The following is a 71,435-nucleotide window of genomic DNA, read 5'->3' on the forward strand; positions in this document are numbered from 1 at the left end:
CAACTATGGTGACTCTGCCCCTCTTCCTTTTTCTCTTGCTTTCTCATTCATCTTATTACCATTTGCTGAAATTAAATCAGAACACACAGGGGAAGCACCTAACCTTGCCCAGCACATAGTTGGCATCGTGCAGGAGTCTGTGAGTCACATGGTTTACTCTTGCCCTCCTCCCCGTGGTACCTAGCACAGTGCTGAGTGTGTAGTAGGCCCTCCCTAATGGACACAGGGGATCAGCCTGGGCACCCTCTCATTCTCCTCTTGCCTCCCACCCTTGATTCCCTCGTAAGACGCAGCACAAGTGACTTCTAGGGGAACTGTATTAGCCTGTTGCTAAGACCAGATAATTTATAAAGAAACAAGGTGTCATTGACTCACAGTTCTGCAGGCTGTACAGGAAGCATGGCTGGGCCTCAGGAAACTTACAGTTGTGGCAGAAAGTGAAGAAGGAGCAGGCATCTTCACATGGCTGGAGCAGGAGGAAGGGAGAGGAGGGGAGGCGCCATAAAGTTTAAAACAAACAGATCTCCTGAGAACTCACTCACTATACAGTCCCAAGGGGGAATGTGCCAAACCCTTCATGAGAACTCCGCCCCTATGATCCAGTCCCCTCCCACCAGGTCCCACCTCCAACACTGGGGACTAGAGTTCGACATGAGATTTGGGCGGGGTCACAGACCCCAGCCATATCCGGAAGGTTCTTTGTGATCAGTGGAGAGTGGCAGGGAGGTATGGACCATGAGGAGACACAGTGCTCCTGGACCTTGGAGTGAGGGGACTCAGTTTTAGCAAAAACAGGAGATAGGACTGTCTGGAATTGTCCTTCTGTGGGAATTACCTGCTCAAGGTCTCAAGGCAACTGCATGGCCCACCCACTCCACTCATGGCCCTCTCGGCCCCCATTCGGCACCCCAGCCTTCTCCTTGTGGTGTCACCCCGCCCCACAGTCCGACCCAGGCTGGAGTGAAATCTTGGCTGACTGATGCGCCTTCATGGAAGATGTCATGGAGGGGATCCACTGTTCCCCTCAGGTCTCTTCTCCAAGACAAAGGACAGTCATGTACACCGGCTCACAGACCACAGAGATGCTGGTAATTGGTGTGCAAGAGTGTTTATCATGTTGGAGAATGACAAAGAGGGAGCAGGTGTCTGACCTGGGATAAGAGAACACGGAGCGGTGAAGGCACACCAGGGGTGGAGAGGGGCAGAGACAGGCTGTCATTTTTCAGCACAATTGTCCTCCCTTTCATGTTCCCATAGATTATGGGACCGGATCATCGGATGGCCGATAGAGATGTTTTATGGTGCCAGGGTGGAAGGTTTGAGGAGAGGGAAAAATGATTGTGAACTTTCCGTCCTACAAAGACTCTCGTTGTCTATAGAATACAAAGTTGATTTTGCTTTGCTTTTCCTGGAAATGTGCTCGAGAGGAGAAAGGTAAACAGGATTTACCAGCCTCCTCCTGCATGTAAAGCAAATGGAAAGAACCCTCCCCTCTTGAACTTCCCTTTTGCTTGGAAGAAGCGGGATGTGTCTCCTTGTTCCCCTTCAAGGGAGATTTAAGAGATCCTCTCCTGGAACAGCACAGAATTGACGCCAAATACTTTTTAAAATCTTTTGGTCATCTACAATTTTCTCTCCTCAGCTCTGGGGTCAGGAGGGTTTGAGGAAAGAGGTGGAAAGTTCTCTCTCCGAGGGACCCTGTCCCCAGGCCTCATGTGTTCCAGGGCCCAGTTTGCAGTTCTTGGCTGTATGAGTGAAAATCTTTATTGAAGAACCAGATTTCTTCTTTGCAAGGAGAAAAAAGAAAAGAAACCAGTATCCAATTCAAGTAGAGGCCAACAAGCAAATGAAAAGATGCTCACATTTATTATTTTTCAGGGACATGAAATTTAAAACCACAGGAGATAGCATTTCATGCCCACTAGGATGGCTGGAGTCAAGACAGATGATAGCAGGTGTTGGTGAGCATGTGGGGAGTTCAGAACCCACGTGCCTTGCTGGTAGGAATGTGAAATGGGGCAGCCTCTTTGAAAAATGGTTTTGTAGTTCTTCAAAAAGTTAAACATAAAAGGCCAGGCATAGTGGGGTGGCTCACACTTGTAATCCCAGCACTTTGGGAGGCTGAGGTGGGAGGGTCACCTGAGGAGTTTGAGACCAGCCTGGGCAATGTGGTAAAACTCCATCTCTACAAAAAATACAAAAACTAGCTGGGCATGGTGGTCTGCACCTGTAGTCTCAGCTACTCGGCAGGTGGAGGTGGGAGGATCACCTGAGCCCAGAATTTGAGGCTGCAGTGAGCCGTGATCATGCCACTGCACTCCAGCCTGAGAGACAGAGTAAGACCCTGTCTCAAAAAAAAGAAAAAAAAAAAAAGTTAAACATTAAATTATCGTATAACCCAGGAATTCTGTCCTTAGGTATATGCCCCAAAAAATTGGCAACAGGTTTTGTTTTTTGTTTTTGGTTTTTTTTTGAGATGGAGTTTCCTTCTTGTTGCCCAGGCTGGAGTACAATGGCACGATCTTGGCTCACCTCAACCTCTGCCTCCCAGGTTCAAGCGATTCTCCTGCCTCAGCCTCCTGAGTAGCTGGGATTACAGGCACCCGCCACCACGTCCAGCTAATTTTGTATTTTTAGTACAGATGGGGTTTCTCCCTGTTGGTCAGGCTGGTCTTGAACTCCTGGCCTCAGGTCTGCCTGCCTTGGCCTTCCAAAGTGCTGGGATTATAGGCATAAACCACTGCACCCAGCTGGGAACAGGTATTTAAGCAAATATTATACATGAATGCCCACAGCAGGACTACTGACAATAGCCCAAAACTGACAACAACCCAAATGTCTGTCAATGGATAAATGAATAAACCATGGTCTATAAATACAATGGAATATTATTCAGCCATGAAAAGGAACCTAGCACTGACACATGATACAAAGTGGATGAACCTCAAAAACATCAAGCTAAGTGAAAGCAACCAGTCACGTGTTGTATATCCTCTTTATAGGAAATATCCAGGACAGGGAAACACGCAGAGACAAAAGGCAGACTAGGGGTTGCCAAGGTTGTGGATAGGGGAAATGGGGAGTGACTGCTGACAAGTACAGAGTTTTCTGTTGGGGTGAGGAAAATGTTTTGGAACGAGATTGATACAGCATTGTGAACATATAAAATGCTGCTGAATTATTCACTGTTTGTTTTCTTTTTGAGACAGGGTCTTGCTCTATCGCCCAGGCTGGAGTACAGTGGTTCGATCATGGCTTACTGTAGCCTTGATCTCCCAGGCTCAAGCGATCCTCCCACCTCAGCCTTCTGAGTAGCTGGGACTATAGGCGTGAGCCACCACACACAGCTCATTTTGTTTATTTTATTTTTGAGATGGAGTCTTGCTCTGTTACCCAGGCTGGAGTGCAGTGGCTCCATCTTGGCTCATTGCAACCTCTGCCTCCTTGGTTCAAGCAATTCTCCTGCCTCAGTCTCCTGAGTAGCTGGGATTACAGGTGTGTACCACCACGCCCAGCTAATTTTTGTATTTTTAGTAGAGACGGGGTTTCATTATAGTGGTCAGGCTGGTCTTGAACTCCTGACCTCAGGTGATCCACCTGCCTTAGCCTCCCCAAGTGCTGGGATTACAGATGTGCACCACCTGCAACCGGCCAATTTTGTTTACTTTTCTTAGAGATGAGGTCTCACTATGTGGCCAAGGTGGATCTCAAACTCCTGACCTCAAGTGATCCTCCCACCTTGCTTGGCCTTCCAAAACGCTGGGATTACAGGAGTAAGCCACTGCTCCTGGCCAGAACTGTTCACTTCAAAATCATTCGTTTTATGTTATATGAATTTTACATCAGTGAGTAGATATATGTGTTTATGTCTACACAAAATTCAAGCAGGGCACTGGGAAGCAGGCTGGGAGAGCCGTGCTGACTCCAGGGAAATTGTTGTGAATGGGTGAAGGGGAGGTTGGTTTTTCTTCAGAATTTCTTGCTTCCCCCATCTTAGTAATACAGGTGTGGGAAGAGCATCAGATAAACCCTCCTTGGGAGTCACCTCGGACAGAGCTAAGAGTGCAGGGGACACAAAATGGCATCTTACCAAACTTGCTCATCTTCTCCTCTGCTGCAAAATCACCCTGCCCCCCGTATGACCACGTGTCCAAATGTCCAGCCCTCCACCTAGGGAATAAGCCGGCCGGTGGGACCAGCACAGGCGAGGGGGTGGCTCCAGGCAGCCAAGCACGTGGAAGGTGAGCCTGGCCCCCGAGGAGGCTGTGGTCCTTCTGTTTCCACCCACCTGTGGGCTCCATGAGGGCCTTGCTGGGGATATCTGGTTCCTGCTATGGAGGTAGCCAGGGACAGCCCCTCAGGCTGGCTCCAGAGTAGCGTCGGTAGAGGAAAGGGTGAAGCTCTTGGTGGTGCTGGGGTCCCAGGCAGCGCAGGGTCTTCCTGGATGGGATGGCGGTCATTCTGCCACCTGCTCTGTTCCCCGGGATCACACCTCAGAGCTCTCCTTGCCGACTCCACTGCGGACTGGATTTTGAGAATCCTCCTCCTGGAGGGCTGTCATGTTCTCGCTGGGCCTCTCTTGCCCTGCAAAGGCTGTGTGGCAGCCTTCTGTGCATGGCCCATGTGTCCACGAGGCAGAGATCGGCGGGACCTGCAGCTTCTGCTGCCCTTCCCAGCAGCCCCCATGTTCACCCCACCCCGATTACTGTCTTCTCGAGGGCCTAGTGGTGCCCTTGGGACACCTTCCCTTCCTCCCTATGTCCCCACCTGGCTCCCTGTCCCCCTGGCTGGAAGCCCCTAGGAGGAGTGGGAGGCTGCTACTGGCCAGCCTGAGCTCAGCCTGGACACTGTCTAGCTAAGCTTGGGGGCGGCCTGGAAGGACCCACATGGAAGAGTGGGCGGGGGGCAGCACAGGGACCCCTGGCTCTGGCATTCCACCAGACCCGGTGGGCTAGAGGGCCCTGCCTGTGGTGGCGGCACCGCCCAGGGGAGGCCTGGCTGGTTCCACAGGCCCTGGAGGGGGCAGATAAGTTTGGCCTTGATCTTTGACTTCCTGATCCTTGCCCAAGGAACTTGCAGGACACCCCAAAACCAGAAACTTCTCTCTCTTCTTCTGGATGGGCCCATCCTCCACCGAGGCCAGCCACATCTTTATTATTTTAAGCAAAAAAAAAAAAAACAAAAACCAAAGTTCTGGCCCCATCTGGAACAAGAACCAGAGGAGAGGTTTACAGAGCTGTGTAAGCCTGGGGGGCAGGGAGAGAAAGGTCCCCGACCTTCCAGCCCTCTCTGGACAGAAGTGGCTGCTGAGGGTCTAGAGAGTGCCCTGTCTCCTTGCATTAACCCCGTGCAGAGTGAGACCCCGCAGTTAGCGCTGCCGCCCCCTGAAACTAAAGGAGCGGGGTTCGGAGGCGGAAAATCTTCCCGGATCTTCATCTGCGGCAGCCCCTGCCCCACCCCCACTGCCCCTAGCCCTGGGAGCCCGAGTAATCCTTGGGAAGAGAGGATAATTAATTCAAAAAGGCCACATCCCGGGGCCTCGGCCCTTTGACAAGGGAGAGGAGGGGAGGCGAGGGCCGATCGGGGCCGCGAAGGAGGCTGTTGGAATAATCCCCATCTCAGGGCAAGATCGTTCCAGCCCTAATGAGACTCCGGGGCATTATCCCTGCATGCAATTGCCGATGGCGGCCAGGAAAAGGGCGAGACCAACTTTATTTCTGAATTTGGACTGACTTAAAGAAGTGGCATCACATTTGAAGGGCACCCAATCACTCTGTTGCCCTCGCTGCATGAAATTGTATCTGCTTGCCACTTCCTATCTCTCCGGGCGCAGCTGGGCTGTAAGTCATTGGTGATAACATTCTTTATTATGCCGTCGTGTTTATGAACTGTGCCTGGAAAGAGATGATAGAAATATGCAGCAATATGCAAAGGCATCGGGGAGGAGGGGGAAGGGGGAGCAAATGTTAGTTGCCAGGGCAACGATGGGGCTATTTTGGGCATCGGATTTTGCGGATGATGAAAACCATTTCCCTGCAACGGTCGGACTCTCCCCTCCCCCTTCCTGGAGGCGATAAATGCAGCACTGAATGTTTAGGAAGGGGATGGCTTAATTTCTTAATTAAAAATTATGATCTTTTCCCTTCTGCCTCCTTTAAAAATGGATGAAAAAAATCGAAGGGTGTTGATAAGCATTCGTGAGTGGAAGGGGAGCTTTCGTTCTGGTGGAAGGAGATGTGTGAATAATGCGCTCACTTACTGATGCCTGCCACCTCCCCCACCAGGCTCATCCACCGCCTTTCACCTACACCGACTTAACTCCAATAAACTCCCCAAGCAAAATCCCCGAGCCCCAGACCTCAGCATAATCTCAAAACCTCCAGGTGTTTATAAGCAAGCTGAATTCCAATGAGTCTCGGGGCAACTTGGCTTCCAACGAGATGGCTGGAAGATGGCTCCGTCTCTGGGCACAGATGTCCCTGAGAAACCAAAGCTCAGGACCGGTGCTGGAGCGATGCCCTCCTCCTGCCCCTCCGTCTAAGACAGGCTTCCGAGAGGAGGGATTCGCCCTCTGCAGGCACTGGGCTGCTTACGTAAGCCGGGTCAGCTTCGCACCCAAAAGGCGGCGAGGCTGGTGCCCGTCTGCATTTGTGCCCATGTCCTGCCATCCCGCGTGCTGTGTCTGTTTCCATAGGGAGGAGGAGCTGATGGATTTCAACCTTGCCTCCTCCCTGCTGTTTCCTCAGTGGCTGTCCAAGTAGGGTTCCCTGACAGGAGCCACAACCGCAGCCTCACCTGGGGATTTGTGGAAAATGCAAAATTTAGGGGTCCTACTCCAGACTTACTGAATCGGAGCTAGAGGCAGGTTCTAAGGAATCCCCGCAGGTAAGGCTGATGCAGCTGCAGGGTGAGAACTGCTGTGTTAAAGACAGATGGTGCCCAGGTATGCATTATCCTGCCCCCTTGCCTGCCACACACCGTGCCTCATAGCCTGCAGGTGCCCAATAAGTGGGTGTGGAATGAATGGATCTGGGGAATAATCCTGCAGTATAATCCCCCACCCTCTGGCCAGCGTCCGTGGCCACGGCCCACCTGCCAGCCTCCGCAGCATGCTCTAGTGCGTGATGGGAGAGCCGAGGGTGGTGAGGACACAGCGGACGATTTCCCATGCTCACAGCCCAAGGTCTGGGGTTGGAGAGGGATGACTCCTGGCAGCCTTTTTTCCTTCCTGTCTGGGCCACTTTGACCGGCTGGCACCCCTCAGTCAAGTGCCCCTAGAAACAGGATACCCAGATGTGTCACTGAGTTCTGGTATCAGGTCTAAGACATGCTCCTGGGTCTGGAACCATCTTGCAGGGACAGCTGGGTTCTGGAAAGTTCCATAGGTGTCAAAGTTGGTGGAACGGAATGCATCTCACTGGAGGGTGGGTGGCTCTTGCTTTGTGGTTGGAATGGGTTCTTGCAGTTAAGTGCTGTTTCTGTATCTCTGGTTTTGTGACACTGAGTCATGCTGTGATTCGTACCCCTTCCTACCCACTCCCTCCACCAGAAGGAGGACCCCTGAAGATGTCTGTGGGCCAGTTTTGGGAGGTTCTTTGGGATAAATTAGGGGAGAAGGTGGCTGGTTTCTTCAGCTGTGGGCTCTTCTTGTGGGGATGTTACTTATTACTCCGACTCTGAAGAGAGTAAAATGATTTATGCTTTCGTTTGAAAACAAACTTTTAATTGCCTATCAGCCAAGTAATACATTCTCATGTGGAAAAATTGAAAAATATAGAAAGGAATAAAGAAAGAAACAAAGTATCTACAGTTTTCCTGTCTGGAGATACGAGATAATCTTTTTCTGTTTTTTGTTTTGTTTTGTTTTTTTCTCTGTTTATTTTATCTTTACAGACTTGAGATCATATTGTATTCTGCTTTTTTTTTTTTTTAGCTATCATCATAATGTGAGCATTTTTCCATTTCCTTAAATAGTCTCCAATACATCCTTTTTTTAGTGGCTGCATAATATTTTATAGTGTGGATGTATCATAGTGAAGGTTCCCCCCCCGCCCGCAAATAAATGATTTTCCATGTCTCTTTCAGGCCGTGGAAGTGGCAGCTTGTGATTTTAATACCAAAGAAATCCCAGAGCTCAGAGAGAGGCAGAGGTGAGTCCCTTTGTGTTTCACGCCTGGCATTTGAGTTGTGCTGAAGGAGGAGAAGCCAATCCATCACTGGGGATTGAAGTTAGCTTCTGTGGTGACATTCATGGGTAAGAGACAAAATCACTTCCCCCAGGGCAAGAGGCAGCATTTGGCATTTTGCAGGTCGCCAGTGAGGTAATGGAGTCAAATAGAAGTTCACCGGTAGCTTCTTTTTAATGCCCTTGAATGGGGCTGTCAAAGGAGGAAGAGGAAGAGCTGCCACTCTGCCAAGACCCGGCGTCTGCAGGGCCCTGGATTCGTACCGACTGCCCCTCAGGTACAGGGAGACCGGCAGGCTGGGGCCCTTGTGCTCTTTGGGTAGATGGACCTGCTGGCAGGGCCCTCCCCACTCCCGTGGGGAGAAGCAGAGATCAGCCTGGAGTCTGGTGTAATATTTCTGCTCCATTTTCCCCCTCTGTTTTGGGGTCCACACACCATGAACGAGAGTGGCTGAAATGAAAATCTCGAATGAACAGAATGATAAAGGTCAGCCCACACAGCGAGGTTTCCCACCTGCCCCACTCCATCCTCTCTCCAATGACACCTCAAACTTTCCATGTCTCTTTGCAGCTCTTTTGCAGGAATTGGAACTTGCCACTTGTTTCCAAAGCTCTTCCAAGTCCACTCCCTTCTTCCCATCATTCCCATCACAGCCAGCTCTACCAACAGGGAACCCCAAAGGCCATAGATGTGGTTAAGCGATATTCGAACCGTGGGGCCTCTTTTGTACAAACAGTTATTTCAGCAGATTTTATTGCAGCATAAGTGTAAATACCCCGTGATCCTCTGGGGCAGGGGTCTCTGCAGTGGCATTGTTGACATACGGGACCAGATAATTCTGCATTGTGAGGGCCTGTCCTGAACATTGTAGGATGTTAGCAGTGTCCCTGATCCCTGCCCACTAGAAGCCAGTAGTAGGGTGCCCTGATCCCTACACACTAGACCCACTCAGTCACGACAACCACATATGTGTTTCTTTTCTTTTCTTTTTTTCGAGATGGAGTCTCACTCTGTCGCCCAGGCTGGAGTGCAATGGTGAGAACTCAGCTCACAGCCACCTCTGCCTCCCGGGTTCAAGCAATTCTCCTGCCTCAGCCTCCTCAGTAGCTGGGATTACAGGAGTGCGCTGCCACGCCCAGCTAATTTTTTGTATCTTTAGTAGAGACGGGGTTTCACCATGTTGCCCAGGCTGGTCTCAAACTCCTGGCCTCAGGTGACCCACCTGCCTCGGCCTCCCAAAGTGCTGGGATTACAGATGTGAGCCACCGTGCCTGGCCTGCACTTTCCAGTTCTGAAGTCATGTCATTCTAAGGATAACAAGCCATGTTTGTCCCACAGATGACCCAACATCACTGGAGAAGGAAACGAGTGTTTGGCATCGGTGGGGAATTGTTTAAGCCTGTCTGTCCCATTGCTGAGTCTCAGAGACCAATACCTGCAGTGTTTAATGATGGTGTGGCTTGAGAACAACAGGTGTGGCTGTCAGAGAGGATCATGCCCAAAGAGGAACATTCTCGATGCGGAAGTTGGGCAGATCTGCCCAGATTAGTGACTTTTCAAGAGTGAAGGGGCACAGCTTGTTTGTCTGTGTTTATGAAGGGCGCCCGAGTAGACAGTTCAGGTATTTATCTCTTTAGTTCTTATCACACATGCTTTCCAGGAGGCGTAGGAGAGAAGCGATAGCACCTACTGCGTCTTTTGCTAGACAAGGGGAGAGGAAGCATGCTGCATGTATGGAGATGCTTGTTTAGGTTATAAATTCACCACTCAGAGTCTCTAAGTTGGATTACCTATCAGCAGTGATTTGCTCTGTTATGGTATTTAATTTTGTTTCAAAAGCCATTGGTGATTTTAACTCTCTCCCTCCTTGTGGGCTCTGGTCTTAAATCTTACAGGATGGACACTAAATTCATCACCTTTCTTCTCCTTCCCTCCACTTCTCCCCACAGTTTCCTTGACATGGACCACATTGTTAAGAGTAGCAGCTCAGGCTGGGAGATGTGGCTTTTGCCTGTAATCCCAGCACTTAGGGAGGCTGAGGCAGGTGGATCACCTGAGGTCAGGAGTTCAAGACCAGCCTGACCAACATAGTGAAACCTTATCTCTACTAAAAGTACAAAAATTAGCTGGGCGTGGTGGTGCACCCCTGTAATCCCAGCTACTCGAGGACTGAGGCAGGAGAATTGCTTGAACCTGGGAGGTGGTGGTTGCAGTGAGCCGAGATCGTGCCATTGCACTTTAGCCTAGTCAAGAGAGGGAGACTGCATCTCAAAAAAAAAAAAAAAAAAAGAAAGAAAGAAAAGAAAAGAAAAAAGAAAAGAAAAGGAAAAAAGAGTAGCAGCTCAACTCTTAGGTCATGAGACTTGTCCCCACTCCTTCAAACTCTAGACATTATCTGTCATCATGTTTGTTGTCTTTTTCCTTCCAAAGTGGTTTTCAGCATCATCCCCAAAGCCCCTGCCCAGATAAACCACAGAAATGCTGCAGGCAAAGGATAGGTGTGAGATCGTATGGCAGGGTTATATGACTTAGCCAGGAAGAGTTGGTTGGCGTTGATGGGGAAACAGCTTTCTGCCTGAGACTCGAAGGACCAGCATCGTAGGAGTTCCGCGACTTGGGTTTCCTCCCTCCAGCCCGTTCCCACGGGCCTTCAGCCTGGTCTTCCTCGCCTAACCCTTAGTGGCAGTTTTCTGGGGCTACTGTAGCCAAGTACCACACACTGTGGGACTTGAACCCACAGAAGCGTGTCCTCTCACAGTTCAGAAGGCCAGACGTCCTGTATCGAGGGGTCGGCAGGATCAGTTCCTTCTGGAGGCTGCAGGGGAGGATCTAACCCGTGCCTCTTCCTAGTTTCTGGGGGCTCCTGGCAACGTTGTGTCCTTTGGCCTGCAGCTGCCTCCCTTTGATATCTGCTCCATCTTCACATGGCCTCTGTGTGTGTGTGTGTGTGTGCGCGTGTGTGTCTTCTCTTCTTTTTGTTTTCAAAGGACACCAGTCATATCCAATTTAGGGCCTCCTGTAATCCAGTAGAACCTCATCTTAACTTTCATTACACCTGCAGAGGCCCTATTTACACAGTAGACCACATTCACAGATTCTGAACCTTGAACCGTGAATTCTGGGGGGACACAATTCAAGCCAGTACACCCTTGTTTAAGACCCAACCCAAGAGACTGAAGCAGTGCTATGAGTCCCAACTCCTGCATATCAAGTCCGAACTGCCTAGGCAGCTATTTATTTGTTTATTTACTTATCTGTCTGTTTATTTTTTGAGGCAGCATCTCACTTTGTCCCCGGGCTGGAGTACAGTGGGGCAATTATGGCTCACTGTAGCCTCCACTTCCCAGGCTCAAGGTATCCTCCCTGCTCAGCCTCCTGAGTAGCTGGGACTACAGGTGTGACCCACCAAGCCTGGCTAATTTTTTAAATGTTTTTGTAGAGAAAGGGTCTCCCTACATTGCCCAGGCTGGTCTCAAACTCCTGGGCTCAGTGGATCTTCCTGCCTTGGCCTCCCAAAGTGCTGGGATTACAGGTGTGAGTCACTGTGCCTGGCCCAGGCCGAGTTTTTTGTTTTGTTTTGTTTTGAGACGGAGTCTCACTCTGTCACCCAGGCTGCAGTGCAGTGGCATGATCTTGGCTCTCTACAACCTCCACCTCCCCGGCTCAAGTGATTCTCATGCCTCCTGAGTTGCTGGGACTACAGGTATGCGCCACCACACCCGGCTAATTTTGTATTTTAGTAGAGATGGGGTTTCACCATGTGGCCCAGGGTGGTCTCGAACTCCTGACCTCAGGTGATCTACCCACCTTGGCCTCCCAAAGTGTTGGGATTACAGGCGTGAGCCGCCATGCCCGGCTGAGGTCAAGTTTTTACAAACACCATTCCGATCTATGGACTCACCCTTATATCCCACCACCCGCAGCACCATCTTCTCAGTCGAGCTCATGTTCCTGGCCCTGCCCATGCGTCTTCTGGCCACTCCTCCTACCCTTGTGGAAAGAGACATGGCCCCTGCTCTGACGTACTGCTGTGGTCCCCAGCTATGGCTGCATCGAGGCTCCTTGCCTGAGGCCCTCTGTTCCCAGGAGTTCTCTCGGCCTGTGGACAGCAGGAATTAGGAAGCCCCAAGGAATTAGCACCTCCAGGGAGCAGCTCTGATCCAGTGACTGGTGGGTGGGAGTAAGTGAATAAAGACCTCATCTTTCTTGCTGTTTTGGTGAGATAACTCTGAGGCATATCACAAGGACGCCATTTTTCAGAGTTCCGCAGGGGGATTAAGCTCCGTCCTCTCTCGAAGGCGACATGTTGCTATCTCACCCTTTTGAGGCTGCTTCACCTTCTGTGTCCCACTTCCCCCCTCCCCTGCAGGTGCTTCCCATGACCACCTGCCACATCCACCCCCAGAAACCCTGCAACAGGCACCCCTTCAGTGAGGAGCCCAGCCTCTCATACTGCTTGCCGCACTTAAAATGCCTACTCACGGCTGATATCAAATGTACGCTCCAAACCAGCTCCACTCCCTTCTCTGCTTTCTAGGATGACGTCAACCTGCACCATTTCTCTTTTCTCAGAACCATGAGTGTCACAAGAGTCGGGACTCCTTTGGCCGTTCTGCTGCTTTCTGGCTTTGAGTGTTTGATTTCTCTTTCACCGAGACCATGTTTCTTGCATCTCATGTCAAACAACTTCCTAAAATTTCCCCAGACCTCGTGTAGAATCTGTGCTTCCTCCAAGTCTGCAAAGTTCTGTTCCTTTTTCCTTGTCCTGTGTCACCTTTTTTCCATGGGCTTATTGTTTTTCTTGTCTTGTCTTCTTTTTTTTTTTTTTTCTTTTTTTGAGACGGAGTTTCGCTCTTTTACCCAGGCTGGAGTGCAATGGTACAATCTTGGCTCGCTGCAACCTTTGTCTCCCAGGTTCAAGCGATTCTCCTGCCTCAGCCTCCCGAGTAGCTGGGATTACAGGCATGCACCACCACGCCCAGCTAATTTTTGTATTTTTAGTAGAGACGGGGTTTTGACATGTTGGTCAGGCTGGTCTCGAACTCCTGACCTCATGATCCACCCACCTCGGCCTCCCAAAGTGCTGGGATTACAGGCATGAGCCACCGCGCCTGGCCTTCCTTGTCTTTTTATTCATTCTTTCAGGAGGAAAGGAATTTCCAGAACCAACTGACACTTGCCATCATGTCTATTTGCTGGAAAAACAAAACAAAACAAAGCAACACCCTACTGGCCTCTCTTTCTTGGGTCAGCAGCGCGGCAGCAGTTCTTGGCAGGGTCCTGGGGTCTAGTTGAGTTTTTCCTTGTGATTCTGCTATATTCAAGTAGGATTTTCTCTCACTCCTTTCCACCTGATGACAACACTCAGAACCAGGTGGAGTGTGCGGAACTGTCCGAGCCTCCGGCTGCTCTGGAGTGCAGGCAGCCTGCCGCTGTTCCTGCTCCGACTGTGGTCATGGGAGCCATGTCCACGTGCCTATTCGTAGTTCTCTGCTGGTTTTCTCTTTGATAGACTATTTTATCCAAGATGTGCTAGGAATCACAGACCAAGGCTGAGGCGGTGGCTTCTGCAAAAGTTTGTTAATTCTTGCTCTTCCCACCTCCTGCTTGCCCAAGACCCTCGAGAAAGAGCCAGAGACAAAAAGGGAAATCCCCTCCACACTGCTGCCCGCATCCCGGCTCTTCAATGTGCTCATCCTCAGGCCCTGTGGAAGCTGCGGGTGATGGGAGCACACGGGATTCTAAGGAGGGGGCAGCTGCAGAGGCTCCTCCTCGTGGGGTGTTTATGCAAAGGTTTTGTGCCCCAGTTGGGTGTGGGTAGACCCACATGAAGTGGTGGCTGGACCCCTGTCAGCTTCTAGGCCCTCATTAAAGGCTGGTCCTCTCTGGCTGTCTTCTTGGCCCCCTGGCCTTGTGCTTTGGTGCATTCATGTTCCTTAATAGTGTAAGGTGAACAACAGTCTTGGTTTGCTCAGGACTGAGGATCCCCCAGATGCAGGGTCTTCAGTGCTAAGCTGGTGACCCTGGTAGTTAGGAAGCATTGTTGTTGTTGTTATTATTATTATTATTATTATTTGAGACAGGGTCTCACTCTGTCACCCAGGCTCAAGTTGGAGTGCAGTGGCACGATCGTGGCTCAATGCAGCCTCAAACTCCCAGGTGCAAGCCATCAGCCCACCTCAGCCTCCTGAGAGGCTGGAGGCATGCACCACCACGCCCAGCTAATGTTTTGGAGAGACAAAGCTTCACTATGTTGCCCAGGCTGGTTGTGAATGCCTGGTCTCGAGCAATGCTCCTGCCTCAGCCTCTTAAAATACTGGGGTTATAGGCATGAGTCACTGTGTCTGGCCTGGATATGTGAGTTTTTTTTTTTTTTTTTTTTCACTGATACAGTCACAGCTCCCAGCCTATGCTTAGTATTTTTAGCTAGTGTCCTTCTCTGTATCCTCTTGGCTACTCACAGGGTTTAAATGAATATATTATAGATTATATATCTAATGCAACCAGTGCAAGTAATTTTCTACTTTCTTAATTTTTGTACACAAAAGTCCTACTAAAAGGAGTTGCCTCATCCCTCCTAAACTAGAGGGATGTCACTGAAAGGCATGTTGGGGAGAGGGTGGACAGGCCCTGGTGGGTGGCATGTCCCTTGAGTCCCCCATAGCTCTCAAGCAGACAGATTCCATTCCCCCGGCTGCTACCCTCCGCCCTGCTGGCTGTCAGGAGAGGCGTGCCATATGGGTGGGAAGACAGGGGGCTTCTGGGGGAGGTCCCACACATGTGCTTCTCCAAACAGCATCCCCATGCAGTCTGCTGACCCAACTCTCTCTGATATACCTCAGACATTCTCTAATCACAAGGCTTCTATTTGTGTTATTGTTATTTCTATATTTAATTAAGGTATATATAAATTGCATTTTAAAAACTTGGATCCAGGCCAGGCACAGTGGCTCACGCCTGTAATCCCAGCACTTTGGGAGGCTGAGGCGGATGGATCACCTGAGGTCAGGAGTTCGAGACCAGCCTGGCCAATATGGTGAAGCCCCATCTCTACTAAAAATACAAAAATTAGCCAGATATGGTGGCGCGTGCCTATAATCTCAGCTACTCGGGAGGCTAAGGCAGGAGAATTGCTTGAACCCCGGGAGGTGGAGGTTGCAGTGAGCCGAGATTGAGCCACTGCACTCCAGCCTGGAAGACAGAGCGAGACTCCATCTTGAAAAAAACAAAAACTAAAACAACAACAAAAAAACTTGGATCTGGTTTTTAAAGGGTTTGAAAACCTGATTATTTCAAGAGGATGTGTGAGGAACCCTCTGTGCAGTGAGGGAAACTGTAGTTCATCCTGTGGGTGAAACTATTACCTTCAATTCAATTTATTTATATTATTAATTCAGAATTTATTTTTCCTAGAGTCTGGTCTGTCTGGATTTCAAGAGGCTAATGGCCAGGAAGAGATCACTGTGTACCGAGCAGAAGCTAGTTTACGTCCTGAGAAGTAGAAAGATACAGAAAGGTATTGGCTTAAGAGTAAGCGACGCCCCCACCTTCTTCAACCCGCTAAACTTCTCAGTCTTGTTCCTCAGACAACTGTAAGTAACAGGTTCCTGAGTATCCTGAATATCCTTCCAGAAATTGTGTATGGATACATAACAAATATCTATATTTTCTTTCTTTTTTTTACACAATTAGGATCATACCACATCTACAGTTTTAATCCTTTTTTTCACTCTGTAATAGATCTCGGACAATTTCATTTAGATGTAGACTGATTTCAATTTTATTTTAATAGATACAGCATTCCAGTTTATGGGTCAGAGCTGATTTATTTATTTAGGTTTTTTTTTTGTTTTTTAAATAGTCACTATCAGAAATGGTGCTGCGCTGCATATGTCTGCACATGTCTCTCTCTGCAGTTGTGCTGGGGTATCACAGGGGAATACTCTCGGACATAGAATCACTGGGTTAAAGAATTAAACTTTGATTCAACATTCACCAAAGTTATGAGAGCAACAAATGCACAATATTACCCATGATTAAAAGGTAATTTTAATTAATTTAATTACTGGCCCATGCTTATAATCCCAGCACTTTGGGAGGCCGAGGCGGGCAGATCACTTGAGGCCAGGAGTTTGAGACCAGCCTGGCCAACATGGCGAAACCCTGTCTCTACTAAAAATACAAACATTGGCTGGGCGTGGTGGCGTGCACCTGCAATCCCAGCTACTTGGGAGACTGAGGCAGGAGAATCGCTTGAACCTGGGAGATTGCAGTGAGCCAAGATCGTGCCACTGTGCTCCAGCCTGGGTGACAGAGCAAGACTCTGTCTCAAAAAAAAAAAAAAAAAAAGTAAAAGGTAATTTAGATGGGCAATTAGTGCCTGGGACAGCCACGTCATTCATCTAGGTGCACCTCATTTTCGAAATCCGTTTCGCACCTTAGGTAACTGAAGCAGAACAGGCAGAAGAGGACGGACAATTCCGCCTGGTGGGGGTTGGGGTATTCAGACACGAACAAGCGCAAGTGCCCCAGCAGGCAGGGCGGGGTGAGTGGGAGTCCAGGAGCGGTAATATTTGGAACTCGTGTGTCAATAAAATGCTGATCATTGGAATGATTCCCCTGTCGACTTGTAAGACATCATTGTTTCTGAGATGCTTTAACTTCAGTTGGTCTTTTTTGGTATAAACTTTCTATTTTGAAACAATTTTAGATTTATCTATAATGCAAAGATGATGCAGAGAGTTCCTGATTCTCAACTAGGAGCAACATCAATTTGGCAATGTCAGGAGACACTCTTGGTTGTCCCATCCTGAGACGGGGTGCAGTTCTTCCTGGTATCTAGTGGGTGGTAGAGGACAGGGAAGCTGATGAACATCCTGTGACACACAGGATGGCGCCACAACAATGAACAATCTAGCCCAACATGGCAATAGTGCCAGAACGGAGAAGTCGGCCCATACCCTTCCCCCAGCTTCTCCTAATGTCAACATCTTACAATAACCGTGGCACCTTTATTAAAACTAAGAAATTAACATTGTACAATGTCTTAAACCTCTGTCTTAGTCTACTCAGGCTGCTATAACAAAATGCCTCAGACTGGGCAATTTATAAGCAACAGAAATTTCTTGCTTACAGCTCTGGAAGCTGGAAAGTCCAAGATCAAGTTGCCATCAGATTCTGTGTCTGGTGAGGGCTTGCTCCTCATGGATGTCAACTTCTGTGTATTCATGTAACAGGAGTGAACAAGCACCCTTGGTACTCTTTTATTATTTATTTATTTATTTATTTATTTATTTATTTATTTATTTATTTGAGATGGAGTCTCGCTCTGTCGCCCATGCTGGAGTGCAGTGGCACAATCTCAGCTCACTGCAACCTCTGCCTCCTGGATTCAAGCAATTCTCCTGTCTCAGCCTCCGGAGTAGTTGGGACTACAGGCACTTGCCACCATGCCTGGCTAATTTTTGTATTTTTAATAGAGATGGGGCTTCACCATATTGGTCAGGCTGGTCTCAAACTCCTGACCTCAGGTGATCCACCCACCTCGGCCTCCCAAAGTGCTGGGATTACAGGTGTGAGCCACTGTGCCATCCTCTTTTATTATTTTTAAATTTTTAAAAATTTATTTTAGATTTGGGGGTACATGTGCAGGTTTGTTGCATGGATATATTGCATCATGCTGAGGTTTGAGCTTCAGCTGAAACTGTCACCCAAATAGTTAATGTTGTACACAATAGATAGTTTTTCAGTCCTTACCCCACCTCCTTTTAGAATCCCCAGTGTCTATTACTTCCATAATTATGTCCACTTTTACTCATTGTTTAACTCCTGTTTATAAGTGAGAACATGTGGCATTTGGTTTTCTGTGTCTGCATTAATTCACTTAGGATAGTGACCTCCAGCTGTGTCCATGTTGCTGTAAAGGACGTAATTTCATTCTTTTTCATGGCTGCATACTATTCCATGGTGTATATGTACCACATTTCTTTATCTAATCCCCCATTGATGGGCACCTTGGTTGATTCTATGTCTTTGCTATTGTGAATAGTGCTAGGAAAAATGTGTCAGTGCAGGTGTCATTTTGGTAGAATGATTTATCTTCCTTTGGGTATATACCCAGTAATGGGATTGCTGGGTTGAATAATAATTCTACTTTTAGTTCTTTGAGAACTCTCCAACCTGCTTTCCACAAGGGCTGAACTAATTTACAATCCCATCAACTGTGTATAAGCATTTCCTTTTTGCTGCAACCTTGCCAACATTTGTTATTTTTTGACCATTTAATGATACCCATTCTGACTGGTGTGAGATGGTATCTCATTGTGGTTTTGGTTTGCATTTCTCTGATGATTAGTGATGTTGAACATTTAAAAAAATATGTTGTTGACCTCTTATATGTTTTCTTTTGAGCAGTGTCTTTGTGTGTCCTTCGCCTACTTTTTAATGGAGTTGTTTCTTTTTTTCTTCTTGATTTGCTTAAGCTTCTTATAGATTATGGACATGAATCCTTTGTCAGATGCATATTTTGCAAATTTCTCTCCCATTCTGTAAGTTGTCTGTTTATTCTGTTGATAATTTATATCGCTGTACAGAAGCTCCTTAGTTTAATTAGGTCCCAATTGTCAATTTTTGGTTTTATTGTGTTTGCTGTTAAAGATTTAGTCATAAATTCTTTGCCTAGGCCAATGTCCAGAAAAGTATTTCCTAGGTTTTCTTCTAGGATTTTTATAGGTCGAGATCTTATGTTTAAGTCTTTAATCCATCTTGAGTTCATTTTTGCATATGGTGAGAGGTGGGGGTCAAGTTTCATTCTTCTGCATATGGCTGGCCAGTTTTCCCAATACCGTTTATTGAATAGGATGTCCTTTCCCCATTATTTATTTTTGTTGACTTTGTCAAAGATCAGTTGGTTGTAATTATGCAGCTTTATTTCTTGGTTCTCTATTCTGTTTCATTAGTCTATATGTCTATTTTTATACCAGCACCATACTGTTTTGGTTATTGCAGCCTTGTAGTGTAGTTTGAAGTCAGGTAATGTGAGCCTCCTCCTTTGTTCCTTTTGCTTAGGATTGCTTTGGCTATTTGGGCTGTTTTTTGGTTCCGTATGAATTTTAGAATAGTTTTTTCTAATTCTGTGAAGAATGACATTGGTAATTTGATAAGAATTGCATTGAATCTATAGCTTGCTTTGGGCAGTATGGATATTTTGATGATATTAGTTCTTCCAATCCGTGAGCATGGAATGTTTTTCCACTTTTTTGTGTCATCTATAATTTATTTCAGCAGTGTTTGGTAGTCCTCCTTGTAGACATTTTTCACCTACTTGATTAGATGTATTCCTAGGTATTTGTGTGTGTGTGACTATTACAAATGGAACTACATTCTTTATTTGTTTCTCAATTTGAACATTATTGGGGTATAGAAATGCTACTGATTTTGGTATATTGGTTTTGTATCCTGAAACTTTACTGGTCATTTATTAAGTTTAGGAGTATCTTGGTGGAATCTTTATGTTTTCTAGTTATAGAATTATATCATCAGTGAAGAAAGATAATTTGACACCCTCTTTTCCAATTTGGATGCCTTTTATTTCTTTCTCTTGCCTGATTGCTCTGGCTAGGACTTCCAGTACTATGTTGAATAGTATTGGTGAGAGTGGACATCCTTGTCATGTTTCAGTTCTTAGGGGGAATACTTCCAACCTTTGCCTATTCAGTGTGATATTGGCCGTGGGTTTGTCATAAATGACTCTTATTGTTTTGAGGTATGTACCTTTGATGCCTAATTTTTTTGAGGGCTTTTTTCATGAAGGGGTGTTGGATTTTATTGAATGCTTTTTTCTACATCTATTGAGATGATCATGTGGTTTTTGTTTTAAATTCTGTTTATGTGGTGAATCACATTTATTGATTTGCATATATTGAACCATCCTTGCATCCCTGGAATCAAGCCCATTTGAACTTGGTGGATTATCTTTTTGATGTGCTGCTGGATCCAGTTTGCTGGTATTTTGTTGAGGATTTTCGTGTCTATGTTCATTGGGGATATCATAATTTCTTTGTTGTTGTATCTTGGCCTCAGGGATCTTTTATAAGAGCCCCTAATCCCATCCATGATGGCAGATCCCTCACAATCTAATCATCTCCCAAAGGCCCTACCTCTTAAAACTATCACCTGGGGATTAAATTTCAACATATGAATTTTAGGGAGACACAAACATTCAGACCATAGCACCCTCTTACCACATTTTTAAGTGTGTAGTATATTATTGATAAGTATAAGCACAATGGTGTACAGAAGACCTCTAGAACTTTTCATCTGGTGCAACTGAAACTTTATACACAATGAACAGCTGTTCCGCCCTTTCCTCTCCCCAGTTATGGGCAACTAACCATTCTACTCTCTGCTTATATGAGTCTGACTATTAGATACCTCATATGAGTGGAATCATGCATTGCTTTTCCTCTGTGTCTGGCTTATTTTACTTACCATTATGTCCTCCAGATTCATGCATGTTGTTACATATGGCAGGACTTCCTTCTTTTTAAAGGATGAATGGTATTCCATTGTATTTGCCATATTTTATTTATCCATTCATCAGTAAATGGACAGTCAGGTTACTTCTACATCTTGGTTATTGTGAAAAATGCTTTTCTTTTTTTTTGAGATGGAGTCTCACTCTGTTGGCCAGGTGTGATCTTGGCTCACTGCAATCTCCACCTCCCGGGTTCAGACGATTCTCCTGCTTCAGCCTCCTGAGTAGCTGGAACTATAGGTTCACACCACCATGCCCAGCTAATTTTTGTATTTTTAGTAGAGACAGGGTTTCACCATGTTGGGCAGGATGGTCTCAATCTCTTGACCTCAAAAAATAAGATCTTCTCCCATTCCATAGGTTGCCTTTTATTTATTTATTTTTTTGAGATGGAGTCTCGCTCTGTCGCCCAGGCTGGAGTGCAGTGGCCGGATCTCAGCTCACTGTAACCTCCGCCTCCTGGGTTTACGCCATTCTCCTGCCTCAGCCTCCCGAGTAGCTGGGACCACAGGCGCTTGCCACCTCACCCCTTTTATTTTTTATTTATTTGTTTTTTGAGATGGAGTCTCACTCTGTCACCCAGGCTGGAGTGCAGTGGTGCGATCTTGGCTCACTGCAACTTTCGCCTCCTGGGTTCAAGCAATTCTCCTAACTCAGCCTCCTGAGTAGCTGGGATTACAGGTGCACACCACCACGCCCAGCTAATGTTTTTGTATTTTTAGTAGAGACAGGGTTTCACCATACTGGCCAGGCTGGTCTCGAACTCCTGACTTCAGGTGATCCACCCACTTTGACCTCCCAAAGTGCTGGGATTATAGATGTGAGCCACTGCTCCCAGCCCCATAGATTGCCTTTTAAAATTTATTTTTCAATTGACAATGAAAAGTATATATATTTATCCTGTACAACATGTTCTTAAGTATATATACATTAAGGAATGTCTAACTTGAGCTACTTAACATATGCGTTACTCATATACTTATTTTTTTGGTGAGAAGACTTAAAAAGTACTCTCTTGGCAATTTTCAAGAATACAACAGGCTTAATAATATTCCATTGTGTATATATACCACATTTAAAAAAATTCATCCATTGATGGACACAAGTTGATTCCATATTTTGGCTACTGTGAATAGTGCTATAATAAACATGGGAGTGCAAATATCTCTTCAACATACTGAGTTTATTTCCTTTGGATATGTACCCAGTAGTGGGATTGCTGGATCATATGGAGTTCTATTTTTAATTTTTTGAGGAACCTCCTACTGTTTTCCAAAATGGCTATACTAATTTACATTCCCATCAACAGTGTGCAAGGGTTCCCTTCTTCCACATCCTCAACAACTCCTGTTATCTTTTGTCTTCTTCATAATAGTGATTCTAACAAGTGTGAGGTGACGTCTTATTGTAATTTTAATTTGCATTTCCCTGATTATTCCTGATGTTGAGCATTTCTTCATATACCTGTTGACCATTTGTACATCTTCTTTGGAGAAATGTCTACTCAGGTGCTTTGCGCATTTTTTAACTGGGTTATAAGTTTTCTTACTATTGAATAGTCTAGGTCCTTATATACTTTGTGTATTAATCTCTTGCCAGATGTAGGGTTTGCAAGTATCAGTTGCTGCCCCATTGTGCTTGCTACGTGAAGATGGACCCAGCCTGCTCAGGGAGGAGGTGCCAGACATCTGGAGTGCAGGGTCCCACCTTCCCTCCCTCTGTGGTCTTTCTGCTCTGCTGTTTGTTTACTTTGCCATGGCCAGCGTGGCTTTTTAAAAATTTAGTTTTGTTTTTATTACTCCATACCTCTTCAACTCTTAGTTAAGTCACTAGTGGCCTGAAACAAAATGTAAGTGCACTAGGGAGCTTCCTCTGTGGGACGAGCCATTTTATAACCTTCTTTTTATAAGCCAATATAAAATCTTCTGCCACATGGATCGCCTTTTCATCATTAATTTGTCTGGTAAATATCACATTAGGTTAGGCTTTACAAAATCAGATCCTAGATGTACTTCCCATGAAAACATGAACAAATCTGCATTTGGGAGCTCTGAGTGGTAGGACATAAAGTTGAGGGACATTTCCAGAGGCTCTAAGTCCTCTCTCGGGAGGACAGTCACTATTTAGAGCTATGTCTACAGGAACTGTTTTCACGCATCCAGATGTGGATGTGAAGGACCAGCCCACCGTAATGACTGGCTCAGTCAATTCCATACATACTTACTGAGCATTCCCCAGGCCCTGGGCTCTGAGAGGCTCCCCATAGGAAGCAGGTGCATCCTGCCCTTGTCGAGGTTAGGCTTCTGTCGTACTCAGTCAGTGCAATATCGTCAACTCCCAAGACCCCTACCAAGGCAGGTAGAGGAGAGGATTGGAGAGAAATCATTAAGTCACTTCAGCCCTTTTAATTAGCTTTTTCCAGCCACAAGTGCTGCTGTAGGTATGAGGGAAGCGAAGCCCTGAGTGCTGCTCTGGAGGAGTTTGCATGCGAGTGAGTGGGAGAGAAAGAAAGCTCCTTCGATAACTGCCGTGGAAAAAGTGCCCTGGATTGGTGCATCTAAAGTTGACATGCACACGGGTCACCTGGGATTCTTGTCAAAATGCAGATTCTGATTCACTGGGTTGGGGTGTGGCTCGAGAGCCTGCATGTCCAGTTTGCCCAGGTGATGTTCATGCTGCTGATCCTGAGCCACACTTTAAGAAGCCAGGTAAAGCCCCCGATCATCAGGGGAGGGGGCACAGGGAGCCGTGGTGATCTGGGGATGCTGCAGGCTGCTGCAGGCTGCTGGGGGCTGTCTTGGACCTTGAAGGAGGGACAGGATGGAGGCAGTACCAGTTGTGGAGGCCAGGATGTGGGGCAGGAGTGGGGCTGGAAAGGGCAGAGGGGGAGGGCTCCAGTCCCTGCCTAGGCTGCTTTCATTCTGTAAAGAGGTGTTTACTCTAGACCTTCCATTTTCCTGGAAGTGAAGGTCTGACATGCATTGACCCAGAAGGTGAAAACCAAAGGATGGACGAACATGCACACTCTTCCTCACTTCATTCAGCTGGAATCAAAGCAACAGGGAGGTGGAGGTGGGGTGCGGACTGGGGAGAGGGGTGGGGGTGGGAGAAGGGCTTTCTCAGGCGGGCAAGTTCTTGATGGGTGGGGAGTGGGTAGGGAGCAGCAGGTGGCAGGGGTTTCCTGTGACCGGGACCTGTGACCCTCTTGCCTTTGGGCAGCCAGTAGGCCCACAAGCCATCCAAGGGCAAAGTTTGTGCTTTTAGAAATTTCTTTCCAAGGAAGCGATTAGCCAGCCAGACCTGTTGTCCTTTTGCAAGCAGCAAATTACCCAGGAAAATGTAATTACCCATTTGCTTTGTTATTAGTGCACAGCTAAGAAGATTGAAGCAATCGCCCCTTTCATGGTATTTCAAAGCTTACTCACACGATGCATCCCTGATATTAAACACAATGAGACTTTTTTGAATTCAATTAAGCATTTGCCTACTGTGACTCTTTATTCATTGCAAATTGTCTCAGTAAATAATCTTCATCAGAAGTCAGAACCAATCCCCATTAGTTGTTTAGATTAATTAATGGGTCCCCCTGGAGCCACCCAAATCAATTCAATTTGAACATCAACAACTTGGCGATGGAGTTTCCCAGGTTGGCATTAAGACAATATTAAACCTGCAATAAGTCACATTTAAAATGTTAATTCAGAGAAGCTCTCCATTTAGAGCATTTAATTAAATCCTTAAATAAACTGCATGGGCTCAGTACCAGATGGTTCTGCATTTTCATTGCAGCACAGAGCCTTGAAGTCATTGTGGGAAGTAATATTGGAGGCGCGGTGAAGATAACCAGGATATATAGAGTAATAAAATCTAATCTCGTTTCCAGCGGGGAGATTCAGTGTATGTACACAACCCGGGCTCAAATTGTAAGTTAATTACATTAACCCCAGTGTACTCCGGGATCTGAGCAGCCAGAGATGAAATTAGTCTTTTTCCTATCATAAGATTCTTTTCAACTTCACTATATTAATTTTTAGCCAAATACTTACTCATAAGGAAAATTGAAGTTAATGTAACCAAAGATAAAGTAATGCAGCCTTAATATTCTGAAGGGATTATGGAGACCCACGAAAATATACTCTGCAAATATCATCAACTTGGAATGGATTTATGGAGTTGGGCGGGGGAGAAGAAATGAAGATGCCAAGAAGGCCCTTGTCTCTGCCCATTTTCCCCCGGCCAGCCGAGGGTTAATAAAGGACCTAATCTAGGAAATGTAGTCCGTGGAGCAAACAGTCTCCCAAGGGTGGTGGAGGGTGTTGGAGGGGGAGACAGATGGCCTCTGAGAGCAGTCAGGCCTTCATGTCAGGGGCAGGTGAGGGGCCCAAGTGTCCCCTGGCAGCATGATTACCTCTGTCCGCCCGATGGGTGGCCCAGGAATTTCCATGGCTCAGCCTCTTAATCTCCCTGCCCGGAGAGCATCCACCCTCCACAAGGAGAGACGAGACAAGTCACGCTTCCTGGTCTTTCCCTTGGGATGTCAAGACGTACCATTGGCTCCTCTGTCTGCCAACCCAGAAACCCTCAGGTACCACCTTGGTTACCTCAGTGGTCCCGTGGTGACTGAAGATCTAAGGCAAATTTCTTTTGAAAGAGTTTCCTCCAAACGTCTATCAATTCTCCAACAACTAAGAAAAACTACACATTACCCATTCAGTCTTGGGAGCCTGCATTCCCAAGGGGTTACGTCTCCCACTGCATTCCCGTCACCCCGCCATCTGGGGAAAGAAAGCAATCCTAGAACCTTGTGAGTTTGTCTCAAAAGCATTTTTCTGCTCTGATCATTCCAAGTGAAGCAGTAGGAACCGAATTTCTGATAGCCTCCTCCTAGGAAACGACTCTGTTGTGACCTGGCACTCACCTTCACTTGACCTTCTGTGATCCTAGCCCGCTGCCCGATGCTTGGTGCCATCTTAGCCTCCCAAACTGGAATATCTCAAACCCCTTTGGGCCCTCCGCCTCCATTCTGGTCTTTGGTCTGAGAGAAAGGATCACAGCCTCAGGAACCTGATTCTGCCGGGCCTCTGGGCTACTGAGAGTCCACTTGGCTTCCTCTTCTGTCCTGAACGTGACTGTTGTGCTTGTCACTCAAGGGTCCCCACACTGAGGTGGCTCATAGGTTTCATCTGAATGCCAACTGCAATGGACTGGTAGTGGTTGCTCACAGTGTTAAGAAGGATTCTGAACCTGAATCCAGTCTCCAAGAGGAAAAGAACACGGCGGATATTAGCAATACGTGTCGTGTATGTGGGTGTGTATGTGTATGTGTGTATGTTCACACTATGAATACTTTCCAATGTTTTCAAATGAAAACATGTTCAGGGCTATACCATAATTCATTTTAATTCCATTTTTTGTTTTTGCCTTTTTTTTTTTCCCCTTAACTACTAAGGGTAAATGACACATCTTTGTACACTAACCTTTGAATGTCTGACCCTTTGTTCAGGTAGACTCCTAGAAAGGGAAGTACTAGACCAGAGATTGCAAACAAAGACCAAGTTATTTAAAAGTTGAGCTCTTTATTATGACCATATACTCCCACACATGTGAGTGCCAGCGTGTTTATTTCAGGAAAAAATTAATACAGCCCAAGTTACAAATATTAATAACAAGCAAGGTGGCTCCCACCAGGCACCTGACAAAACTTCAGCCCAGAGGGGCGAGAAGAGCTGATTCTGGGTTCATTCTGGAATAGCTGGGGTGGCCCTGTTTACAGATCCCCTCCTGGGGTCCACGCTGTGCCTAGGTTCACTTTGGCCTGCAATGAAATGACCAATTCTTTGCATTGGGGCATGGACGGTCGGTCAGGGTGCTCAATCTCCTCAGCTCCAACTGTTCAAAGTGCAGACTTTGAGCAAAGCACAGATATTCCTAATTATTCAAATTAAGAGATCACACACAGAGCAAGATTTAAAGCATTAACTAGGGGGTTACTGTGTTCTCTCTCAGTATCTTCATTTTCATAATTCCGAGTCATAGTATCAAAGACATTAGAGCTGGAAAGGAAACAGGAGGTTGAGTCCAGCTCTCTTGTTGGACAGAGGAAATGAGGTGCTCAGAGAAGGTAAGTGGTTTAACCAAGCCACACAGCCAGTTCGCGGCAGGCCAGATCCTGTTTCAGTGGTCTTACCACGACACCTCACTTCCAGCCACTCCTGCTTACACATACTCACATCCCTGGGGCTCTGCCGGTCCCTGGGCTACACACTCAGTGAGTCCAGAGCCCTCCTTTCTCCGTACACTTTTGGCTGTGGCTACCTCACTGCCTATTCTGAAACTTAGAGCAATATTCTTGTGATTTTTTCTATAGCGCATGGCTAATGCAGTTACCTCCACATATCTCTCATTTTGCTCTTCTGCCTAGTTCCACGTGGCAAAAGTGAGAAGAGATCAATCCTGGTTATGCGGTGTTTACATCTGTATGGTATGCTGGCTCCACTTTTTTTTTTTTTTTTTTTTTTTTTTTTGAGACTGAGCCTCACTCTTGTTGCCCAGGTTGGAGTGCAGTTGTGTAATCTTGGCTCACTGCAACCTCTGCCTCCTGGGTTCGAGCGATTCTCCTGCCTCAGCCTTCCAAGTAGCTGAGATTACAGGCATGTGCCACCATGTCTGGGTAATTTTTGTATTTTTAGTAAAGACAGGGCTTCACCATGTTGGCCAGGCTGGTCTTGAACTCCCGATCTCTGGTGATCCGCCCGCCTCGGCTTCCCAAGGTGCAGGGATTACAGGCATGAGCCACTGCGCCTGGCCTGCTCGCTCCACTTTTTAAGGGAGATAATAAAACAGGCCTTGCTTGTGTTTGGTTTGAATTAGTTTTGCAGAGAGCACCACCTTCTTGCCCCGCATGAAAGGAAATTGCAGGCCCTTTGCAACAGCAGCCGAACTCCGACCTCAGCTACAGTAACTAAGTAGCCCTCATCTGCCAGAAACACTTTCCTGAGCGAGCCAGTTATTCTGGAGAGAGGGCAGCAAAGGGACTGAGCAGGGAAGGAGGGGATGAAACCCTGGCTCAAGGCTGGGAAGGAAGCAGAGTCTGTGCTTGGTGGATGGGGTGGGAACAGCTGGAGGGCGAGACGCAGGGATGCCTGTGGAGCACTCACCTCTTGCAAGGTGGGGAGGCACTAGTGGAAGGCAAAAGGGGATTGTTCTTGTACCACCCAAATCCAGGGCATCTGTAGAAACTGCTTGTCTGTGGGTCAGGGCTGATGCCAGGAGAGTGTGCACGAAAAGGAGAGCAGCTGGGTTCTTGGGCAGCAGGAGGTGGTTCTGTGCTTGGTGTGCCCCATGAGGGACCAGCCTGTTACCTCCTAGCGTCGCACAGGGCTGTGCAGTGGGCCGTTAGGCATAGCGAGAGCCCAGTTGCAGAATTATCATTGATACAGACACCAAAAGTCTGCACTTTGAGCAGTTCGAGACGACAAGATTGAGCGTCCTTCCCATCCATGCCCCAGTGCACCAAGACTTGGTCATTTCATTTCAGGCCAAAGCGAACCCAGGCAGTGTGGCCCCCAGAAGGGGACCAGCAAACAGGGCTACCCTGGCTGCTCCAGGACGAACTCAGAAACGACTTCTCTCATCCCACTGGGTCAAGGTTTCGCCAGGTGCCCTGGTGGGAGAGGAGGTCGCGTTGCCAGCAGAGCCCCCTGTCTGTCATCTCTCTGTTGGGCTGTACTAACTTTCTCCTGAAATGCACAGCCCAGCACACCACGTCTGGCTCTCTAGGCTGTCAGGACATTTGATTCCAACGCGGCTCCCCTGGGCGGCCCTGCCAAGGCTCTGTGTCTGTGTGAAGGTGGTGACTGTTCCCCTGCCACCTCGTCTTCTCCAGTGAGACACATTCCCTGCGGGAACAGTGGTGCCTTCCGCAGCCTGCGCCTTCCTCCGTAGCTGGGGAAGCTGCACAAGGGCCTGCCCTTCCTGGACCACATCAACCCCTCAGCTTACAGCTTGTGCAGTGTCTGTGCGACAATCACACCATCCTGCCGCCGGCAAGCGCAGGGCTGGGAAACTCAGGTACCTGCAAATCAGATGCTTCCCAAGGGGCAGGCAGGCAGCTATGATGGAAGAGGAAAAGGGAGGGGCCGTCCTACCAAGACACAGCTACCCTGAGACCCACCGCCGTAACCACCGGCCTGAACCTCCGTGGAGATGAGGATGTGCCCTATTATCCTTCTTGCCCTCTCTGGGGTGGTCCTCACGACCTCAGCCTGGCTATCTCATAAGCCGGCAGTATTTGGGTCAGCTACAAGACAGGCCAGAGGCACAGGTGTTTCGATTTGTGCATTTTGTTTTGTTTTTGAAATACAGAAATGGCATGAGCCTTGAAAATTTTCTGTCCTCCTTTCTCAAAGGGAACAGTAAAAGCGTTCATCACGTGGCTGGCTGAGGCTTGAGCTTGATGGAGAAGTGAGGTTTCTAAAGAGCTCTGCCCCACTGACATCTCGAGCTGCCCTGACTGCTCCTCCCTGGGCTGGGAGGTGCCATCAGCTGTCAGACCTGGCCTCAGGGCAACAGGCAACGAAGGCACAGGTGAGCAGTTGGTAGGAACCGCAAAATAAAACGCTGCATGATTTTTATGAATTTAGCCTCGATTCCACTTTTTCCTGCCTGCTTGGAGAGCAGGGCCACGCTCTCCTCTGAGCAAGAATTAGGGGCGATGGTGGGCTTTGCAGAGAGCCCTGAAAGCTTCCTGACAGGGATTGTCACCTGAGCTGGGATAGCTTTTGCTTTGGAGACGAGGTGGGGTGTGTACCTGCTGGGGGCAAACTTCCCTAGAGTCGCAAGCTATGATCGCTCCTCACTGTTCTCACTTTCCCTCCGCCCTGCCATGCTCTCTGTTTTGTTGCGCCCTGGGCCAGCTGAGTCCTGTCCCAGATAGGAATGTGTTGCTCTCATTCCCTGCGGAGTGTGATTCTCTGGGCGGCAGTGCCACTACTCTGTAGGATGCACCATCCAGGATGGCTCTCGGATCTTCCCTGCCTGGCTCTTCCCCAGCCAGAGGCTGCTTTATCCCCAGGGTGGGCACTGCAATGAGGATCCCCAGCCTGAAGCAGCCTCCAGAGCTGAGTCAGTCTACAGATGGTAACTGGGCACCTTAGGGGTCCCTCCTGGCGATGGAGTAAACAGAGGGCCTGGCCGCCGCCTCGCTGGGGCCTCCAGCTTGGGGTGTCTGCTGGTTGCAGGTGGAGTTCCAGCTCCAGCCCATGGACAGCACCTCAGGGACCTGCCACGCACCTAGCCCAGTGGCATAGATCAGAGGCAAGTGAGTCTTGTCTGAGGGCGCATCCTGGCATCAAAGGCTGTGACCTGGAAGGGGCTGCAGGGGATGTGGTTGCCCAGTGGCAGGACGGAGCTGAGGCAGATTTTGGGAACAGGAGAGAGTCACAGAGTCCCTTGGGCGTGACTGAAGGCAGATGCTACCAAAGATGAGCTTTGCCTCCAGGAGAGGTGGGGACCCAGGGGGGCAGCACTCAGCCAGGAGCAGGGGCGGTGAGCGCCTCATGGGGCTGGTGCCTCTGATGGCCTGTGGCAGCAGTCGTCTCTGCTGGCCCGGATGGCCGCCTGGAGGATTCTGCACGGGGTGCTTTGAAGGTTCCCCTCCCATTGTTCAGAGGAAGCCCCTGCACAGGACCAATGAGAACACAAGGCCCTGAGAGGGAATGTGAGGACCCAGCTGGGTCCACAGCCTGGAGCTTTTCAGCCCACATTCTGTGTTTTTTCCTCATAACTGTCTCTCTCTCTCTCTCCATATATATATAACTTTTCTTTTTCTTTGAGACAGAGTCTGGCTCTGTCGCCCAGGCTGGAGTGCAGTGGCGCAATCTCGGTTCACTGCAACCTCCGCCTCCCAGGTTCAAGTGGTTCTCCTGCCTCAGCCTCCTGAGGAGCTAGGACTACAGGCCCATGCCACCATGCCCAACTAATTTTTGCATTTTTAGTAGAGATAGATTTTTACCATGTTGGCTTTGATCTCTTGACCTCGTGATTCGCCCGCCTTGGCCTCCCTGTATATAGAAACCTTCTTCACATGGTTTTAATGAAGTTAGCATAGGTTCTGTGTTTCCCTGGCTGCCAGGAGATCCTGGCAATGGTCTTCTGTGGGAGAGGATATGAGATAATGGTGGGCTGTGCACAGTCCTGGGATGAGCCAGCCTTTCAGGAAGGCCCTGATGGAAGCTTCCGGGTAGGGTTTCTCACCCCACACTGGGATCGCTTCTGTTGCTACTGCTCAGAGCAGAGTAGGCTATGCTTCTTAAGGGACTACACCTGCTGGGCAAAAGTTCTTCTTTTTTATTTTTCCCCCCAGCAGGGTGTCCCCCACCAACTACCCACCAAACAAGGACAGGATTCCCTTTTTAGAGCACAAAGGATCTCTGATAACATGGTGTGGCCTGTACCCGTTTGAGGCTGACGCCACCAGCCTGGTCCCCAGAGCAAACTCTGCTGGAATCTGGGCTGTTGTCCCCCTGCGGTGGTGTCAGAGACGCAGTGGCCCTGGGTCTCCACCAGCAAGGAAGGCTAACCCTCAGGACAGGTTGCGCCTGATCCTGCCTTTCCAAATCAGCATTGTCTTTCATTAAAATAACAGAGATACTGAATAAGCAGTAATCACCTATAGTCACTTACTTAGGAAGTGACTTAGGAAGTCAGCTTAGGAAGTGGCTAGGATTTCAGGAGCGTCCCTCTTAGGCACAGGCTGGTGCTGCCTTGCTCTCTTATGAACTGCCTTTTCAGTGGAGCTCAGATCTGGTGGGAGAAAAAAAATAATAATGAGCTTTTGAATTGGACCAAGCCTGACTTTTGGCCCTGGCTCTGTCCAGCTCTTGCAGAGGGACTCTGTGAAATGGTGCATTTGAAACTGCCAGCACATGGCAGGGACTTGTAGTAATCAGGAGTCCTTTTCTAAGTGACTAAAATCCCAAATTCAAATAAGGAAGAGGAAAATTCATGGGCTAGAACAGCTTCAGGTATGGCTGGATCCAGGTGCTCCAACAATATGGTCAGGATCCAGTGTCTCTCTGTCTCTCACTGATCTCCTGTGTGTTCACACGGTGGAAGCTTCACACTTTTGTCTCACCAACCTTAAGACCACCTGAAAGCCAGCTGTGCTTTTCTAACAGGCTGATGGAGAGACTGGTGCCAATCACAGAACATGCCCAACGGAGGGCTCATATTCATGCAGGCAGCTGGCGGGAAGGTACAGCAGATACTTGCTGGGCCCACAGCCCCTTACCCCTGTGAGTTCAGGTGTGGCTGTGTGGGTAGGTCCCATCTTTCCTCCTGTCTTCTGACTCAGGGCTTTTTCCATAGCTAAGGGCAGGGTAAGCTGGGGAGATTCCACCCCTGGGACAGCCTCTGCCAATGGGGGAGGATAGTCTGCACCCATGGAGGGACAACTCAGAGGCAGATCCCACAGATTTTTCAGAGGGTTCCTGGTGGGTCTGAGCCCCTGTTGCCCACACTGATCACCAGCCCAGTGGCATCCTCGCATTGGCCACACTGATCACCAGCCCAGTGGCATCCTCGCATTGGCCACACTGATCACCAGCCCAGTGGCATCCTCGCATTGGCCACACTGATCACCAGCCCTGTGGCATCCTCGCATTGGCCACACTGATCACCAGCCCATTGGCCACACTGATCACCAGCCCAGTGGCATCCTCGCATTGGCCACACTGATCACCAGCCCAGTGGCATCCTCGCATTGGCCATACTGATCACCAGCCGTGTGGCATCCTCACATTGGCCACACTGATCACCAGCCCAGTGGCATCCTCTCATTGGCCACACTGATCACCAGCCCAGTGGCATCCTCGCATTGGCCACAATGATCACCAGCCCAGTGGCATCCTCTCATTGGCCACACTGATCACCAGCCCAGTGGCATCCTCGCATTGGCCACAATGATCACCAGCCCAGTGGCATCCTCGCATTGGCCACGCTGATCACCAGCCCAGTGGCATTCTTGCATTGGCCACACTGATCACCAGCCCAGTGGCATCCTCGCATTGGCCACACTGATCACCAGCCGTGTGGCGTCCTCGCATTGGCCACACTGATCACCAGCCCAGTGGCATCCTCGCATTGGCCACACTGATCACCAGCCCAGTGGCATCCTCGCATTGGCCACACTGATCACCAGCCCAGTGGCATCCTCGCATTGGCCACACTGATCACCAGCCCAGTGGCATCCTTGCATTGGCCACACTGATCACCAGCCCTGTGGCATCCTCGCATTGGCCACACTGATCACCAGCCCATTGGCCACACTGATCACCAGCCCAGTGGCATCCTCGCATTGGCCATACTGATCACCAGCCCAGTGGCATCCTCGCATTGGCCACACTGATCACCAGCCCAGTGGCATCCTCACATTGGCTTTCTCCCCACCCAGATCTCACTGCCCTGCCCCTCCAGTTTCCTGGAGTCACCTCCCACCTACACTACCTGCACCCAAGACCTTGTCTCAGGCTCTGTTCTGGGGGAACCCCAAAAGGCAGAGAGGTCAACCTCACCTGAAGCAGGTGAACTGAGAGGTATTAGGGCCTTGGGGACACCTGAGTTTGGCCAGCCAGGCGTCTGACCTCCCTCGGCAGCAGGACTCCTGTCTCAACTGTTGTCTCATGAATCCTCCGTGTATAAAGAGTACAAGAAAGGGGTGGTCCAGGCTCACAAGCATTTACTGAGCACCTACTATGTGCCAGGTTTACTCCCTCCTCACATGGACCCTGTGGAGGAAGCATCATCACCCCATTCTACAGATGCAGGGACTGAGGCCTGAAATCATCAGGAAGGGTCTGAGGCCACACAGCTGGTAAATGGCAGAGTGGGGACTGGAGTCCAGGGCCTCTCACTCCAGGTGCAGGTTCCTGTCCTGGCCCCGCTGGCTGGTCTGAGGTGGCTGAGCTGGGAGCAGCTTGAAGCCTCCCCTGGTCCCCACCAGTCAAGACTGGATTTTCTCTCCAGCTCCCAGCCACTGTCCTTCCTCCCCAGGCACCTTCCGTTGTTTTTTCCAGAGTCAGGCTTTCCTAACTCTCTCTCACACCCCTTCCTGTTTGGGCACCAACTTTCTCTGCCCCGAAGCCCTTGCTGGCATTGGCGCCTGTGCTAGGCTTGCTCAGTGGGAGGCGGGTTCACAGCCTCTCCCCTCCTTCCCTGCTCGCTGCCCGCAGGACTGTCCAAGTAAAGGCTCCATCAACACCAGCCCTTCCCTCAACCCCGTCCCATGTCACCACTCAAAATGACAGCACTAACCCTTTCTGCCCCGCTCAAATCCCAGCCCTCACCTTCTGGGGCTGCCCCTGCCTGCCCAGATCACCTTCCTGCTGAGAAAATGGAAGCGTTAAACTCTCAATCCTCTTCAAAGATCATTAGCCAGAGCAAGCTACACATCAAATTGATTTTATTTCTCCAGGTTCTGGCTAACGCAGTGACTTCAGGCCACAGGCGGGGAGGGTGGGGTTAGTTTTTCGAGGCTCGCTGGTGCCTCTCTGCCCTTTCCTTCTGGCTGGCTCATGATTCTTGCAATGTGACAAGCTCGGTGCAGTCCCGGGGCCAGAACACAGGGCGAGCCTTGTGCTCCCAGGGGCAGGATGGGGGCGGAGGGATGGAGGAGGTGCTGAGCCCACAGCACTCTCCCTTCCCAGGGCCCTACCCAGAAGCTGTCCCGCCACTCGTAAAGCGCCTGGAAGATGGAAAGGATCTCTCTGTTATTATTGTAATATACCTTGTCCAGAATTCATGATGAAATACATTTTCTCCAGAACGTTTAATGGTGTGAAATCAAACTGTCTCTTGTCAGACCATTCTCCATGCCTCCCCTAACCCCAGTATTTGTGCTGAAGATGGTGGGACCTCAATTCACCCTTCTGGAATGTTGCAGAGCCTGGCCGCAGCCTGAGCAGTGGCAGCTCTCCAGGAGCCTGAGGTCTGAATCTGCCTGGTACAGCATCCTGGAGGGCACATGCAGACACAGAAGTTCTGTGTGCCCTGTGAAACAGTGGGCCAGGTAAGCATTTTGTCCCATCTGTCATGTGCTCCCTCTGTGTGGCTGCCCTGGAGGTTGTGAGGAGGCCTGCGGGGAGGCCCTGGGCTGCTCCAAACCGCCTCTATAAATAGCCAGCTTCAGGAATTCACTGGGAGCCAGGCTGTTTTTATAGGCTTGTATCTTCGTTTTTCCAGTAATCCAGCTGAGTGCTTCTGGACCCGGGCCGCCACCAGGGAACTGACAACCCCACATCTGCCACAGGCAGAAAACTTGCAGGGGTCAGGGGAAGCTCTTTCTCTGCCATTTAAGAAGGAACAGTGGAGGCCGGGGCTGCCAGCCCGCTTGGCTCACAACTTTTGGACTGTCTGGCATTGTGGCCAGCACGTGACTGTGGTTATTTGGGGCAAGCAGGGGTGCCCAAGTCCAAACACATCTCCTCCCGGGCCTGTCCCTCGCTGACACATCTGGTAAGCATGAGATGGAGACAGAGAACACTGTGTAACAGGAACCAACGCTGGGCTGTCCCAGCATCCTTTATGGAGAAAGCTCTTTCTCTGGGGTCTGAATGCTTCTGCTCTGAAATAACCAGTGTGAATTTCTTCTAAGCAGCCAGTGACCAGCCAACAGTTCGAGGTGGGCAAAGTCAACGAGGGGCTGGGTTTCATTTCTCATCAGTGGCATGAGGGGGGTACACCAGGGGGTCTCCAGTCCCACTTAGACTCCGTTCCATAACCTCAACCAAGCTCCTGTGCATGCCAGGCACCTGGGGAGCCAAGGGAGTTGGTACCAGGAGTGGGGCCCATGGGGCCCTGTGAGTGGGTGGTCAGGGGTGGGGAGAGACCATGGAGGTCAAGGCGGGGTGCTCGCTCAGAGGACCAGATGGCAAAAAGTCCCAGCAAAGCTGGTCTCTGTCCCTGCTCAACACAGCTTGTCCTTGTGAAGGGAGAGGGAGGAAAGGGACAACCGGCCCCGGGGAGGAAGAGCCCTGAGGGAGGTGTGGCTGGAGCACTCAGGAAGATGAGGAAGAGGAGGTTCGATTCAGCTTGAGCATCGGGACAGTGCACAGCACGGTCTGCATCAGAGAATATGTCTGGGCTCAGACAGAGACTGAGGGACCTGCCACTTGGGGCCGGGTGGCCATGACTTGGTGCAAAAGCCTCCACCCCCCACAGCCTCCCTGCTCTGAACCCCTGGCCTTGTGCATCTCCTGCTCTCCTTCCTGAGCTAGCCTTGACCTCACGTCGCAGCTGCCGATCCCTGGCTTCTTTTATTCGGGAGAGACCTAGGGACTACCGCCACGATGCACGCTCACTCCCTGCTCAGACCTGACGGTGGATCCCGAGCCATGGACCCTGGCATTCTCCCCACAGGTCAGTTCACCTTCACCCCCTTTTGATGTTGCCACTTGCAGATGTTCCAGGGAGATGCCTCCTTGGTCTACTCCAGTCCCCGGGCACATCCTGAATGCAGACCTCAGGCAGCCACCCCAGACCCAGCGGAGGGGACACCAGCACGGGCAGTGCAAGTGGGCCTGCCATCAGGAAAGTGACCATCCCTGCCTGTCCCTCCAGGGCTAGAGTCATGACTGTATTTGGGTGTGATTCAGGTTCATGTAACAGAGCAGAAGTGATGTTAAAGAGGAAGAAGAAGTAGATGAAGACATGGCTGAAAGCAGACATTAGCCAAATTCTTCCTCTAAGGAGAAATGAGGGGTGAGAGACCTTTCATCCCTGTTATTGACTTGTCTCCAGTTCCCCAGGTACCAGACTGCAGGGGGGTGTGGGGCAGGCTCTAGGGAGATCCTCGCCTGCTGCCCAGCTCGACACTCTGCAGTAGTAGTTGATTTGTCATTGCTGTTGGAATTCATTTGTTTTGTTTTGTTTTTTGAGATGGAGTCTCACTGTTGTCCAGGCTGGAGTGCAGTGGTGCAATCTCGGCTTACTGCAACCTCTGCCTCCTGGGTTCAAGAGATTCTCCTGCCTCAGCCTCCTGAGTAGCTGGGACTATAGGTGCGCACCACCATGCCCAGCTAATTTTTGTATTTTTAGTAGAGACCGGGTTTCACCATGTTGAGCAGGATGGTCTCAATCTCTTGATCTCATGATCCGCCCACCTTGGCCTCCCAAAGTGCTGATATTACAGGCGTGAGCCACCGTGCCTGGCCTGGGATTCATTTTTAAATCATGCAACACAGGACTGATTCCTGAAACTGCATCCCTCTGCCTTTGCATGGCCATGTCCTCTCGAAGAAGACCTGTGGACTGCGAGTGGCCAAGGGTGTCCCTTTGGAGCCCAATAGATGGGGCTGAATGCCACTTCTGCTGGTTGCCAGCTGTGTGACCGTGGCCATTTCTGGATCTAGGCCTTAGATCCCTCACCTGTCAAATGAGGCCAGAGCTGGCCACTTTTCAGGGCAGTTGAAGGAATGAAGGAGATAAAAGATGCAAAGGAGCTCAGTATGGCGCTGGGGACGTGCAAGCATCCCAACAGGTGACATTTGCCATTCTTAGGTAATCACTGTCATAAGAGTGCATGCATTTAAGAACCCACAAGCAAGATGTGGAGGCTCTGCTGGGGCTGGGGCAAAGGATGCCTGCCCAGGACACCACAGAGGTCCCTACCCTCACAGGTGACCCGTGGGAAGTGACGGAGAGGAGGTGTGTGTCAAAGCCCTAAGGGTGCCTGCAGCCCAGCCTGCCAGAATGCGGGACATTGCCCACTTTTGCAATGGCATCTTCAAGTGGGGGCCTCCTTGACACATGGGCAGTCCCCACTTCTGGTCGCCTCTCCCGCCTTTGACTAATGGCTGACCTGACATCTTTCAGCAAGTGACCTTGTTGCAGCTGGTAATTCAAGTATCTTTCAGTGTCAGAAATAATAAGCACCACCGTGAGATGAACAAGCAGAGCTTAAGTTGAGCGCAGATTAATGGGGTTTTAATATTCCTAATTTAATCACTCCTTTCTGTCGCACTGTGGGCAACATGATGTAGCAGCTAATTATTTTTTTAAACCATGATGGGGATCTTTCCTAATCAATTTTATATTTAACATGAATGAAGGGAGGGCAGTGATTAATGGGAGAATAAATCTCACCAAACAGGGACAAGCAAGCGATCAGTTAAAAATATGGCAGGATGACTTTCCCTTTCCCTGTAGTAAATTCTTCAGGGATGGGATGGGGCACAATTTTAAGTCTCTTTCAATCTAAAAAGGGGAAATAAGTTGGAGATTTAAAAACCATTTTGGCTGAAAAGTCATAAACACACATTTTCATTGATGTAAAACAGTATAGACTAGTAAGTATGGTAGCATTCCATACATTTTACATTATGTTCTAATATTATGGCATTTCATACCTGCTACAATGTATCCCAGTAAGTATGTGTTGTTTCATATCTGCTACAATGTATACCAGTAAGGATGTGGCATTTCATACCTGCTACAATGTATACTAAGGAGTATTATGGCCTTCTATAGTTGCTACATTATTATTATTATTGTTATTATTTGTACACGAGTCTCTGTTGCTCAGGCTGGAGTACAGTGGCATGATCTCAGCTCGCTGCAACATCCTACTCCAAGGTTCAAGTGATTCTCGGGCCTCAGCCTCCTTGAGTAGCTGGGACTACAGGCAGGTGCCACCACGCCCCTCTAATTTTTGTATTTTTAGTAGAGACAGGGTTTCACCACATTGGCCAGGCTGATCTCGAACTCCTGACCTCAAGTGATCCGCCTGCCTCAGCCTCCCAAAGTGCTGGGATTACAAGCGTAAGCTACCTGCCCTGCCTAGCTGCTACATTATATACCAGTAAGCATAGTGGCATTTCATAGCTGCTGCCATTTATAGGGAGCGTGCTGAGGGGTGAAAGACACTGACTTTCATGTCAGGAAAACATGTATATTCAAATGCTGGTGCTGCCCTTTATCGTGTGACCTTGGGCCTCAGTTTTCTTATCTTTTAAGTAGGTGTAACGATGCCCCTTGGAGCATTGTGAGGGCTCAGTGTGTGGTGCACACAGCATAGTGCCTGGCATGTATGTGCTGCCAAATCCAACTTTAATTCTCACAACACTAGAAAGTGTGTCTTAGGCTGAGGTCCCCAGGAGCAGACCCTGGGAGGAGGATCTGCATGAAAGGGGTTTGTTAGATGTTCCCTGGAAAGCTGCACAATGGAACAGGAACTCAGAAAGAACAGGAGGAGGAGGCTATGCAGGGGAGGATCAGGCCAGGCACAGGCAAATTTTGGAGATGATGATGATCACACCCAACAGATGTCCCAATCAGGGACCCAGGAACCAAGAATGTAGAACTCAGCCTGTCAGTCACAGGCAAGGGAGACATAAATTCCTATGTATTTCCAGTCCTCCTGCCACGTGGCTTCTAGCTTTCTGGGAACAATGCTCCCAGCAAGAGACCCAGGCACTGTCTATGGAGTGAGAACAAAAATGGGGAGGGGGCCCGTGGAGATACCAGCAGAGGTGGACAGTGCCTGCCCAGGAGGCTGGTCAGCTGCTCCGGGTCACACAAAGAAGGTGTGAGCTGGCATAGACCCCAGGTCAGGTCAGGAGGTGGCTGGTTAAGATGTGAACTTGCACCCAAGGAGCTATGGGTCCCCAAAGACCTGGAGTAGACTCCGCACTCTAATATCCCCACCCTGTGGGGAAGCCCTTGGGGCAGGCTGCAGGACCCCTCAGGACAAAGGCTCCTCACTTTAGCCTTTCTCATAACAAGAAGAGTTGAGCATCTTTGCCAAGTTTTCATTCATTCATTCATTCATTCATTCATTCATTCATTCATTCATTCATGTATTCACCCATTATTCACCCGTATTCATCCAACCTTTGTTTAGTGAGCGCCTCCTGCTGTAGGCATGAGGCATAACAGTCAACAAGAATTTTAAAAAATTAATTCCTGCTCTCACAGAGCTGACATTCTAGAGGGAAGGGATAAGCAACAAGAACGACAAAACACAGAGATGGCATGCCTCTTAGAAGGTGTCAGTTTCCATGCAGAAAACAAAGCAGAAAAAGCAGAGGGGCAGGGCTGGGAGGAGTGCATTGTCCAATGGGTTTCCAGCAGAGCCTCACCAAGGAGCTGCCAGCACAGACCTGAAAGGACCTCATTGAGTCTTGTGGCTTTGAATACCACATAGATGGCGACAACTCCCAAACTGCATATCTCCAGCATGTTCTCTCTTCAACTCCAGCTGGCAATTCAAATATGTTTGAATTCAAGGACATCTTCAAGAAGAGGTTCCAGGCAGCATCTTGAAGAAGAGTGTTCCAGGCAGCAGGAATAGCAAGTGCACAGGCTAAGAGGTGGGAGCCCGCCTGGTCCGCAGGAAGATAGCAGGGAGCTGGAGCACCAGCCGTGGAGAGGTGAGCTGAGGCTAGAGCAGCCGAGGGGGCTGCAGGCTTCGTGAACAGCAAGCCTGGATGAGGCCTTGGGTCATGGTGAGGACTGTGGCTTACTCTCCAAGTGGTTAAGGCTGGAGAGTGACATCTGATTTGCATGTTAAAATGACAGCTGTGATGGTGGAGAACAGTCTATGGGGGGATGGGGACTAGGGAGGTGCAAGAGACTTGGGGGAGGTGAAAGGTGATGGTGGCTGCCCCAGAGTATCGGAGGTAGCAGGGGCAGGAGCGACTGGACACTGGGCACTTTCCAAGGTGGAGCTGGCAGCATGTGCTGGCAGGAGGAAGAGGGGTACAAGAGTCTCGGAGGAGTCAAGGGCGAGTCCAAACAGTTGGAGGGTGGGAGCTGCTGTCAACTGAGATGGGAAGATTTGGGATGTGGAGTAGTGGGAAGCTAAGAGTTTGGGTATATCAGGCTCCTTCAACGTCTGTCTGAGTGAAGGGGCTGAGGACACAGTGGGATGTGTAAGTCTGGAATTCAGAGGAAAGAACATGCTGGGGATATGCAGTTTAGGAGTTGTTGGCATCTATGTGGTATTCAAAGCCACAAGACTCAATGAAGTACCAGGGAGAGTGAAGGTGGGATACAGAAAAGTCGTCCAAGCCTCAGGTGGCTCGTGGGGTCAGAGTGTGAGGGAGATCAGACACTGGCCCCACAGGTGGGACAGGAGGGAGGGAGATTGGACACTGGCCCCACGGGTGGGACAGGAGGGAGGCAGATCAGACACTGGCCCCACGGGTGGGACGGGAGGGAGGGAGATCGGACACTGGTGCCATGGGTGGGACGGGAGGGAGGGAGATCGGACACTGGTACCACGGGTGGGACGGGAGGGAGGCAGATCAGACACTGGCCCCACGGGTGGGACGGGAGGGAGGGAGATCGGACACTGGCCCCACGGGTGGGACAGGAGGGAGGGAGATCGGACACTGGCCCCACGGGTGGGACGGGAGGGAGGGAGATCGGACACTGGCCCCACGGGTGGGACGGGAGGGAGGCAGATCAGACACTGGCCCCACGGGTGGGACGGGAGGGAGGGAGATCGGACACTGGCCCCACGGGTGGGACGGGAGGGAGGGAGATCGGACACTGGTGCCATGTGTGGGACGGGAAGGAGGGAGATCAGACACTGGTACCACGGGTGGAATGTGAGGGAGATCAGATGCTGGCCTCACAGGTGGAATGGGAGGGAGGGAGATTGGACACTGGCCCCACGGGTGGGACGGGAGGGAGGGAGATCGGACACCGGCCCCACGGGGAGGTGGATGCTGGGGTGGGAACTCACCAGGGCCCCTCTACTGTCTTTGAACTGGTTCTCTCCCAGGGTTCAGACAACATCCTTGACCTTCCCCTGATCTGTTAGGGACTGCAAGAGGATTAAGGACTGTGAGCAGGTCAGATATTGAGAAGGAGAGAGTTCCTGGTGGATTTAATTCTGTGAGAAACGTGGCAGCAGCCTTGCAGTCAGACCCTGGGTCCTGTTCTTCTCCGCTGTGAAGCTGGAGCCTCCATAGGAGGGAAAGAAGTTGGAGGGGGGTGAGGAAGGAAGAGGGGCCGTGTTGTGAAGCGTAAAAGTAAACAATAAGGCTGTCACCACTGAGGTGCTGTCAGCGCTCGGGCCACACCCCCTCAGCAAGTGACAAGGATAAACATTTGCACAGTGCTTAACAGGTTTAAAAAATATATAAGCTTTTCACGCTGATAAAAGATAAACTTCAGCCGAATTAAATTTAAAGCAGTTGAATTGAGCAATGAACGATTTGTGAATCAGGCAGCCTCCCGAGCCAGAGTGGCCTCAGAGACTCCGGGGCAGCCACGTGGTGGAAGATTTATGGACAGAAAGAGGAAATCGACTACAGAAAGCAAAAGTGAGGTACAGAAACAGCTGGGTTGGTTACAGGTTGGTGTTTGCCTTATTTGAACACGGTTCAAATGGTCAGTCCCCTTTGAATTGGCCAAAACTCAGTGACTGGCACCAGTGCAGGCCACAGTCTGTTGATGCCTCCACTTGTCATATCAATAGTTCACCACGTACAGAGAAACCTTTAGGCCAAATTTAAAATATGTCAGGAGGCAGCTTTAGGCTAAACTTGATTTAACAACATGCCTTTAGCTTTCTGAACTCAATATTATTTCAACAGCTCTTCCCCAAGCTTAGGATGGGACCTGAGTTTCGGGGATGTGGTTTGCCCAAGGATAGACATCAGAGGGTGGCTGAGCCTGGCAGGTACCCCGATCTGCGCCCCAGAGTGCGTGGCACCAGGGAGAGGATACAGCCCTCAATGTTTCTGCACTCTGAGCTGATTGTTTTCCCATTTGACCCTATAAGTTGGATATAAACATTGTCTTGTGTTTAATTTCCTTTGTTTGGGGAGGTCATGAAAAGGCCCCAACAGGATTCTATTAAAGCTTTTTCTCCCAAGTGAGTATCTAAGGCCAAGTTATAAAGCGTTGCAGGGGGAAAGCGAACATTTGCCTTGAAACCTCTTCCCTTGCCTCGTAGAAAACCAGGAGGGAAAGAGCACTGAGCAGAGAAGCAGCATTGTTTCCTTCCTTTGTCCATGTCCTCTGGGCCCCCAGTCCACGTGACTGTGGGGCCTGGGCGCCTGCCCCATCCTCCCTCCACCGAAAAGGGAGCTTCCAGTGCGTTAGCGGGGGCAGCACTTAAGGGTTCTGTTGTTTTCTTTCCACAGGCTTGGGGTTCACAAACTCAAAAGGGATTTTTCCCTGAGCATTTGTCTCCCTTGGTTTTTTAAGCCATTTTGGTTTCAAGGAAATTGAATCCATGTGTGTTTGGATTAATTGCTTAACTCCTAAAAACGTTGTTTTGTAATACCAATTTGATGTCCAAAAACCTTGTTAAGTTACTTTCCATCCTTTTCCTGTGATCCCAATCGGGAGAAATGAGAGATCCCTCTTGCACCAGCCCCATGCTTACAGCTGGAAAGGGCTAACGAGGAATTAGCATGATGTTCAATTTGCCTGCAGATAAGGCGGGCTTGCAAACCTCACTCTGAAATCCAGGAAGCCTCTCGGGTCCTGCTGGGTTTCTGGGCTTTAGAGAACGTGGACACCTTCTGTGGTCGCGTTTTCAATTTGAGATTTCCTTTTCCCCGGGTCTCGATTTCAGAGCTTGTCTGTTCCTCTGGTGGTTCAAATCGCAGTGGAGGAGATGTCAGCCCCCTGAAAGGATGCACATCTCAGCAGTCAGGGATCTTGAGGTCCAGGAGGTGCTGCTGAGGGAAGCAAGGTTCGTGTGCTCTGCTCTAGAAATTGTTCTGATGTTCAGGCGTGGTGACTGATGGGATGGTCCCATATCATGGGTCAAAGAGGAAGAGTGCACCTTCTTGAATGGCCAGGTCCATCGGGAGGCTCGGAGGTTAATGCCGTCCGGAAGAGAGTAGTGCTCTTAGGCTGGGTATTCACCCCTAGACCTCAGTTTTCCCAACTGTTAAACAGGAATAACCCCTGACCTCAGAATTGTTCCAAGAGCAGTTTCCTGGTGCCTCTAGACTTCATGTGAGTGGGTGTCTGCATTGACCCCAGTGGATACTGAGGGTTTGCTCAAGTGGACCCTTTCCTCCTGGGGCCTTCCATTACCTTCCTTCTGCCTGATCTCATTCGTCTGCACCCCACCTGGCCTCTGATCCTCCGCTGATGACTTCAGTCGGAAGGTGGTCTTCTGCTTCCCTAGCGACCATCACAGACCACACAGATTAGCAAGCATGGCAGTGTTTCCAGAAGGAGGGCGGCCACACATTCTCCATATTCCTACCCCCTGCAGCACTCGGCAGAGGGCCAGGCACAGCAGCACCTGTTCACTAAGTTCCCCCTTGATTGCTAAACCGCTCAGGGGTGTAGAAGGGTGTGGCTGTGGGTGTGGTGGTGATGTTGGTGTTCCCACAGGTTCTGCATTCAGACCCTCAGAACGCAAATGAACCCGCCTAACCACTTGGCAGAAGTTGGCTGGTTCCAAGGTCCATCATTATCTCATCTTCCTCTCAGCAACTTGACCAGGACTGTAGGACAGATCTCTACGTATGTGTAGAGGCTCACATATGTGACTTCATTGGCTGACAGGCACAAAGCAAGGTGTCTATATCCCAAAAAGCAAGGTGTCTCTACCCAACTTCTGTGCTCCTTTATGGCATAAATGGCATGATCAAACGGTTATCCACCATAGTATCTGCAATGCAGCTCTGACACTAACCACCTGGAGTTGGTGCAGATGACAGGTTGGGGGCTCCGTCCCCCACAGGAAGACCCTCACTTTAGATATCTGCTACAAGTTCTGGCCCCCCCTGGATACATGCACCTCTGACCAACTGGCTGCAAATTCAGGGGTTTCCCTGACCTCCTGGCATTCAGTAATTCACAGTGATGAACGACACAACTCAGGAAAGTGCCGTACTTAGGATTGCGGTGTCATTACCAAGGATACAATCAGAACCAGCTACTGGGAGAGGCGTGGAGGGGGAGGTCTGGGAAAGTCCCAGATTCAGAACTTCCATGTCCCCAGACCGTGCAAAGCCTCCCAGATGACTGATGTGTGATTACAAACCAAGGATAGTCATCTAAGCTTCCAATGCTCAGAGGTTTCATGATGTAGGCGTGACTGATAGGACTTGATCTCCAGTCCCTTTCCCCTCCAGGAGGTGATGGAGCAGGGCCTCAGCCTGCTGTTCACATGGTCAGTCTTTCTGGCATGGGCTGTCCTGACCCTGAGTCCCCTCTTAGCAAAGACTTTGAGGGCTCGCTGTGAATAATGAAGACTTGCCAAGGATTTGGAGGCGACTTCCCAGGAACAAAGGCTGGTCCAATTCTGTATTATACAACAATTTGCTGGTGCTATCCAATGACATGCTCTCACCAGCCCTTGCCATGGGATGCCGACTCCATGCCTCTTACAAAGGATTCTCCCTGACCCAGCTGATGGAAGCTGTGTCCTAAGTGCTTTGCAGAGACGACAGCAGAAACCGTCCAGAAAGGCCCCTTCAATGGCCAAGTGAGTGCTTTGTTCTGAAGGAAGTTAGAGCCCAAGTTCATACAACTATCATGAAATCTTCGAAACATTTCATTTTTTAAGTCATGAGATTCCCCTGAGCCCTCCCTGTCCAAGTTGTGTGATGCTCTCTTTCAGAAGGAAAGGAGCCAGGACAGAAAGCTCGAACCTCGTTCCCCTTAGATGAACCAGTCTTATTTCGAGGGGGACTCCTCTCCATGGTGGGATTTTCAGCTCAGCTCGGCATCCCTCATGCACCAGGCAATGCAGGTTCAGTAGGGAAGCAGGCTTGAGCCCCACCGTGGAAGGCTTGCAGCCTTGAGTGCAGAGGGGTGAGGCTGGATCTCAGATACGGAGCAAGGATTTCAGTTTGGGCTGGGAAGAGGTATGCCTGGAGGGCCCTGGGAACACAGAGCAGGTGCCCCTGGCTCAGACCAGGAGGGTTAGGGTCATCTTGGTGTCTTTAAGGGATCAGTGGGGGTGACTAGATGATTGTGGGTAAGGGGACGGCATGAATGAGGCAGAGAGGAGCCAAACAGCAACCCCAGGCTGTTTGAAAATGTGGAAGTTTTGAGTGGGGCTTGAGGGAGTGTATCAGAAGATAGCTGGCCAGGTGTGGTGAGTCACGCCTGTAATCCCAGCACTTTGGGAGGCCGAGATGGGAGTATCACTTGAATTCAGGAGTTCGAGACCAGCCTGGCCAAAATGGTGAAACCCCGTCTCTTCTAAAAATACAGCAAAATTAGCTGAGTGTGGTGGAACACGCCTATAATCCCAGCTACTAGGGAGGCTGGGGCACAACAATCGTTTGGACCTGTCAGGCTGAGGCTGCAGTGAGCTGAGATCGCACCATTGCACTCCAGCCTGGGCAACAGAGCAAGATTCTGTCTCAAAAATAAATAAATAAGTAAAACAAATAAAGAACGAAAGAAGATAGCCAAGGAGCTCAGATTGTCCTGTATAAAGAAGAAGAGCTATCAGCTGATGAATGGAGAAATAAATTGTGGTATACACACGCACAAGGGAATAACAGCCCTAAAAAAGGAATGAAGTACTGAAGACAGGACACAACATAGATGAGCCTTGAGAACATTAGCTAAGTGAAAGAAGCCAGACACAAAAGACCATATAGTGTATAATTCTATTTGCATGAAATGTCCAGAATAGGCAAACGCACGAAGACAGAAAGCATGTGATCGCCTGGGGTTAGGGGAGGGGAGGGAAGGGGAGGGAAGGGGAGGGACTGCTTGATGGATACAGGAGTTGCTTTTGGGATCATGAAAATGTTTTGGCCCTAGATAGAGGGGGTGGCTGCAAACATTGTGAATGTACCTAATGCCCCTGAAGTGTTTATTTTTACATGGTTAATTTATGTTATATGAATTTCGTCTCACTTTAAAATTGTAAAAGATGAGGCTGAACATTGGAACGAATGAAGAATGGAGAACGGCCACAGTGGACTTTTAGAAAGTCGCTCAAAGGACAGTGTGGGTGACAAAAGCCATCCAGGCGGGGTGGCAGAAGGGAGTGTTCAAAGGCCATTTCTTTTTTCTTTTTTTTTGAGACAGAGTCTTGCTCTGTCACCCAGGCTGGAGTGCAGCTGCACAATCTTGGCTCACTGCAACCTCCGCCTCCTGAGTTCAAGTGATTCTCCTGCCTCAGCCTCCCAAGTAGCTGGGACTACAGGCACCCGCCACCACACCCGGCTAATTTTTGTATTTTTAGTAGAGACGGAGTTTCACCATGTTAGCCAGAATGGTCTCAATCTCTTGACCTTGTGATCCACCTACCTCGGCCTCCCAAAGTGCTGGGATTAGAGGCGGGAGCCACCACGCCTGGCCCAAAGGCCATTTCAAAAGTCTCCATGAAAGACAATGAGGTCTTAAACCTGGAGAGGATCTTCACGGAAGGATGGTGTTAAGAATTTTTAGGGGCTTCAGCAGGCATATGGGTTGACTACAAGGAACACATTTTTTTTTTTTTTTTCCCAGAACGGCATGTTAATAGAAAGTGGTCCAAGGACAGCGCTTTGCCTGGTAGACTGTGCCTTTGGGCTCTGTGTCCAGTCCTTCCCAAAGCCCAGGATTCACGCCCCAGAGGTAATCGGCCAATGTGGAGCTGGAGGCCTTCACCCCCTTCTGAGAGAAAGCTGCCTAGGGTTAAGTAGGATGAACTTGAGGACAATTCTGGGAACAGGAGGCTCGTTAGCCTCTAAAATAAACCTGACTTCTGAGTCTCTCTCGACCCTGCCTCCGGAATCAGAGCTGGAATCATTTACATACTCCAGTCAAGCGGAAGTGCCGGAATCACGGCCCCCTCCTTAGCCCCACTCTGAAACGTCGTCTGTTTGCATAGCCCGAATCCTTTGTACAGCTCTACCCTGTCTGAACCCTCATGACTTTTCTGAAGAGGACCTTGTGCTGCTTCTGTGTGCCAGGAATTTTAAAAGGGCATTTAGCCCAAAGCAAGAAAGTTCTGGCCTTATCTTTATAAAATTATTTTTTAAAGGGAGGGCAGTATTTAATGATGCACAGAGGGACTATCCATGCCCACAGCTGGTCCCTCATCACTCAGCATATGCCAGGGTAATTGCTCTTTCCTGGTGGTGGAGGTGACCCCAGGGGACCCTAGCTAATTTGAATATCAAGTCTGATAAGAATGTAATTAGGAAAGGACTGCAGAAAATCTGGTGATGCATTTCTGAAGTCAGACAAACCATGATTTGCCCAATTTCTGCTGTGTATTCAACGCTCTTTTGGGTTCTTGCATAGGGAACAAACACCTCAAAGGCGTAGAGTCATAGACTCTTGGATGGAAACTTGCCATGTTTCATCCGGTTCAAGCCCCACGCCCGTGAGGCTGACATCTGCCCTCACACACATACCTGTGCAGAGATGGTCCCCTGAGCCGTCCTGGCCCATTGTGACTTCCGTCCTCCTGATTACAGTGATTTCTACCAAGTGGTCAAATTGTCAGAGGTGTGTGAAATAGAGCAACTCCATCTTGACTAAGAGCTGAGTAAAATGAGACTGAGACCTACTGGGCTGCATTCCCAGATAGTTAGGCATTCTTAGTCACAGGATGAGACAGGAGGTCGGCACAAGATACGGGTCGTAAAGACCTTGCTGATAAAACAGGTTGCAATAAAGAAGCTGGTCCAAACCCACCAAAACCAAGATGGCGACGAGAGTGACCTCTGGTCGTCCTCACTGCTACACTCCCATCAGCGTCATGACAGTTTACAGATGCCATGGCAATGCAGAAAGTTACCCTATATGGTCTAAAAGGGGGAGGCGTGAATAATCCACCCCTTGTTTAGCATATACTCAAGAAATAACCATAAAAATGGGCAACCGGCAGCTCTCAGGGCTGTTCTGTCTATGCAGCAGTCATTCTTTCATTCCTCTGCTTTCTGAATAAACTTGCTTTCACTTTACTCTGTGGACGCGCCCTGAATTCTTTCTTGCGCAAGATCTGAGAACCCTCTCTTGGGGTCTGAATAGGGTCCTCTTTCTGATGACAAAATCAGTCTCCCGTGAGTCAGTCCTGAGGCCTCAGCTGGCACACAGGGAAAGGCTCATTCTCTTTCTTGGGTGTGCAGGGTCAGCAGAATGGAAGGCTGGAGCTGCTGTTTCTGCTGCTACTTGGGTAGAATCTGCCGGGAAATGAAGCCAGCACAGCAGAGCAGAGTTGAGACATGGAGAGAGGTTCTTAGAGACACAGTCTGCTCATTTGAGTCCAGCCATGTGGAACATTCTGGAATTTTTAGTTATATGAACCACAGCTTGCTCCCACCACCTTTTAAAAAACTGCAGCCAATTAAGCTGGTCTCTGGCTCTTTGTCTTCAGTTCCTCCTCTGTTATCTGCGTGTGGTGACTGTCAGCTTCCCCTAAAACCTGGGGGGTTAGATGGCATCCCATGGAGGCCCAGCCCATCATCAGCTCCTCTGTCTGGTGACAAGGACGCTCTGCCCAGTGGCCTCATCCAATGTCCGAATTCTCTTTAGGGAACAGCACCAAGCACGTTGACCCCTTTTGGGTAAAACCTCTTTGTTAGCTGAGCTCTACAAATTCTTGCCTCAAACTCTTCATTTGCATATGGGGGGACCCCACTTCCCTCCTGCGCTTCCTGGGGACGAGGAGAGCAGGTAGGGGAGTAGCTACAGTTTCCCTCTCAGTCCTACCTTTGCTGAAGGAGCCCTCACCTCAGCATCCCCGGCACTGGCTGCTTATGGCCCCCATCACCCTGGAACACAGGTCTGTTTCCCCAACATATTCACAGAAGCATTTGTGTGCAGGTAACTGTGCAGTGTTTGGCCTGGTGATGGAGAAAAGCTCACACCACAGTCCCACTCAACCAGTAGCCCCAGTCATACATTACAGAGCCATTCCTCCACATCCTTCACCTCCCACCCAAAGGACACCCTCCCACCCTCAGCACCTTTGCCCGTTGGCTCAGGCACCTCCTTTCCTCCTAGCCCGCTTCCCGCTTTGCACACGCCCTGCCTGCTTCTCCCCCAGTTCAAGTCCCATTGGTGTTTTCTAGGGCCGTGTATCCCCAGCCCCTATGGCCTCCAGGCTCCACCCTCGTTCCCCCTCACCCCAGCTCTGACAACCATGAGCCCCCACTTCCGCAGCACAGCAGCTCTGCTGGGGTCCCCAAAGGCCCATTCTTTTCTTCTTTGTTCCTCGGCAAGGGTAGGGGGGCCGGAGGCCAGATTTAAGTCCTCCCAGCAGGAGTTATACCTCTCTCCCTGGGAGGCAGGGCCAGCCTCAGTCACTTTGGGTTTTCAATAACCATTTGTTTTCTCCCTGCAGCATGGGAAATACTTGCAGCCTGTGAAAAGGTCCGGTCTCTGACTGTCCTCCTTCCAAGCTCAAGCTTAGCTGACGTTGTCTCTCCATCACTCCTCCTCTCTCCAGACCCTTCACCTTCCGCCTGGAATGTCCTCCCCTGAATGCCTCTCCCGTGAATGCACCCTTGTTTGCTCCCATCTTTCTTAAACCGGGGTGTCCAGAATGGAAGGCTGAATTCCAGACGTGACCTGGCCAGCAGCATGAGGCTTTCCCAGGGGTCGGTTCCATGCAATCCAGGCTGTGCTGGCTTTTCCTGGCAGTGTCTCCATCGTCAGCTTCCATGACATTTGCTATCCCTATCCATCGTCAGTCAGCAGCTTCCCACATGGCACCCTGCTGTTGGACTAGGCTTCCCCAGCTGGTGAGGGCGCCCTAAGTGTGAAGGAGCTCCTGCAATGTCTGACCCACTGGTTTTGCCAGAGTGGGGCATCTGATTTTCTGATTTAGTTGATTTTCCGTATCGACTCCATCATCTTTCACTTGGAGCATCCCTCCCAGGTGTGTGCCATTTGCAAGTCTGACAAAAATATCCCTGCTTCTCTCTAAGGCTCTATGGAGGTGCTGGCTGGCACCAAAACAAGGAGCCCCGGGACTTCCTCTATGGCATCCTTCAGGGTGACTCATTGTCTGCAGCTGTCCATCTACTATGAGCTGAGCTGGTGGTGCTACCATTTAGTCCGTTTGAGCACCTGGTTTACAGAGATGTACGCCAGTCAGTACATTGTCTGAGACATTCTTTGGATCCATAAATCTGATAACTCATGGAAAATGGAAATAAGGTCCTTTGTTGAGACAGCCAGGTGGGAAGGGGTTCCCAGAGAAACTCCAACAGGCCTGCACACTGGGAGGAATCCGCCCTGCGGTGGGGACACAGAAGTCCACGCCGTGTGCAGTGGGGAGGAGCCTGGCCGCTCCTCCTCTTGGGTGAACCTGGGAGTGAGATGGGAATCCTGTACTTGGTGGACTTGCTCTGCTGAGTCCGTTTCCCCTTTTTTTCTTTTTTCTCAATAAATACTATTATTCTCACCCTTCAGATTGTCTACGAGCCTAATCTTTCATGGCCGTGGGACAGGGAACCCGTCTTGAGCTGAACTTTATCTGAAAAAGTCCAACAATATTGTGATGTGTTTTATTCTTAGAGAGTTTTGGTTTCGGTTTTACACATTCATTAACCAGTTCAAAAATAATCTTTTTCTAACGATTTACATCACATTTACTGGGCTATCATTTCTAGAATGTTCTTCCTTGCCCCTTTTTGAAATCAGGTCAGTGGCTCAGGGCCTGTTTTCAGCACTTCTCTTGTCCTTCATCATTTCTTAGAATTGTTGGTTATAGCTCTGAGATGATGACTCCTGGAGGCTTAAATGCCCTGAGATGCAATTCATCAGGGTCTGGGGAAGGAACTCATTTATAGCAGCTGGGGTAGCTATTTTCTCTTTTCACTTATGTCTGGACTCATATCCGGCTGCAATTCCCTCTTTGCATTTAATTCAACAAACAGTTCCTGAGCTCTCACAATATGACGGGCATCATGCTTTGTTTTAACCTTTTCAATTCAAAAACATTCTCTTTCCTGGAACAGGCAGAAATAGGATGAGAGTTGAGATTGTCTGCCTTTGTCCTCTTCTTGAGGGGGTGTATTAGTCCATTTTCCTGCTGCTGATAAAGACATACCTGAGACTGGGTAATTCATACAGGAAAAAGCGTTTAATGGACTTACAGTTCCACGTGGCTGGGGAGGCCTCACAATCATGGAGGAAGGCAAGGAGGAGCAAGTCATGTCTTACATGGATGGCAGCAGACAAAGAGAGAGAGCTTGTGCAGGGAAACTACCCCTTATAGAACCATCAGATCTCGTGAAACTTACTCACTATCACGATAACAGCACAGAACATACCTGCCTCCATGATTCAATTACTTCCCACTGGATCCCTCCTACAACACGTGGGAATTCAAGATGAGATGTGGGTAGGGACACAGCCAAACTATATCAGGGGGACTTGGTGTGTCCTTGTTCACCTTGCTGAGGGTTGCTGTAAAGGGTGTGTCTGATTGTGTGTGTTGTGTACTTTGAAGGTTCTGGTTTGTTCCTGGTTCATACTCTTCTCTTCCCTCCAGCTCCATGGGCTTATCTTTACAAGATGGGAGCTGCTGGGGGTGCCTCATGCAGCCCCATCCACTTCTTAAGCTATCGCTCCAGCCCCTCTCCCAGTGGAGTCCTTGCAGTTGCAAGACCAGAATTCCATTTACAAAAACATTCCATGAGCCACTTATCCTGGGAAAGCCTCAGACCAGGGGCTCCTGTCTCCCTCTGCAACCTGTTTTCTTTGGTAGGGAGGGTAGGGTGGTTTATTCCTTTGCCATTTTGGAGTCAGGGGGTTAGAATCATTTTCTTAAGGTTTCTGTCACTTCTTTATTACCAGCTAGCTCTCACTATGAGAGTCATGGAACAGTCCATAAATCCCATTTCTGAAGACCCCACTAAATTTGTGCATATGTGTGTAAGAAAAGACATAGAAAAAATCTGGATGGAGTCACACAAAAGATGTTGGTAGAAGTGACCTTTGGTGGGGGGTGAGATGAGTATCTGGAAGATAAGGAGAGGGGCCATTCACTTTTACCATATGTAATATATGAAGTGTAATTTTAAGAAATTATATATTTATAGTTAAATAAAAATTATAGGAGGACATTTTTTTTGGCTAATCTCCTGCACTAGGCCCCAACAGACCAGACTAAAAAGGAAAATGCAATCACTCATAGTAAATTCCACATCACCAAACCAAAACTGAGTTGTTACCTGGCCTTCTAAAAAACGGAGAGAGATAACAGGCACATTTCCCAAACAGGCCAGTTTCACTCAGCTTGAGAATGAAGTTCCCACTGCTTTAATCCTTACCAAAAAAAGATAACCTGCAGTAGCCTTGTGTTAACCAGTGAGTCACCTCTCCAGTGCCTCATCTCCCTGTTCCCACCTTACAAGGGATGTGACTTTAAAATGATCCATCTGCTTTTGGTTCTTTGTTTTTGCTTTCTTTCTTTCTTTCTTTCTTTTTTCCTTCCCTCCCTCCCTTCCTTCCTTCCTTCCTTCCTTCCTTCCTTCCTTCCTTCCTTCCTTCCTTCCTTCCTTCCTTCCTTCCTTCCTTCCTTCCTTCCTTCCTTCCTTCCTTCCTTCCTTCCTTCCTTCCTTCCTTTTTTTGAGAGGGAGTCTCACTCTTGTTGCCCAGGATGGAGTGCAATGGTGCGATCTCGGCTCACTGCAACCTCCGCCTCCCAGGTTCAAGCAATTCTCCTGCCTCAGCCTCCCTAGTAACTGGGATTACGGGTGCCCACCACCATGCCTGGCTCATTTCTGTATTTTTAGTAGAGACAGGCTTTCCCCATGTTGGCCAGGCTGGTCTCAAACTCCTGACCTCAGGTGATCCACCCTCCTCGGCCTCCCAAAGTGCTGGGGTAATAGGCATGAGCCACCGCACCCAGCCTGTTTTTGTTTTCCTCAACCCTTCTCTGTCTATAAAGCCAACTTCCTCTGCTTAGTTCATTGGAACAATTATTCTATTTTTCATTTTTCTTTTTTTTTGAGACAGGGTCTTGCTCTGTTGGCCAGGCTGGAGCGTAGTGGTGCAATCACAGCTCACTGGAGCCTCGACCTCCTGGGCCAAAGCGATCCTCCATTCCATTCCATTCCCTGAGTAGCTGGGATTACAGGTGTGCGCCACCACGCCACATTTTTTGTAGAGACAGGGTCTTGCTATGTTGTCCAGTCTGGTCTTGAACTCCTGGCCTCAAGCAATCCTCCAGCCTCGGCTTTGCAAAGTGCTAAGATTACAGGAGTGAGCTGCTTCATCCAGATTCTTATTCTATTTCATAGAATGAAGTGTTGCCCTGACTCTAAAATCACAAATAAAGCCAATTAAGATATTTAAACTAAATTGTATTTTTTTCTTTTGATAATATATAATATACATATCTGTGATCTGTGAGTATAAACTTTTTTCTTCATGACAATTATTTCAGTCTCTGCATGTCTTATCAGCCACATCTGATCATAACAAGTCCCAGGTACATTTTCAAACAGGTGCACTTGGGACTGGCTTTTTTTCACTCAGCGTAAGCCTCTGGAGATTCATCCAGGTTGCTGTGTGTATGAATAGCATGTTCTGTTCTGTTTTTTTTTTTTTTTTTTTTTCTGAGTGTATTCCATAGTATGTTTGTTTAACCATTCTCTCCTTGAGAGACATCTGGGTTATTTCCAGGTTTTTTTTGCTATTATTCATAACACTGCAAAACCATTCATGTGCAGGTTTTGTGTATGTGGGAACATAAGACTTCATTTCTCTGGGACAAATGCCCAGGAGTGCCATTGCTGGATTGTACGATAGTCGCATGTTTGGTTTTTAAAAGAAACTGCCAAACTGTTTTCCAGAGCGTTTGCATTTCACGTTCCCACTGAAAATATATGAATGATCCGATTTCTTTGCATCCTGGCCAGCACTGGGTGTGATTACTTTGTTTTGGCCGTTCTTACAAGTGAGTAGTGCATCTCACTGTGGTTTCACTTTACATTTCCTTAATGGCTAATGATGTGCCTTTTCATACCCATATTTCTCTCCCTTATATCCTTTTCAGTGAAATATCTCTTCGTGTCTTTTGCCCATTTTCTAATTGGGCTGTTTGAATTTTTTCACAGTTACATTTGAGAGTTCTTTGTATATTCTAATTACTAGTCCTGTGTTTGAGTTGTAGCCTGCAAATATTTTCTCCCCATCTGTAGCTTTTCTTTCCATCCTCTTAACAGGATCTTTCAATGAGCAGGAATTTTTAAGTAGTTTTTTTTTTTTTTTTTTTTGAGACAGGATCTCACTTTGTTACCCAGACTGGAGTGCAGTGGCACAATCTCGGCTCACTGCAACCCCTGCCTCCTGGATTCAAGTAATTCTCGTGCCTCAGCCTCCCGAGTAGCTAGGACTACAGACATGTGCCACCACGCTCAGCTAACTTTTGTATTTTTAGTAGTGACAGGGTTTTGCCATATTGGCCAGGCTGGTCTTGAACTCCTGACATCAAGTGATCCGCCCACCTTGGCCTCCCAAAGTGCTGGGATTACAGGCATGAGCCACCGCGCCTGGCCTAGTTTTTAATTTTGATGAAGTCCAAATTATCAAATTTTCCTTTTATGAGTCCTGTTTTTGATGTCAAGTCTAAGAACTCTTTGCCTAGCCCTAGGTCCCTAAGGTTTTCTCGTATGTTTTTTCTAAAAATGTTATAATTTTATATTTAAGTTTATGATCCATTTTGAGTTAATTCTTGTGAAAGGTGTGAGACCTAAGTAGAATCTTTCTCTCTCTCTCTTTCTTTCTTTCTTTCCTTCCTTCCTTCCTTCCTTCCTTCCTTCCTTCCTTCCTTCCTTCCTTCCTTCTTTCTCTTTCCCTTCCTTCCTTCTCTTTCTTTTCTTTCTTTCTCTCTGTCTTTCTTTCTTCCTTCCTTTCTTTCTTTCTTTCGCTCTCTCTCTTTCTTTTTTCTTTCTTTCTTTCTTTTTTTTTTTTTTTTTTTGCCTATGGATGTCCAATTGCCTTAGTTAGTTGTAAAGGTGATCTTTTCTGTTTTTTTTTTTTTTTGAGACAGAGTCTAACCCTGTCACCCAGGCTGGAGTGCAGTGGCAGGATCTCGGCTCACTGCCACCTCCACCTCCCAGGTTCAAGCAGTTCTCCTGCCTCAGCCTCCTGAACAGCTGGGACTACAGGCATGTGCCTGTAGGGCACCATGCCTGGCAGATTTTTGTAGTTTTAGTAGTGATGGGGTTTCACCATGTTGGCCAGGCTGGTCTTGAACTCCTGACCTCAAGTGATCCATCTGCTTCGGCCTCCCAAAAAGCTGATCTTTGTTACATTGAATTGGTTTTGTGCCTTTGTATAAGATCAGTTGGGCATATTCATTTGAGTCTATTTCTGGGTTCTCTGTTCTGGTCCATTGATTAATGTATCTACTCCTCTGCCAAATACCAATCTTGATTAGTGCAGATATTAATATATACAAAGTCTTGAAATGGGGTAGAGTGATTCCCTCCCACTTTATTATTTTTCAAAATTGTTTTAGCTATTCTAGATCCTTTACCTTTTCATTTAAATTTAGAATAATCTCATCTATATCTACAAACAACCTTGCTGGAATTTTGGTAGAAATTACATTAAACCTATATATCAATTTTGGAAGAACTGACATCATTACTATGTTGAGCCTTTCAATACATGAACACAATATATCTCTCCATTTATTCAGATTTTCTTGGATTTCTTTCATGAGCCTCATGTAGTTTTCAGCATACAAATCCTGTATGTGTTTTGTTAGATTTATACTTCAGTAGTTCTCTTTCTCTCTTTTTTTCATGAGTGTAAATGATATTGTAGTTTTAATTTTGGTGCTAGTATATATAAATAAATAATTTTTTGTATAATTATCTTGTATCTTGCAACTTTGCTGACGTTACTTATTTGTTCCAGGAGTTTTGTTTTGTTTTGATTTCTTGGGATTTTCTAAGTAGACAAGCATACCTTCTCTTAATAGGCGTAGTTGTATTTCTTCCCCTTAAATCTGGATGCTTTTAATTTCCTTCTCTTGTCTCGTTGTACTGGTTAGAACCTGCAATATAATGTTGAATGAGAGTGGTGAGAGTGGACATTCTTGCCTTACTCTCAGTCTTAGCAGGAAAGCATTTTGTCTTTATTTAGCTGCTGGGTTTTTTGATAAATGAGCTTTATCAACTTAATATCAATATTTCTTTTTTTTCTAAGTTTTTAAAAGTTATGAGGGGTATTGAATTTTGTCAAATGCTTTCACTGCATTGATTGATATGATTCTGTGGTTTTTCTTCTTTAGCCTGTTAATATGGTACAGGGCATTTATTTTTGGATCTTCAACCAGATTTGCATCCTTGTGATAGATCCCCCCTTGGTCATATTACATGATTCTTTTAATGTATGGCTGAATTCTATTTGTCAATATTTTGTTAAGGATTTCTGCATTTATATTCATGAGGCGTATTGCTCTGTAATTTTCTTTCTTTTTTTGTATGATCACTGTATGGTTTTGACATCAGGTGAATACAAGCTTCATAAACTGATTGAGAAGTGTTACTTCCTCTTCTATTATCATGAACAGACTGTAGAATTGGTTTAAATTCTTCAAGTTCTTGCTAAAACTCTCCAATGATACCATCTGTGCCTGGAGATTTCTTTACTAGGAGTTCCAAAATTATCAGTTGAATTTCTTACACGGTTATAGGGGTTATTTAAATGATCTGTTTTATATTGGGTGAGTTGTGGTAGTTTGTGGATTTGTCTGTTTGTTGAGGAAGTGGTCCATTTCATCTAAATTGCCAAATTTATGTGCGTAGAGTTGTTCCTAGCATTCCCTTATCTACTTATCTATTGAATTATTAATTTCACCATGTTTATTATGCACTTAAATTTTTCTCTTTTTTAAATTGTGTGGTAAAACATATATAACATAAAATTAACCATTCCACTTTCTGTCTCTATGGATTTGATACTGTAGGTATCTCACTTTAGTGGGATCATACAATATTTGTCCTTTTGTGTTGGTTTATTTAACTTAACATAATGTCTTCAAGGTTCATCCATGTTGTAGCAGGTGTCAGAATTCTCTTGCTTTTTAATGCTAAATAATATTTCACTGCATGGATATCACACATTTGGTTTCTCTGTTTATATCTGTCGATGGACACTTGAGTTGCATCTACCTTTTGACTACTGTGAATAATGCTGCTACGAACATGGTGGTGCAAACACCTGTTTGAGTTCCTGCTTTTGGTTCTTTTGTGTGGATACCCAGAAATGGGATTGCTGGATCATATGGTAATTCTGTGTTTAATTTTTTGAGCAACTGTCATACTATTTTCCACAGTGGCTACACCATTTTACATTCCCAGCAGCAGGACACAGGATTCCAATCTCTTCTCATGCATGCCAACACTTACTATTTTGTGGTATCTCATTGTGGTTTTGATGTGCATATTCCTAATGATTAGTGACAGATATTGATTACCTTTTCTTGGACTTACTGGCCATTTATGTGTATGTGTGTGCTTTTTTTTTTCTTTGGTGAAATATCACTTGTCATCCTTATGATGTCTGCAGGGTCTGTAGTGAAACTCTCTTTTGCATTCCTTACGTTGATACTTTGTGTCTTTCATTTTTATCAGTCTTGCTAGTGATTTGTTGATTTCATTGGTCTTTCAAAGAAATAGCTCCTTGTCTCAAAAATGTTTTTTTCTTTTTGTTTTTAGTCCCATTGATTTCTTTTCCTATCTTTATTATTTCTTTCCTTCTGCTTGCTTTGGGTTTGTTTTGCTGTTCTTTCCCTAGGTTGATGAAGTGGGAGCGTAGATTGTTTGAGACTCTTCAAATGCATGCATTTTAATCCTATAAATTTTCCTCTCAGCACTGCTTTATCTGTGTCTCACAAATTTTGCATATGTGCTGTGCATTCATTTTAACTCAATTCACTGTCAGTTTTTCCCCCTTGAAGCTGCCTCTTTGATCCATGGATTATTTAGAAGAACGTTATTTAGTTTCCAAGTGTTTTGAGATTTGCCTTTTATCTTTCTGTTTTTCTTTTCTAGTTTGATCCCGTTTTGGTTAGAGAACACATTCTGTATGATTTTAACCATTTTAAATTTGTTGAGGTTTGATTACTTCGTTTGAGGACTAACTTGGTGTATGTTCCTTGCACACTGGAAAAAAAAAATCTGTATTCTGCTGTTGTTGGATGGAATGGTATAGAAATGCCAATTAGATCCTATTATAGGTTGATGGTGGTGTTGAGTTCTTTTGGGCTTGTCAAGGTCACCAAGGCTGCTTTGTTGACAAATCCAGTGGATATTTTCTTGTCTTCATCCAACTTGAACTCACTTGGGTTTTTGCAACAGTATCTTCACTCATCCTGCCTCAGTGTTGGTCCTTCTAGTCCATTTTCCATTTGGCAACCAGAGCTCACCTTCTAGCAGGTGAGTCTGGTCCTATGGGCTCTTCAGAGCATTTAGATTAATTTAAATTCCTTAGTCCAGCATGCAAAGCCCTTCACAATGTGGTCTTGGTCACCTGCCCAGCTTTGTTTTCTGCCATTCTTCCTTGTAACCCATGAACCAGCCGCCCTTGACCAATATCACTCTCCTTGAATAGGCTACCTCCCTTCTCTACTTAATGCTTTTGCATGCACTGTTTCCTGTGCATAGAACAACACTCAGGTTCCTCTTCATCCTGCCAGTCCTTCTCTTCCTCTCCATTCAGAATCCCCTCCTCCCAGAAGCCTGCCTTGAACTTTCTGCCCATTCCAATAGATGGACCATCTATGTGTTGTCTTACAGCTTTGCGGTTCTCCAGCTCAGCACTAATCACGCTGCCTTCCTTACTTTCAATTTGTCTGCTTTTCCCACTAGACAGGAGCCCTCTGAGGCTAAGGATTGTGGCTTACGGGGCCCATCAGGACACCTAGGGCTTAGCAGATGTGTAAATCCTGGCTGCTGAGTGAAGTAGAAGCAAACGGTCTGTACACTAGAACCCCAATAGTGAACTTGCCTCTTTTTTCTTTCTTGAAATGCAGTAGCCACTCCTTACTGCACCAAGGCCACAGGTGGAGCTTGCCATTGGACTTTCCAACTGTGTGCTCCTAGAGGGCAGCTCTGTTTTGGCCTTGCTCTCATCCCCCCAAACACTAGAGCGTGGGGGTTAGTTTCAGTGCTGATCTTTATTTCTCAGAAATTTTATTCTGTATTTACTTGAAGAGTTCTTTTAGAATTACTTAAGTACAGTGGGTTTTTCGATCATATGTTGCTTTTATGCACATATAAAAAGGAAAATACAAACACAACGAATGGTTAAGAAATTCCTGACACTCCTTTGCCTTCGGAGTAAGGGATGTCCTTGTTTTTCACACAGTATTGTGCTCTGAGCCATCAAGAGCCTTTGTCAGGCAGGATTCCTTAGAAGAATTCTCCTTGGCCGCCTCCAGGGTTGTCTCCCAAGGCATTGGTGCCTGTATCGCAGAATATGCTGGTGCCTCGGATGTTTGCTTGCATGTGCCTTCTCCAGTTCTCCCACCCAACTGACAGAACAATGACACCAAATTTTTTTTTTTTTTTTGAGACGGAGTCTTGCTCTCTTGCCCAGGCTGGAGTGCAGTGGCGCGATCTTGGCTCACTGCAACCTCTGCCTCCCTGGTTCAAGCAATTCTCCTGCCTCACCCTCCTGAATAGCTGAGACTACAGGTGCATGCCGCCACTCTCAGCTAATTTTTTGTATTTCAGTAGAGACAGGGTTTCACCTTGTTGCCCAGGCTGGTCTCGAACTCCTGAGCTCAGACAATCTGCCCGCTTCGGCTTCCCAAATGATACCAATTTTAAGACACATCCCAAGTGTAGCATCCTTAAAGTGTGAAAAAAAAAGTGAATCTTAGAGTTAACAAAATATGATTAAATAATCCTTCCTTTTCCATTGTTTTGAATCATTTTTACCTTATATTCCGTTTCCATACGAACACTAGGTCTAAGTTCTCTGTTCTCCTCCACCAGCCGATCAGTTCTTGTTTGAGTACCTAGCGCTCTGCCTTCTTACTACGGTGTGGAATATGCCTTCATGTCCAGGATGGCAAGTCCCCTCTTTATTCTTTTTTTTCAGGGTTATTAACCTAGCCTTATTTTTATTATCTATCTATCTATCTATCTATCTATCTATCTATCTATCTATCCATCTATCTATCTATCATCGATCTATTTTCTTGAGACAGGGTCTTGCTCTGTTGCTCAGGCTGGAGTGCAGTGAATTCCTGGGCTTAAGCGATCCTTCCACCTCAGCCTCCCAAGTAGCTGGAACTACAAGTGTGCACCATTGTGCCCAACTAATTCTTAGATTTTTTTGTAGAGAAGTGGTCTTGCTATGTTGCCCAGGCTTATCTGGAACTCCTGGGCTCAAGTGATCCTCCCATCTCAGCCTCTCAAAGTGTTGAGATTGCAGGCATGGAGCCACTGTGTCTGGCCTACTTTTATTTATCTGTATACATTTTAGAATAGGTTTATCAAGTTCCTTTAAAAAAACCCAAGTAGAATTCTGCGTTTTGTATTGAATTTATTGATTCATTACAGTGAATATATAATTTATAATTAATTTATAATATAATTAACACAAACTTAAATTACAAAATAATATAAAGAATGTTTTAAAGTAATATAATTCATTATAATTAATATCAATTTATATTCATTTATATTACAAATGAATATAAATAATCATGTTATATAATACATTGTATTATAGATTACATATTAATTAATATTAATCATTTATTATTTTAATCTATATTATTAAATTATTAATTATATTAATATTAATATTATATTTAATATGTCATTGAATTATTAATTATTATTTTAAATCCATATTAATAGATTAATTTGGTAAAAACTGATATCTTTATAAGTTATTCTATGCAAGAAATGGAATGTCTCCTTTTAATTCGCAGTATCTTGTGTTTTAAGTCACGCTTATTGAGGTATAATTTATACACAGTAAAATTCACTCTTTTTAGATACACATTTCTATGAGTTTTGACCAATGTATACCGCGATGTAATCATTGCCACAATCAAGATATGGGCTATATTTGGGGTCTGTCTTTACTTGGGGAGAGCCCAGTAATCAAGCCAAGGAATCAAGTGTTGATTCTGGCCTTCAGCCCCCTTTGAAAAGAGCTGGGGAGGAATCAGCACAGCCCCAGGAGTGGGGCATTTGCTGGTGGGGAAGGTGGGAGTGAGATTTGCAAATGGGCCTTTTAGGCAGGGTCCTTCCATGGGGGCTGGGGTGAGAAACGACCTCAGTGCTGCGCCCAAGTCACCCACTGGGTAGATTTTTTTTTTTTTCCGAGACAGAGTTTCGCTCTGTCGCTCAGGCTGGAGTGCAATGGCACGATCTCAGCTCACTGCAGCCTCTGCCTCCCAGGTTAAAGCACTTCTCTGCCTCAGCCTCCTGAGTAGTAGATATTATAGGCACCCACCACCACGCCTGGCTAATTGTTTGTATTTTTTAGCAGAGACAGGGTTTCACCATTTTGGCCAGGCTGATGTTGAACTCCTGACCTCGTGATCCACTCGCCTCGGCCTCCCAAAATGCTAGGATTACAGGTGTGAGACTCTGCGCCTGGCCCTTTGTTTTTTTTTTTTTTTTGAAATGGAGTCGTGCTCTGTTGCTCAGGCTGGAGTACAGTGGCACCATCTCAGCTCACTGCAACCTCTGCCTCCTGAGTTCAAGTGATTCTCCTGCTTCAGCCTCCTGCGTACCATAGTTGGGATTACAGGCATGCACCACCACGCCTGGCTAATTTTTTGTATTTTTAGTATAGATGAGGTTTCACCATGTTGGCCAGGCTGGTCTTGAACTCCTGACCTTGGGTGATCTGCCCGCCTTGGCCTCCCAAAGTGCTGGGATTACAGGCATGAACCACGGTGCCCGGCCCCACTGGGTAGATTTTAAGTTCATCTGGAGGAATGAATCCTTGCTTCCTGGTCTCCCATTTTCAGCTGTTTTGTATCCTTCCCCTCTGGGTTCCCCACTTTTCAAAGTTGTTGTTGTTGTTGGTGGTGGTGGTGGGTATGTGGGTCTATGTTTTAATTCTAACCATCTTTATATTAAGAGGGAAAAAGGTTTGTCTGACCGTGGCCAGGACAGAGAAGGTGCAGGGCACACCCGAGGTCCTGTGATGTTGTGGCAGCTGCCACCCTAGGTCTGGGGGCAGGAGATGGAGAGGGGAACCAGAGCAGACAGAGACAGAAAGTCACTCGGCAAAGAGCATCAGAGACCCTGAAAGTGCCATTCCTCCACCTGCAGCTCTCCTGCAGCAGCCCCCAGTGCTTCATGTCTGTGCACTTGCATTTCCAAAGGCAACTCTACGAAGGCCAGCCACAGCCCGGGAGACGCTGGGACATCTTCAGAGCTCTCAGCTCCTGCACAAGGAGCTCACTCACTTAGCTTCTGGATAAGCTGTCACTGGGTGTATAAAAGGGGTGAGGGCCGCAGACACCCATCTTTTCTTTCTTCTTTCTTTTTTTTTTTGAGATGGAGTTTCATTCTTGTTGTCCAGGCTGGAGTGCAATGGTGCGATCTCGGCTCACCGCAACCTCCGCCTCCAGAGTTCAAGTGATTCTCCTGCATCAGCCTCCTGAGTAGCTGAGATTACAGGTGCCCGCTACCACACCTGCCTAAGTTTTGTATTTTTAGTAGAGACAGGGTTTCGCCCTGTTGGCCAAGCTGGTCTTGAATTCCTGACCTCAGGTGATCTGCCCGCCTCAGCCTCCCAAAGTGCTGGGATTACAGGTGTGAGGCACCACGCCCAGCCTCCATCTTTCCTTTTTTAGAAAAATCTGAGAAATCCCATGGACCCTGGGAAGATGCCAAGGGCCCCTCACATGGATCTGCAGTTGGAAAAATTCCATTGATAATAGCTGCTGTGGATTGAGTCCTAGGTGACTGCCACTGTGCTACAAACCTTTGAGGTATTGTCAGTTACCCCCATGTGATGGTTAGTTTAATGTATTAACTTGAATGGGGCATGGAGAGCCCAGATATTTGCTCAGACATTATTCTCAGTGTTTCTGTGAGGGTGCTTTTGGATGAGATTAACACAAATCCATTGACTGAGTGAAGCAGATTACCCTTTGCAATGCACTGAATGTTCTTGTCTCTCCTCCCAAAATTCATATATTAAAAACCTAATCCCCAAGGTGATGCTGTCAGGAGATGGCGCCTTTGAGAGGCGGTCAGGTCACAAGGATTGAGCCTTCATCAGTGGGATTAGTGCTCTTATAAGAGAGCCCGCAGAGGATCCCCTACCCTTCTACCGTGTGAGGGCACAGCAAGAAGTTGGCCGTCTGCAACCTGGAAGAGGACTCCCACGAGAACCCCACCATGCTGGCATCTTGACCTCAAACTTTTAGCCTTTGGAATGATGAGCAATAACTCTCTGTTGTTTACAAGCCATCAAGTCTATGAGATTTTGTAAAAACAGCCCAAATGGACGAAGACACCCTCCGTCACGGGAGGGCCTCATCCAATCAGTTGAAGGTCTCAATGGTGTTCAGGGTTAGCCCTTTGCTGAGTGAGCAAGAACTCTCCTGCCTGATGGGCTGTGAGCTGGGACCTTGGCTCTCCCCGGTTCTGCAGCACCCCTCTGTTTTTCTGGGGAACTAAGGCACCACATTTTACAGATGTGAAGAATGAAGCTGAAGGCCAGGCATGGTGGCTCACACCAGCATTTTGGGAGGCCAAGGCAGTCAGATCACCTGAGGTCAGGAGTTCAGGACCAGCCTGGCCAACATGGTGATACCCTGTCTCTACTAAAAATACAAAAATTAGCCGGTGTGGTGGCATGTGCCTGTAATCCCAGCTTCCAAGGAGGCAGAGGCAGGAGAATTGCTTGAACCTGGGAGGCAGAGGTTGCAGTGAGCCGAGATGGCGCCACTGCACTCCAGCCTGGGGGACAGAGCAAGACTTCGAACAGATGCAGAGTGAGCTGGTCCAATGACCCCTGCACTTCTGCCTCGTGGCCCTCCCCAGAAGTAAACACTGTGACATTTTACAGTATGCTCAAATAGGCATACCTTCCAGATCTTTTCTTCACAATAATACACATACAACAGTTTGCATAATTGTCTGTACAAGAATAGATACACATACAGGCACAATATATGTGTGTGTCTATGCATTTATATATTTCTAGCTTTAGTTTTTTAAAAATATTAAAAACTACATAATTGTTTGAAACTTGCTTTTTTGTCTAAAAATATAACTTGGAGAACTTTCCACATGAGATCATTCAGTGACCTTCTGTGTGTTGACTGGTGTATATCAGTATTTCCTAGGATGTGTGCACTGCTATTCACTGTATCGTCTTATTCATGGACAGTTACTTCCAATCTTTCTGCTCAATTATGGCAATGCTGCAATGCACAGCCCTGGCTATTCTGTACTGCGTTTAAAAAAAATCAGATGGGACTCATTACAAAACGTACTATTACCTTATGTGGCACCAAGAAGGAAAAAGACGCTGCTAGTTACAATATGGCACAACATTCATTGTAAGACACATACAGTTCGGAGATGTGAACATGTGAAAAAATGTGTACCTTTGCTCTGATGTTTGAGCAAGTCTGTGGGAGAGCATCTTCGACGTGGAGGTGCTGGGCTGAGAGGTGGAAGCCGTGAGGTGGACAGTGCTTAGGGAGCAACACGGGCAATGCAAAGGCGGGAGGCTGGGAGGGACACCAATTCAAATCACTGACAGAGGCTAACAGATCGTCCCCCAGCAGGGCGGCGCGGATCCATCCTCCCTGTGGGAGTCTCTGAAAGTGGTGACAGGCTGGGCACGGTGGCTCGTGTCTGCAATCCCAGCACTTTGGGACGCCGAGGCAGGTGGATCACCTGAGGTCAGGAGTTCGAGACCAGCCTGGTCAACATGGTGAAACCCCGTCTCTACTAAAAATACCAAATATTAGCTGGGCATGGTGGTGGGTGCCTGTAATCTTGGCTACTCGAGAGGCTGAGGGAGGAGAATCGCTTGAACCTGGGAGGCAGAGGTTGCAGTGAGCTGAGATTAAGCCACTGCACTCCAGCTTGGGTGACAGAGCAAGGCTCCATTTCAAAAAAAAATGGTGGTGACTGACCTGCCTTAGTACCTTGGGAGGAGATGCACTGGTTTCCTATTGCTGGAACAAAGGACCCCACACTGCATGGCTTAGAACAACGGTTTTGGACGCCAGGAGTCTGAAATCACCACATCTGTAGGACCACACTCCCTCTGGAGGCTCTAGGGGAAAACCCTGCCCTGTCTTTTCCAGCTTCTGGGGCCCAGGTGTTTGTTGGCTTGACATGCAACACTCCAGTCTCTGCCTCCATCCACATGTGGCCTCCTGTGTCTCTGAGTCTCAAATCTTCTGCCTTTCTCTCATGAGGACACTTGTTATTGGATTCAGGGTTCACTTGGATTATCCAGGACAATCTCATCTCAAATCATTAACTTAATGACACCGGCAGAGACCCTTTTGCCAAATAAGGTCACATTCACCGGTTCCGGGTGGACCTATGTTTTGGGGGCCTCTATTCCAATCTGCCACAGGAGGTGACTTCCTTAGATGTGCTTGTCCACTCCTTAATTCCCCAGTGTCCAGACCAGAGCTGGTCACAGTGGCCCAGGAGCTGGGCAGACATAAGGGGTGGGCCTGTTTCTGGAGAAGCCCCGTGTCCCACCAGTACCAGAGGCAGAATGTGAAGACTGGGAGCACGGGGCAGGAGAGTTCCGCGGGCAGGCGGGTCGGGCTGCTCCAGGAACAGGGGAGGGAAGGGGACAGGGATGGGGAGGCTTCCCTCCCAGGGTACAATGGTTGCTCAGCGGAGGCCTGGGAGCCCCGGGAGAGACACGGGCATTCCGGGCCTGACCTAGGAGGGTCGGGCTGCATTCAAGAGCTTCAGAAGACTTCTGCAGAATCAAGATATTTTTAACTAAGGCTTAAGTCCTACTGACACCAAGGCCTCGATCTCGTCATCTGTAATCGCCTGTGACCTTATAAAACCTCTCCTCTCTTCTGGGGTCGCGTTCATCTCTTTCCTCTGAGCTGGCTGGAGGCTGGGCTGTCATCCACCATCCCTAGTAGCTATCAGGTCTCTATTTGGCAGTAGGCATGCAGGAAACACGCTCTTTGCCTACAAAACATACTTGTCCTGGAGGAGAGAAATGAAGGTAGAGTGGTCAAAATGCAGCATGGTAAGTGCTGAGTGCTGCATGCTAAGTGCTAAGTGCTGTGTGGCAAGTGTTGAGTGCTGTGTGGTAAGTGCTGAGTGCTGTGTGGTAAGTGCTGAGTGCTGTGTGGTAAGTGCTGAGTGCTGTGTGGTAAGTGTTGAATGCAGCATGTTAAGTGTTGAGTGCTGTGTGGTAAGTACTGAGCACTGTGTGGTAAGTGCTGAGTGCTGTGTGGTAAGTGCTGAGTGCTGTGTGGTAAGTACTGAGCACTGTGTGGTAAGTGCTGAGTGCTGTGTGGTAAGTACTGAATGCAGCATGGTAACTGCTGAGTGCTGTGTGGTAACTGCTGAGTGCAGAGTGGTAAGTGCTGAGTGCTGCGGGCCACCCAGGTGCCTTCCACTCCTTAGTGCCCCCACCCCCGTTTTACAGAAGAGGAAACTGAGACTCTGAGAGGGTGAGCTCCTGCTGTAGCCACCCAGTGGCGATGGGGAAGGGCTAGAGCTCCACACCGCACCCATCAGATCCCAAAGTCTTGCTCTTTCTGGAAAACTCAGGAGTGAGAGAGGTTTGGTGGGGTGATGCCTGTGCAGGGAAGGAGGGGAGAGTGCAGGATGGGGCAGGGAGAGCCTCCCACTGGGGTGCCCTCTGACAAAGCCTAGGACCCCCGAACAGGGAGCTCCAGAACAAAGGTTGCCTCAGGAGGGTCATGTGAGTGGCCCACCTTCCACCTTCCAGTTCCTCTAGGGCAGACAGGTGCCCAGAAATGTGGAGCTCATACCCCAGGCCTTGTGTGACTTTCCCAGGGCTGCTGTGATGAGTTACCACGAACTGGGCAGCTTAAAACAACGGAAATGGATTATCTCAAAGTTCTGGAGGCCAGAGGTCCGAGATCAAGGTGTCAGCAAGGCTGTGCCCTCCAAAGGCTGTAGGGGAGACCCCTTCTTGCCCCTTCCAGCTTCTGGCTTGAAGCTTCCTCACTGCAGCCTCTGTCTTTACACAGCCTTCACCTCTGCGTGTCCAGATCTCCCTCTCCTTATAAGAACACTGGTCTTTGGATTTAAGGCCCACCCGAATGCAGTAGGACCCCATCTGAACTAACTACATCCGCAAAGACCCTATTTCCAAAAAAGGTCACCTTCTGAGGTTTCGGGTGAGCATTTTGGGGGACACCATTCAACCACGTACAAGTCCTGTCCAGAACTGGAGGACTTTCTCGGAAAGGAGATCTAAATGGACACCTGCAGGGGCCAAGGAGGAGCGTTCTAGGCAGGGGATCAGCCTGGGCACAGACCCAGAGGCTAAAGACTGTGCAGCTGTTTCAGTACAGTGAGAACATTCTAGAAATGAGGAGGGTGGGGGTCACAGGCAGGCAGAGTGCCAAGGTCAGCAGGGCCGCATCAGGAAGGGGATGCTGAACCTCCCCTCCCCTCCCCCTCACTTCTTCCCCTTCCCCAGCACCTGGGCTGCCTGCAGCGACAGGTTCCAGTAACCCATGCTCCTATCAGAGCGCCAGCCAGAACTGGGGCCAAGAGTAAGAAGAGGATGGGGAGTGGGTGGGAGCACTGTTGCCGGGAAATGTCTGGGACACTTGCCCTACCTCACAGAGAGTGCCTGGTCACCTCTGATGCAGGACAGGTGCACTCAGGGGAGGAAGGCAAGGACCTTAGGACCTGTACATCCTCCTCTCCAGGTAGGAAGGTGGGAAGGTGGGAGGAGGGGCCCTTGGGGCAGCTCGGGACTGAGGCTTTCTCCCTCCAGGTGGGGCGGAGCTGCCTGCACCTGCCTTTCTGAGCTCCTCTTGCGTCGCTGGGGACTGGGGCGATTTCCAGGGCGTGGCACGGAAGCCCCTCTTCTTTTTGGATGACTTAAGCCCTCTTCGAATCTGAGTTTCTTCTTGACGGTTGATCCCAGCCTGGAGGGGGTTCCTATCTTGTGTGGGGGTTTCAGATCCAGACCCCAGTCACGTTAGACTGGAAGGCAGTTCCTACTCTGGGGCTCCCGAAAGAGACATTCCTGGAGAATCATCGTCAGCAACCCACCCCCGTGGCACCAAACGGCAGACCCCAGAGCACCGACTGCGCCTCCCTGCTCAGCCAGCAGGTTGCCATGGCGACGAGCCAGTGTAAGCATCTCCATCAATAAGCTGGAGTCTTCCCAAGACTCCTCGGGAGCCTGGCCCCCAGCACAGCCTTGGGGGTGGGAAAGAAACCACAGGGTTCCATACAGAGGTGATTAAACAGCAAGGAGAGGAACTGGGCATGAGAAAGGGTTCAGAGATGATTGCATCACATGGCTGTGTCTTTTGCAAGTCCAATCCTGACACTGCAGTGAGAATTATTTGTTTGGTGGGGAATGGCAGGGGATGTTCTGGATCCCAGACTGCGGTGCCCACCAGACTTTGATTTGGGGCTATGGGGGTGCAAGCTGTGAATCTGTCTTTTAGCTGGTACAGGTGTGCCCCTGTGGCCACACCAGGCCTTAATGAACCCACAGGGGTGCCCCAGGCTGAGCAAAATGTGGGCAGCAGTCTGCAGGCAGGAGTACATTCACTTCTGCACACAACTGAATGTGCAGACCTAGAAGGGATGGAAATAAGTGGGGGTCGGGCGCAGTGGCTCATGCCTGTAATCCCAGCACTTTGGGAAGCTGAGGCAGGTGGATCACTTGAGGTCAGGAGTTTGAGACCAGCTTGGCCAACATGGCGAAATCCCATCTCTGCTAAAAATGCAAAAATTAGCCGGGCATGGTGGTGGCAGGAGCCTGTAATCCCAACTACTCGGGAGGCTGAGGCACGAGAATCTCTTGAACTTGGGAGGCGGAGATTGCCGTGAGCCATGATTGTATCACTGCAACAGAGCAACACGGCAACAGAGTGAGACTGTCTAAAAAAAAAAAAAGTGGGGAAGCAGGGGCGTCCTCCGTGACCTGCTCTGCGATTTATGAAGAACTTTGCTCCAGTCTGAATCCTGTGCTCGGCACTAGAGAACCAAACAGCCTCTGCCAACTTGGGTTTGTAAAGGGACAGAGAATGTTACAGGATAATAAGGTCTTTCCCTTTGGCTCCCCACTTTCTCCAGGCATAATCTCGTCTACGTGGAAGACCATCCCTGAGCAATGAGCTGCCTGCTGAGGGGGTATGGTGAGTCGCACAGAGTTGAGGCGCCAAGGTTGGGGGGCAGAGCCGAACCACCCACCCCAGCCCTATTCAAAACACAGCAGGTCTGGGTTTCTCACATAGATTGGCTACCTCATTAGAATAACCTGAATATAAACCAGGGTCTTGTGGGGCCTAATCTCCAGACACTCAAAGAGGCTGGATCTGGCAGCCAAGAGGGATTAAAGGGGACTCGTGTCCCAGCATCTTTCCTCTCCTCCCCAGCTCTCTTAGATGCTATAACCTCTAACTCACCGATGACAAGGATCAGGCTGTGAGTCCATTTGGCCAGTCTGTAGTACCCAGTTATTTGATTAGACATGAATACTGTGAAGGCACATGGTAGAGGTAGTTGACATCTACAATAAGTTGACTTTAAGTAAAAAAGATGACCCTCGAAAATGCGGATGAGACTTGTCCCATCAGTGGAAGACCTTAAGAGCAAAAATTGAGGTTTCCCTGAGAAGAATAAATTCTGCCTCAAGCCTGCAGCATCTCCTCCTGCCTGGGATCCAGCCTGCTGGCCTGTCCTACAGATGCTAGACTTACTAGTCCCCATGATCATGCAAGCCCAAGAGACCTCTCTCTGGAGACCCCTGACACCAAGCTTTCTGACCTTGTCCAGGCAGCAATTAGGCAATTTCTCTCTCCTTCTCCCTCCCTCCTTCTCTCACTCTCTCTTTCTGTCTCTCCTCCTCCTCCTCCTCCTGCTTCTGCGTCGTCTTCTTCTTCTTCCTTCTTCCTTCTTCCTCCTTCTCCTCCTCCTCCTCCTCCTCCTCCTCCTCCTCCTCCTCCTCCTCCTCCTCCTCCTTCTTCTTCTTCTTCTTCTTCTGTTTTGAGACAGAGTCTTGCTCTGTCACCCAGGCTGGAGTGCAGTGACATGATCTCAGCTCACTGCAACCTCCACCTCCCAGGTTCAAGCGATTCTCCTGCCTCCACCTCCTGAGTAGTTGGGATTACAGGTGCCCACCACCACTCCTGGCTAATTTTTGTATTTTTAGGAGAGACGAGGTTTCACCACGTTGGCCAGGCTGGTCTTGAACTCCTGACCTCAAGTGATCCTCCCGCCTCAGCCTCCCTAAGTGCTGGGATTTCAGGCTGAGCCACTTCGCCTGGCCTCTCCAGCTCCTTTTGCGCTTTCCCTTTTTACTTCACCAATGGCCTGGATTCTCCACAACAACAGAAGCCCAGGAACTGACACCCCACATGAGATCCATTTCCTTTATTTCCTTTGGTCCAATGCCTCTCTCCTCCTCTTTCCAGTTCCACTCCCCAGGAGGCAGGAAGATGGAGCTGGGGAGAGGCAGAGACAAAGCTCTTTCCCTTTGAAATGGGCTGGGGTGGACCTGGGTGGGGCTGGAGGAAGATGGGACACACAGGTGAGATGATAAATCTTTCCTTCCTCGCGTAAGATTTTATTTGAAGATTGGATTCTACAGCCAAA

General features: G+C 48.3%; 2 long non-coding RNA genes across 2 annotated transcripts; both read left to right on the forward strand.

Annotated features, from left to right (window-relative positions):
• The first annotated feature begins 5,680 nt into the window (after positions 1 to 5,680).
• Positions 5,681 to 29,337, forward strand: LOC105469225 (uncharacterized). The gene is made up of 4 exons (XR_011615190.1): positions 5,681 to 5,840; positions 8,086 to 8,150; positions 15,600 to 15,778; positions 29,130 to 29,337. It is a non-coding gene; the product is annotated as an uncharacterized lncRNA (long non-coding RNA).
• Positions 29,338 to 35,623: 6,286 nt separating this feature from the next.
• On the forward strand, positions 35,624 to 48,822 carry LOC105469226 (uncharacterized). Its single transcript, XR_979864.2, has 3 exons — positions 35,624 to 36,135; positions 40,003 to 40,145; positions 47,173 to 48,822. It is a non-coding gene; the product is annotated as an uncharacterized lncRNA (long non-coding RNA).
• The last annotated feature ends 22,613 nt before the right edge of the window (positions 48,823 to 71,435 follow it).

This window comes from Macaca nemestrina, chromosome 17 (genome assembly GCF_043159975.1).
Source record: "Macaca nemestrina isolate mMacNem1 chromosome 17, mMacNem.hap1, whole genome shotgun sequence".
Classification (NCBI taxonomy): domain Eukaryota; kingdom Metazoa; phylum Chordata; class Mammalia; order Primates; family Cercopithecidae; genus Macaca; species Macaca nemestrina.